Below are 60,948 nucleotides of genomic sequence, written 5' to 3'. Positions count from 1 at the left end.
ACTGATTGCCCAACCTCCAACTCAGTAGATCCCATCATTAATCCACAACCTCGAACTCTTTCAACTCACTTCAAACCAACCTCCAATCGACTCATCTTCAGTCCGTTTTTAACATAACTCACCCAACCCATACCCCCCAATATCCAGCTCACCTCAAGGCTCCCCTTCTGAGTTCTCCCTACTCCCAATTCATCTCCTGAACTGCCACCCAGAAGTTTCACCTCTAGCCATTTTATCTCAAACCCAAACCATGTCCCATATCACCTCTTGATCCATTCCTTCATCCTCAGCTCAGCCAATGACTCCAGGACTAATCAAGGTCAGCATGGAGATCTAGCTATTCTCTCTCCCTCTTCTTCTCCCTCCCTCCCTCTTTCTTTTTCAAAGTTTGAGGTCTTCCTAAAAGGTTCACAATTTTTTCCAGCTTTATTAACGTAGAATTGACATATGATATCGTGTAAGTCTAAGACATACAACCTGTTGATTTGATACACTTGTATATTGCAAAATGATTACCACCATAGCATTAGCTAACACCTGCATCACATCACATAATTACCATTTCTTTTTTATGGCGAAAACATTTAAGATCTCTCTTAGCGATCTGGTGATTTTCAATTTTTCTTCTAGGGGCCTGAATTGGTTTAAACAGACCCAACGTCTCCAGTGAGTACCATTATAATTGGATGCCCCCACCTCCCAAAGCCACCTCTACTAAAAGACACAATTAAGACAGGTGGTGGCAGATACCTCAGGTGAGACAAGAGCCTGACCTTAAGAAAGATTTAGCCAGCACTAGATGAAAGACACATGGACACAGTTCACTGGTTTATTCTCAGACTTGAGATGCCAAATATGCCCTATGGCCCTGGAGGGGTAGTGATCATGCTAGAATTTCTCTTATCATATCCCAGCCTTCCCTAAGGAGGAAGCAGATTAAATATACAACAGAGGGGATTTTCCCTTTTAATCCAGACCCAGGTATAAATAGGGCAGCACCATTAGGATCCTGATTCACCCCCACCATCTTGGCCCCCATCCCACCTGGCATGGCAAGGTGCATTTGGGGAGATATGGGTGGGAGGCAGTATTCAGAGCTGGGCTGAGGCAGCAGAAGGAGTACACAGCTCAGTCCAGGGAAGTCCCACTTCCCTCTGTAGTCTGACTTCAGTTCCTTCACTGTGAACCCACCTGAAAATAGGAATGAGTGAAGGGGTCCCAGCCTGGGATCAGGAGACATCCAGTGCTTAACTATTGGAAAGGGGAGCACCACAGGGTGCTGAGAGCACTGCCCAGGGAATGGGGAGGCAAGTGTGGGGCCATTCATCAGCTCTGAGTTAGAAGTTCACTGCATGGGGCACCAGGGGTGGGGAGTTGAGGGTTGGGTGGGCATAGAGGGGAGAAAGAGCCAGACTACAGTATGTCAGCTGTGGTGCAATGAGGAGGAAGCCGGACTCTTGGGCCAGGGGTGTGCAGCTCCCAGCCCCCTGGAATGGAGAAGGAATATTGCTTGACCATGAGGAGCAGACTCTCCCCTGGCTCCACAGTCACAGGAGACGATAAATATGATGGCTTCAAAGCCTCAGCACCAAAAAGTGCCCCGTCTGGGGCTCCCTCAATGTCCCTCCCACCCCGAGACTCTCAGCTGCTAAAGCAGACAGGGCCCAGTTCAAACCCAAACTTCTGGTTGGTCTGGCCAAAGTCAGTAGCAGCCACGTCCCACAGAGGCAGAAAGCCCACTCGGGAAGAGCTGAACTCCAAGAGGGTCTTCGTCTGTCCCTTCCGGAGCTGACCGCAGGAAGACAGAATGGCGAGTTAGTAGGAGGACAGCCAAGGCCTCTCCCCACTCTGGCCAGCCCGTGCCCCTCCCCTTACCCGGCAGCCATCATAGGGGACAGTGATGGTGGCTGCTGCCATCTGGTTGAAAGACAGCTCTTCTCCGTTGGCTCCAAGGAAGCGGAGGGAGCGGCTGTGGTCCCCTGCAGCTTCGTCCAACCAGGCAGCAGAGTTCTGGCAGGAGTAGGTGAAGCTCTGGCGGGCCGTGGCACTCAGCAACTTCAGGAAGGTCATCTGGACCACACTCACCGGGGACCCATCAGCATCCACGTAGGAGAACTGGGGGTGGAACAAAGCAGGAGATGAGGGTGCCCCATTCACCCCTACTCTCCCAGGCTCTAAATCCCCTGGCGGACCTGCCACCCCTGTCTCGTCCCCTTCTTTGGGTGGCCCCACCAGCCATCCAGCACCCATGGATCCCTTGCAACTCCTAGGCACCCGGGGCTACTGAGCACTTGAAATGCACTCAAGGAGGTAGAAACTGCTTTAAATTTTAATTAATTGTTTAATTTAAAATTATTTGATTATTTTGTTTTACTTTATTTAAGTCATAACTAATAATTGAACCTCAATCCAGTTATCAGGAAACTTAGGTGTGGAACAACTTGAGTGTATCAATCTACCTTTTCAGCTGCAGATTTTATGAAATCTAAGTATGGATCAAGAACTTCCAATGAAATTTAGTATCCAAATTACGACGTGCTATAAATGTAAAATATGCATCAGACTCTGCAGAATTCGTAGGGAAGAAATTTAAAATGCCTCAGTAACCTTTATATTGCTATGACATTCTTTAAGATGCACTGGGTCAAACGGTCAAATAAAATATATTATTAACATATCATGGGCTTGAGATAACTGGCTGGGTAATACGTCTCTTCTGGCTTTCTTCTCTTCTCTTCTCTGTATCACTTGCATGTTCCCCAATTGATGTTTTCTGGAATCACCTCCCAGATAAAATACCTGCAACTGAGTCTTTGTTGAAGGGTCTGTTTTGGGGGAACCCAAGCCAAGATACCCCCACATGATATTATAGTTTTGTTTCTTTGGTTATTGTCTGCCTGTTTCCTTGGTTATGTTCCTGGTAGAGTATCAACTTCATGAAGTCAGGAGCTGTGTTTTATTTGCTGCTACATTCCCGGTGCTGGGCACATACAAATATGTTACATAAACAAATTCCAAACTGAACCCAAGATACCCCACCCATCAAGGCTGTTCTCATTTACATATCTCAGAATCCCCCCCAGGAACCAGCCCACCAACACTCTCCTCCCTGCCCTCCATCTCATCAATGACTAGGTCCTACTGACTTCGTTCCTAGATGTTCCATGCCATGCCCTCCTCCCCACCCCCACAGCACCAGCCCCAGCCTGGACCACCTCTTCACTCTCCTGGGCCAACATACCAGTCTCTTCCACCCCACCCCACCTCACCAGTCCTGGAGGCACCTTTCTAACAGAGAAATTAGATTCGGGTCTTTCCCTCACTTAAACACATTCCATGGCTCCCCGCTGCTCACAGGTCTTTCTGTGGGAGGTAGGTCTAGCCCTCACTTAACTCCCCTGCCCCCTTTCTTACCATATTCCCCTTCAACACTTACTAGAGCAGAGCAAGTGGTTTTCTCTTGAAATTCACCAGATCCTCTTTTAACTCTGGGCCTTTGTGTATGCGGTTCCCTCTGCCTGCAACACTTTTTCTTGTCCTCCCTTACTTGCTGACCCAGCTCACTGTTCACACCTCAGCAGATCTGTGACTGCTACCAGGAAGGCTCTGATACAGCCAGCACTGCCTCTGGATTTCCACCAAACCCTGCACCTCCCCCATCACACATCTGATGCTGCACCCTCCCCCCAAACCGCCCCCCCCACCAAGCCTGCAATCACCATGGAGGCAGGGGTGAGTCTCCCCTGTTCCTTTCACCCCTCGGAGCCCCTCCTCCCACTCCCCTGCACCAGTTCCCACCAGTTTTCATACTATCCCTTACCTCAGCTTCCAGCAACTCACCTTCTTCCCTCGGCGAAATGTGCTATACCAGTTTCCTGGCTTTTCCCTGGACCAGGAGGCCATTTTTACCTGGGGATGGGAGGGGGTAGTCAAGCGTGGAAGATGCCTGGGTGCCTGCAAGGTCTTTCCTGCATTTACCTCCCCACACTGGAAGTTGTAGACTGTATACCCAGGACTCTTGGGCTGGTCTCTGGCCATGGAGGTGAGTCCAACGAGGGACTGGGGGGTCCCCGCCCTCTGAGGCAGCCCTCAACCAATGACTGACAAGAGTTGGTGGAGAAATGCCCAGCTCCCTCTCCCGCCGGGCGGGACAACCGGGCGGGACAACCGCAGCTCCACACTGTCTCCGGTGTCCTGGATGTCCCCCAGTAGAATTGAGCCTTTAGTGCCCAATGGTGACATTTTAATCCTCATTGGCCACCTCCCCTCTCACCTCCTCCCTCTGCTCTCCTGGTGCCTCATGAGATCACCTCCTAAATCAATGACCTGCCCTCAAATCCTTGTCTCAGGGTCTGTGTCTGGGGAACCCACACCTGGGTCACTCCTCAGTCCCCTCCCCAGGGCCTCTGGGCAGGAGGAAGGTTAGCTGGTGAGAGCAGCTCAGGCTTCAGGTACCAGCAACTGTTTCGAGGTCAAGTCCTCCAAGACTTGGGGGTCTGAGCTTGTTTAAATTCCCATCGGGGCTGGAGGGTTGAGCTCCCACTAAACCAGGGCTCTGACCAGTCAAAAACAACAATCAGCAGCAAGAAGGACATCACCGTGCATTTCTGCAGGCTCTGTGCGGGCAGCAGTCTCACCGGCGGTGGAAGACTTAGCACAGCACCGCACACAGTCAGTGCTTTGTCAGTGCTCCCAACACCTGCATCAACGCCTCCACTGTACAACCATCCCAAGGCAGATACTTTCTTGGGCCCCATTTTACAGATGAGCAAAACTGAGGTGACATCTCTATTCCAACCCAGGGTTCTAGAGCTGGCGCTGCTGGCCCGCTGCCCTCCGCTGCTGAGCCTGGTGCTTGGTGGGGGAGGCTGGGAGGCTCAAGGCCCCCTGACGGAGGACCCCAGTATTCCTGGGAAGCTAGGTGGTCTCACCTCCCAACCCACAGCCTGAAAGGCAATGAGTCCGTGGGCCGATGAGACAGAGGGCAGAGGCTGGTTAAGGGCTGGGTCTCTGGAGCCAGCCAGCCTTGGGGTAATCCCATCACTTCTCTGTGCCTTAGTTTCCCTCTCTGGGGACGACGGCACCTGCACCCCACACCAGGTGGCTGGGACTCAGTGCTAATGCAGCTAAGTGCTTAGAACAGCCTGGCACGCTACACCCTATTTGAAGGTTTGCCACCATTTCCGCTGTCTTTACTAGATTTTTTGGTCTACCTTGCCTCATAGGCTCCAAAAAAGCAGAATTTTGTTTCATTTTGTTTCTCAATTCTCTGCTGGAGTCCTAGCCCTTCATAGGACTTGGCATACAGCAGGTGCTCAACGAATGTTGGTTGAAGGAGGGTAAGGTCCCAGACAAAGCCTGGTGTGTGCATTGTGCGGGGAGGGGAGGCAGGGGATAACCTTTGGTGGCACAGGGGGTGGGGTGGGGTTGAGATGGTTTCTCAAACCCCCTCTCTCCCTCTTCCTCCAGGCACTCACCATCTCAAACTTCTTGTCAGGATAGAGGCAGGTCTCTCCTCCCGCCGTGAAGTTGCAGAAAACCCTGAGCGAGTCCCTCGCACAGCCCTGGTTGGGGTCAATCCAGTACTCCCCTGCGGCAGGGCCAGGTGGGTGAGTGAGCGGGGGCAGGACTCCACAGGCTTCCTGCCCACCCGGCCAGGAAAGGACCTCACCATCAGGCAGGTGTGGGTGGTTGCGGTGCAGCTCACTGCACACGAGGCCCGGGCGCTCAGCCGTGCCCGGGGGGCGCCGCATCTGCTCCAGCTCAAAGCTCAGCGACGTGAGTGAGGCCAGCACCTCCTCCAGGCCACCCTCCGGGGCCTCTAGTGTCCCTGGGCCTGGGAGAGAGCGCCGGCGCCTGCGCAGCCCGTGCAGCTCAGTGGAGGGACCCTGAGCAGGGGTGGGGACGGAGGAGAGGAGAGCAGAGATGCAGGAGGAGAGACAGGAAGAGAGACAAGCAAAGATGAGAGAGACATGGGAGGTAAAGAGACACGGGATCGGGGGTGGGGGTGATAAGAAAGGGCAGAGAGAGATACATGAAGGGGTGGGAGAGATAGAGAGGCAGACAGAGACAGAGACACACACAGGAGGGAGAGACAGAAAGACCCAGAGATGGGGAAAAGCCGAAGTAATAACACAACGAAAGAGAGATCCACGGGTGAGGCAAGGAAAGCAGAGAGAGAGAGAGAGCGCAGGAGAGAGAGAAACGGAGACAAAACAGTGGAACAAGTATTTGGAATAGAGACAGCAAAGGGCCAGGAGAGATGAAGAGATGGAGAGAGACGGAGAGAGATGAGGGCAGAGACAGAGACGAACAAGACAAGACCCAGTCAGAGCCCCCTGGGTGTCCCCCTAAACCCCCAACACAGCCCAGAGCCTCCTTCAGCTTTCAAGGCACCCCCCACCCCACCTGCATGCCCTGAACACCTACTGTGTGCCCGACCCAGTTCTGGGCACTAGGGGACCCAGTGGGACACTCCAAAATACTCCCTGGGGAACTTACCGGGGGGCCGGGGGGGCCAGGGGGGCCAGCGTCACCACGGGGACCAAAGGATCCCTGTAGGGAGAAGTCACTTGGGAGTGAACTCTGTCTATGGAGACCCCTTCCTGCCAACACACACACTCATACTCTCACACTCTCAAACGCAGACACACACAGCACTGGGGAGAGACATGGACTGTTTACCACCAAGTATAAAACGCACATTTTCTTTCCATATTTTAACATCTCTGAAATCAACATCTTAACATCTTTGGCAAATCTTAGCTTCCTTGTCAAAACTGCTTTCGTTCATAGTCGTTTCTAAAATAATGGTGCATCTTACAATTGATGGCATCTTAGATTTGATAAAATACAATGGTAGGTGTTGAATAAATATCCATTGAATGTGTGATTGATTGAAAAAATAAACGAATGAATGCAAAGGCACGGAGGGTGTGGTGAAGTTGAAGGGGGTGGGAAGGCGGGATGTGGGAGCCCAAGGGACAGCATATACTCACCGGGGACCCCTTGGAGCCTTTCTGTCCCAGAGGACCCTGTGGGGTGGAGACAGGGAGGGCTGGAGTCCCAGCTGGCCCAGCACGGTGACCCCACCCCACAAACCCCTCTTACTCACCGCCACACCTGGGGGCCCAGGGTGGCCCAGAGAGCCGATGGGACCGGGGGGACCCTGAAGAAAGGACATCAAGGTCATCATTGATGGGGTTCATTCCCAAACAAGCCTCTAGTCCCCTCAAAAGAACAAGCCACAGACACAGCCTCCAACCTGCAAATCCCCAGATAGAGCCCCCCATTTTCCCCAGACACAATCCCTACCACTCTAGACCCGGGCTTCCCAAATGCACACAGTCTCCAAATAAGCCCCAGTTCTGCCTACCCACCCATCCCTTCCTCTGACCATTCTTCCCACTGGGGATAGAACTCACAGGTTCTCCCTGGGGGCCAGGGGGGCCCTGCACGCCTGGCAACCCCTGATCCCCTTTCTCACCAGCTTCCCCAGGGGGGCCAATGAGGCCAATTAATCCAATGTGGCCCTAGAAGACAAGAGAGGCACATATGGGGAAAGAAATATGGTGGGGGGAATGTTGGTGGACTTCTCTTCTAGAGCCTTGGGGTAATAAGTATGTGAGCAGAGGAAACCCCAACCTGCCAGCCCTCTGGCCAGGGAGGGAGGTAAAGGTGGAGGAGAGGGAGATAATTGGGGGAGAATAATGGAAGGACATATCCTTACCTTTTCCCCCTTGAGGCCAGCATCTCCCTTCAATCCTGGAAGGCCAGAGGGCCCCTGGAAGGAGGGTGAGGCTCAGTGAGTGAGTCTCAAATATGAAATCTCAAGGTTCATGTGGGTGACTTGGGGGATGGTCAAATGGGAAATTACCCAGATTTCAAGTTGGACCTACCAGGGATATGGTCATGGGGATGGTCAGGAGAGAGGAGAGATGACAAGGGATACCAAAGGGGTTGGAGCATGGCCAATAGGAATGGTCAGTGGTCAGGATCAGTGTCGGGGGGGGGGGGTCAGTGTCGACTAGCAAGATAGATGCTCAGTTTGGCCTATCAAGATGGAGGGTCCCTGTGGTCAGTATAAGCCACCAAGAGGGAAGGTCGGTGTGGATGATCAGTGTAGACCATCAGGATGGAGGGTCAGGGTGGTTAGTCAGTGTAGACCATCAGGATAAGCAGTCAGAAGAGATGGGGAGCACAGACGGTCAGGGTGGACTGTCAGATGGACAGTCAGTGAGGGGTCAGCCTGCGCCAGCACCCACGGTCACCAGACAGCCCTGGACGCCCAGTGTGGTTCTCAGTGCCAGGGTATCAGGGACAAAGAAGTCTCTTACCAGGGGTCCAGGAGGGCCCATCTGTCCAGGAGGTCCCAGGAGGCCTGGTTCACCCTAGGACGAGGTAGAGCATGGGGAGGCTGCCCTCAGCCAGAACTCAGTGTGGATACTGCCAACCCCGGCCCCAGGGTCAGCCACTCCAGATTTGGGTGAGAAAGTATAAGGTAGGAGCTCACCGCCAGGGCCTGATCCCACCCCACCCCGTCCTTGTTCCCACCCCACTCACCACAGGGCCAGGGATCCCTCGAAGACCCTCAGGCCCCACACGTCCAGGGGGTCCTCGAGCCCCGACTGGGCCTGTCATTCCTGGGGGTCCATCAGGACCTGGCTCCCCCTGACAGACCAGGGCAAGGGAAGACCAGAGTCAGAGGGAAGCTTTCTCCTGACCTCCAAGTCAAGAACCATCAGGGAGGGGGAGGGAATTGGGACACCCATTTTGATGGCCCAACTGCTGGTCAAACATCAGCACAGGGACCCTTCCCCGGGCAGGGGGTACTCACTTTAGCCCCTTTCTCCCCTTCTTTGCCTTCTTGACCCATGCGGCCTGAGGGACCCTGAGGAGGGAAAGAGTATGTGTGTGTGTGTGGGGGGGGTCTTTGGGGGTGAGGGGGTACCTGTTGAGGTGAAGGGGTCTTTGGGGGTTATGGAGGCTTATGGGGGTTAGGGGGGGCCTGTGGGGGTTGGGAGGCCTGTGGAGGTTAGGAGGGCTTGTAGGGTTAGGGAGGCCTGTGGGGGTTGGGGGGCCTATGGAGGTGAATGGGGGCCTGTGGAGATGGGTGGGGCAAGGATGGAGCCAGGACAGCCAGAAGGCAGGTCTCACTCACCCTCTTGCCAGGAGGCCCAGGGGGGCCAGGTTCCCCAGAAGCTCCAGGTGGACCCTATGGATATATAACAGCACCAGGACAGTATTAGTTCGTGTTGGTCGAGCATGACTGTGCTTCAGGATGCCTCTGATCCAGACAGCCTTCCCCAGACATCATGCCAACACCAGCCATCTCCCACCTCCTCACTGAAGCCGCTCACGTTCACGGTGAAGCCCCAGAAGGCAAAGCAAGTGCATCTACGGGGGTCCTGCACACCTCATCCACCAACTCCGCTGGCCCCCCAGCTCCCCCCAGTTCACCCACTCACCCGCCCTAACCCCCCTGCCAGCACCGCGTCCTCTGCTCCCCCACTCACCGGTCCCCCCACATCACCAGGGTCTCCCTTCTCTCCTGGGGAGCCATCGATACCCTGTGGGGCGGGCAGGGGTCATGGAGGCACTCGAGAATTTGGGGAGAAACATGGGGAAATGTGCCCACCTTGCCCAAGTCTGTGGAGGGTGGGGAGATGGGGACAGAATTAGGAATATGTGGGGGCTTGTGGGGGGGTCACACCCACCGAAACTCCAGGATCTCCGGGGGGTCCTAGATCTCCTGGGAGCCCAGTGGGGCCCTGGAAGATAGAATGAGGAATAATCACCTCTCTGAATTATCGGGCATTCATTCATTTGACAAATGAACTGCCCCAGGGCACAGCTTGGGCTGCTGAGGTTATGCTAGTGAACAAAACACAAGATCCGTGCCCTGGGCAAGTGAACGTTCTAGAGTCTGATGTGTACAGGTGCTGAGCTAAGCACAGGACATGCATCATCTCACTTTGTCCTCCAGGCGCCTCCCAGCTCAGGACTCTCAGATAGGACTGACCCTCAGAAAAGCGGTCAGATCCAACTTGAGGTTCCATAGACCCTGAAGCCCTCCCACCCCACCCCAAGCCCCACCGCGATGGTGGGAGGGTCTCAACCTCCGCCCTAAGGCCAATCCCACATCAGCCCCAACTCTGGGCATCAATCTCAACCACTGCAACATTTTCAGATTGATTCGTGTGGGAGCAAGCTGCACCCCATACAGTGACAGGCCACCATCCACTCGTTCAGTGTTCAGCCACGTTCTGGGTTGCTCGGGGAATCAGCACATTGGAGGAGGAACCCCTCACTAAATGTTGGGGAGCAGGTTCAAGTGGACACAAGTGTCCCTCCCCGATCTCTGCCTCCACTTCTCCTGGGACTCACCACGTTCCCTTTGGCTCCATCCTCTCCAGGGGGGCCTTTCTTGCCCGGGGGTCCAGCAGCCCCAGATGGGCCTGAGTCACCCTTTTCACCAATTTCTCCCTTGGGCCCCTTTGCAGAAACAGAGGTCAGAGGTAAGAATAGCCTGGACTCTTCAAAGGTCAAGAGCTAGTATCCCTGGCCTCAGGAATCTGGGTGGTCTTCTGGGACTTTCCTGGGGTCAGGGGCTAGAGGAGCCTAGACTGTCCAAGGGTCAGAGGTCGAAGGGATCTAGGATTTATTGGAGTCAGGGGCCAGGATGTTCCAGTTGCTCAGAGATCATGACCAAGCTTGGTCTAGCCCAGATACCACACTGGAGTGAATTAGGAAAGGGGATCCCTCTGGGAAATTCATGCCCCACTCCGGGTTCATGGTTTGGATCTGAACCCCCACCTGCACCCTCAGCCGCACACCCTCCTGTAGGGGTACAACCAGAAGAACTCTATGTAGCACCCCTATCTGAGACCTTCCAGGGCTCTGTCATCAAGATAACTGAGGACACCCATAGGTCCTGGGTCAATGGCTTACACAGGCCTGCCCAGAGTCAGGGTGCCCCGAGATGCCCAGGGGTTATGGGTTCCCTGAGATGGGTGCAGGGGTGTAGGACACAGTCACTCACAGGGATGCCTGGGGTTCCTGGGGGTCCTGGGTTTCCAGCCTCCCCTGGCTCACCCTGCAGGAGGCAAAGTCCGGGTAGGGATAGGTCCAATTATGAAGGACAGGGAGGAGCTCCCAGAACAGCCACCCCCAAGCAGGACTGGCTGTGCCTTCCCCACCCTAGGCAGCCCCCTGCCCCCTTTCTCTCACCTTCTCGCCCACAGCACCCGGCTGACCAACTCCCCCAGGCAGCCCTGGAGGACCCTGGAGAGACAGCAAGGGGTAGAAGTGGGACTGTGGGATCCCAACAGCCCCTTTTTGGGAAATGGAGGTCCCTACCTCTCAGGCATCCTGCCCCACCCCCCACCAAGTCCTCACCTCTGATCCACTGGGGCCATGGGGGCCCCTAGGCCCTGGAGCTCCATGGGGACCCTGTGGGACAGTCAGAATAGCATCCAGTGACCTCATGACTCCCCAAAGGCATCACTAACCACAAACACCATCCTTAATGCTGGTGACCGGCATCACTAAGGACAGTGTGCCCTGTGACACTGCTCCCCCAAAACTGATGTAATGGCCACCACCACTCTGCTATCCTCTTCCCCCTCCCACCTTCCCTAGGTTGTCCATACCATGGACCCTACGTCTCCAACCTCCCCTTTCTCTCCAGGAGGGCCTGGCAGCCCCTGTGGAAAAAAGAAGAAAGATTGGCGCACAGAGTGCAGGGAAAGAGGCCAACCCCCAAACTCAGGCACCCACCTGCAGGCCAGGAGGGCCAATCACCCCCACGAAGCCTCTCACTCCGTCATCTCCTTTCTGCCCAAAGAGGCCTGGTGGTCCCCGGCGTCCCTGAGCCCCGTCTGCTCCCTGGGAGAAGGACAGAAGCGGGGCACAGTTAGGGTCTGGGTCAAGGGTTGGAGATAGGCTCAGGGTCAAAGTCAGGACTGAGGTTAAGGATTACAGTCAGGGTTGGGATTAAATTTGGAAAGGGTCAGGGTTGGACTTGGCACTGGGGGTGCAGGTTAAGGGTCAGAGTTTGGGAATTAAGTCAAGGGTTGAGTCAAAGTTTTCATATGGGCATTGGGTGGTGAGTTGAGGTCAAGGTCATGATGGGGTTCAGATGGAATTTTGGGTTGAGTTTGAGGTTGGGACCAAGGTCAGATTCAAAGTTTGAGTTCAGGTTTGGGGTCAGCACTGGAGGGTGAGTCAGAGTTGGGGTTAGGGTAGGATGGGGTCAAGGTTCAGATTTGAAGATAAAGTTTGAATTGGGATTAAGGTTAAGGTCATGAGTAGGGTTAAGACTGGGCCTGTGAGGGCATTCAAGATTCAGAATGAGATTGGGATTGAGTCAGATTCTGGGGTGAGTTCCCGTTGGATGCCAGCATGGAGGGGTAGATCAGGGTTGGGGTTGAGTTTGGGTCTGGGTCATGGTGGAGAACACTATCCCTTCCCATCTGGGATCTAGGGGATGGTCACAAAGCCAGGAGCACTCACCGGGGAGCCTGGGTGTCCCACAGGACCCCGTATGCCTGTTGGTCCAGGTGGGCCCTGGGGGAGGGAGCACAGCCAAAAAACACCTCAAGCTCAAGATTAGGAGGGCACTCAAGATGACAATCACTGCCTCCCACTCCACCCACCAGGAGGCAACAGCTGCTTTCCCCACAACCCTGTCTTCCTAGCAACCAACTGATGGGATCAGACACAGACATCGTCCTGAGCTTGGCTCGTCAGGACTTTTCCCCAGAAGTCCCTCCAGGGACTGAGCTGGCTGACAGACACTAGGCACTGTGGCTGAAGTCCTAGGGGGGAGCTGGGGATGTGATGCCTCAGAGCCATGCAGAGTCACAGACAGAGAAAATGATGCCACCAGGGAAAGGGAGAGAAGGGTGTAACCACCTCAGGACCCTCCCCATTTTCTCGGGGCCCCAGCTACCCACCCCATCCTTCACATCCTTCTGCCTTCCCCAGGACCACCTCCCTCCCTGGGGCCCCACACTCACCGCATCCCCTTTGTCGCCCTTGCTCCCTTTGTTACCAGGGGCACCCACTTCCCCCTGCAGAGGAAATAGGATGAGGGAGGACCAACTTGGACTCTCCTTACCCTGTGCCCCCCGAGTCCCTCTCTCTCCATGAACGCTCACCTTGTCCCCATCCTCGCCAGAAGGCCCAACAGCTCCAGGGGGTCCAGGAAGCCCCAGGGGCCCTGGGATCCCATCTTTGCCTGTGGGGCCAGGGGAGCCACGTTCGCCCTGATGGGGGAGTAGAAGGGGGGATGTCAGGGGCCAGGGCAGAGGGAAGGTCCTGGTATGTGGGGTCCTAAGGATGCTTGAGGAATGTAGTGGGCAGGCACTCACCAGGGACCCCTTCTCGCCTGCAGGGCCAACAGGGCCTTGGCCTCCACTTTGGCCAGGAAGCCCAATGCCTCCTGCCGGGCCCAGTGGACCCCGCTCCCCAGGGGAGCCCTGAAAACAGGGGTGAAGGGTCAGGAAAAATAGCAGAAGTAGTTCTCACTGATAGAGGCCTTTCAAGCTGCCAGGCACTGAGCTGGGCAGATACCGGTGTCTTATCCACTCTATTCCCTTCCCCACAGCAGCCGGAGGGAGACCTGAGTCAGGACACACACGTCCCCCTGCTCACAGCCTTCCATTCCAGCTCACTCAGGAAATGGGAAATCCTCCTGGTAGCCCACAGGCCCTGCACGACCTGCCCCATTACTTCCTGCCCTCTCTGCCTCCCACTCATACCCTTGCTCCCTTCCTTCCAGCCACAGAGGTCTCACTGCTTCCTCCAACATGCAGTGTACACTCCAGCCCCAGGGCCTTTGCACATGCTATCCCTCTGCCTGAAACAATCTTCCCCTATATATCCACATGGCTCCTTCTTCGGCTCCCTCAGGTCTCAGCTCAAATGTCACCTTCTCAGGAGGCCTTCCTTGACCAGCTCATTTCAACGGCTCTCTCCCTACTCTTCCTTCTCTGTGCTATTCATCACCACTGATTCCTTATCTCCCCAGCTAGAACATAAGCACCAGGAGAAAGAAGACATCATGCCATGATGTCTGGCATGCAGGTAAGTAAGTGTGGGACTGATCATCTCACAGATGGGGCCATGTTACAGATGAGAAAACAGGTCATGGGTGTGACCCAGGCCTGTTTGACACCCAAAATAGTGGACTTAATTATGGCAATGCCTAGCTTCCCGGATGCCCCAAGGCCCCTCCACCCTGCCTCCCACCCAGCAGATGGGGTTACACTTACGTTGGCTCCAACAGGGCCCAGGGGGCCTTTGTCACCCTTTAAACCAATAGGTCCCTGAGGGAGGAGATAATTCAGTCAAGAGATACCCAAGGGTGTGCCCAGGTCCTATCTTCCTTCTGGGGGCTCACAGTTCCCCCTTCTTCCTGGGCATTGAGGGTCAGGGGTCTATCTCCTCCAGGTCCCTCCTGCTGTCATTCCTTTACTTTCACGGTTGTCCCCACCCAGGATGCCAACACCATGTCCCTTCCCAGAGGCCCCCCCCTCCTTCTCTGCTTCACAGCCCAGACAGGTACATTGCTCCAAAGGATACTCACTGGGTCCCCAGGGGCTCCTTGGGGGCCAGGGAATCCCCTGGGTCCAGGTGGTCCTTCCTTTCCAAGGGGTCCCGGTGGTCCCAGGTCCCCCTGTAGGAGTGCAGAGGAGGAAGGTCAGGCTCCAGAGAAGGGGTGTTTCCTCCTAGTCTGTGAATCTGGGCCCCCTCCCCCATGGGGCTGATTCTGAGCCTCGGGGTAGCATGGGGCCATTGAGGAACCTTTAGGGCCACTCAGCTGAGATTTCCGAGGGGTCAGGGTCTCACCTTGACACCCTCTCTGCCTTCCAGGCCCGGAAGACCTTGTTCACCAGGAGGTCCAGGAGGGCCTGGGGGGCCCCTCTCACCCAGAGGTCCTGCTTCTCCTGTCTTTCCCTGAAGAGGAAGGAAGCTTATCTTGAATGGAGGTGGCCCTTTTGGGGGGGGGGGCGCTATCTGAGATGCGCGTCCCTCCAAATATCTCCCAACTGGTGCAAAACTGGGAAGACCTGTGGGGTCCACTCTGACCTGAGGACCCACAACTCCAGCTGGTCCAGGTGGGCCTGTCTGACCTTGGAAGCCCTGGGGAGAAAAATTAAAAAGGGTGTCACACGAGAGGAAGAACTAGAGAGCCTAATGGGGTCAGGGGTCAGAAGTCAAGAGGCCACTCACCAATTCTCCTCTCTGTCCAGGGTGCCCAGGACGCCCGTCTTTCCCCTGGGGGCCCTGGGGGACAAGGTGGGAGAGAGATGAGGCATGACTAAGAAATCTCCCCACTCCCTGGCTTCCCTCCAGGCCACCCCAAATCAGGGTGCACTCACTTACAGGGGGACCCTTCGGCCCAGGAAATCCAGGAGGGCCTTGCAGACCTCCAAGGCCCTGAAATGGAACCAGAAACCATGGCTTCATCGCTCCTGCCTGGCCGCCTGAGCCCCACATAAGGACAAGCGTACTGAGCACTTTCTGCACCCCGGGCGTGGGGCCAGACACATGACACACAGTCAGTCATTTCCTGTGTCACTGCAGCCCTCTGTGGCAGGGACTGTGGTTATTCCCATCACATAAAGGGGGAAAACGAGGCCCAGAGAGGCTGAGTGACTTGCCCAAGGTTACACAGCAGGCAAGTGGCAGAGCTGGGACTTGAACTCACTCACAGCTCCTGACTTTAGAGGCTGTGTTCCTTCTACCACATCATAATGCCTCCCTACCTCCTGGGTTTGTCTCCCATCCAGAAACACACACACTCACCTTTTCTCCAGGGATCCCAGCGGCCCCATCCTGGCCCACATCGCCCTAAGACACAGTGGATAAGATTCAGGCTGCAGGACAAACCCAACTGGGAGGGCTTCCGGAAGGCCCTGGGGAGCCTGGGCCAGGGCAGGGGGGCTTCATGGGGGCCTGATCACCCACCCAGCCCATACCTTGGGGCCTGGTTGCCCAGTGGCACCTGGCTGCCCCCTCTCTCCACGGGAGCCCTGAGTAGAAAAGAAGCAAAGATTAGAAGTGAGAGGGTAGGAGAAGCTAGGAGATGAGCCCGAGTCCTCTGGCCCCCTCCCTCTGTGATGCCTCTTTGCCCTACCAGGGACACCTACGTAACCCAAACCCTCTGCCCTCCCCACGCACGACCTCCCCCCTGCCTCTCCTCCTGCAGCCCCTCCTTCCAGCCCTGCTCCCCCCCTCCAGTCCCGGCAGAATGGGGGAACCATCTTCTTACTGGTGGTCCCCGCTCTCCTTCCAGGCCTGGCTGCCCCGCCTTCCCCTGGAAAATAAGTCAGATGAGGGGGAAGCAGAAGAAAGTTCTGATGCAAAGACCTGACACACACAAACGCATCCAGACGCAGACCCAGAAAGATGTCTGCTGCACATTTATTCACAAGCTTTCCCCTCTCTCTCTCTCTCTCTCTCTCTCTCTCTCTCTCTCCTCACACACACACACACACACACACACACACACCGTGCAAAGATCACAGACACCCCATTACACCTATGATTGCACCTACAGGGTCCAAACACAAGTGTGTTTGCCCAGACGGATGCCCACTTACGCACACTGCAGGCTACAGCAGCACACATTGGGTGACCCGCAGCCTCAGGCCCACACCCGGAGCTCCGCATGCAGTCTGTCCCTTGCACGCATGCACACTCAACGCAAACACACACACGCATGGACTCACAGGAGGACACGGTCCTCATAAGCACAGCAGTGCACAGACTTGTGTGTGTATACACCGCGTCCACTGACCCGGCGACAGTGCAGCACGCACAAGCACACACTCCTGGACACAGACACACACGCACCTGTGTGCCTATCCGCACCCTTCCACACACACGTTTACATCCACAGTCACACACTGCACGCAGGCCCGTGTCCTTGCTTACCACAGGCCCACAGGGGGCAGCACCCAGACCCCACCCAATCTATACTGAGAGGCACGTGCACACTTGCACGCACAGGCACACGTGCACGCACAGGCACACGTGCACGCACAGGCACACATGTAGGAATGCCAGCTGGGGACACCTACATGGGCTCTGTGCTGTGTCTGGGGGTATGTGCGCAGACAAGTGTTTCCAGGCTTAGACACAGCCACCCAGGGGCCTCCCCGCTGTCCTGCAGAGCCGTACATGTCATTCTCCCAGCCAAGCTCCACCCTCTCCCCAACCCCTGGATCATGACTCACCCGCTTCCCTTTTTCTCCTAATGGTCCCGGGGGCCCGGGAAAGCCAGTAGATCCCTGAATTCAGAGAATCAGAGAGAAAAGATAGGGGTGAGAAGTGGGTGGTGAGTAAAGTTGACCCCTCACCCTTCAGCCACTCCATCCTTTCCAGAAGCTTCTTTGGTCCCTCCAGCCCCATCCTCCTCCAAGGCAGCCGTCTGTCCTCTTCCCCCTCCCTCAGCCCTTGCTCACTCCAGTCCAGCCACACTGGCCCCTCAACGCTACTCAGGCACACTGTTCACTCCTGCCTCAGGGCCTTTGCACTGGCTGCTTCCTTTGCCTAAACTGCTCTTCTCTCAGGTCCCCACAGAGGCAGCTATTCCTCATCCTTTGGGTCTCACTTAGATGTCAACTCCTTAGAGAAGTCTTCTGCCACCATCCTGACCACCACATCCTCCAAGTCACTCTCCGTCTATCACATTGTCCTATTTTGTTTTCCCAAAATATTTATCTTGAAATGACCTAGTTCATTTGCTTACTTATTCATTGTCTGTTTTCTCTGCTAGGACATGGTGCTCTGGTCTTATTCCCTTATTCCCCTCAACCTGGTATATAGTTGGAGGTTACTTGATATTTGCTAACTACCTAACTCCAGTCCATGCTGTCCTGCCTATCTTGGAGGCAACCTCCCTTCACCCAGGGGAAGACATCACCGGCTCAGCTATCCCCTCCCACCCCTCACCATGTTTTGAATCCCAGACCTACCACTAGACTAGCTGTGTGACCCTGGACAAGTGGCTTACTCTCTCTGAGCATCAGTTTCCTTATTTGTAGCCTGGGAATACCAACAATACCCCCCTCACAAGCTTTTGGTGAGGATTAAATAGGATAATGTATAGAAGGTATTTTACACAGTGTGTCACACATAGTAAGTGCTTATGACTTGTTAGCTGTCATTATTCATTCTGATAATTACTGACTGCTATGGACCAAATGTTTGTGTCCCTTCAGATTCATATGTTGAAGAATGGTATTTGGAGGTAGGACCTTTGGGAGGTAAGTAGGTCATAATGGTGGAGCCTTCACAAAGGGGATCAATGCCTTTATAAGACAGGGAGACTAGATCTCTCTCCTTCCTGTCCCTGTCTCTCTCTCCCTCCCTGTCTTCTCTCTCTCTGTCCCCCCTCCCCCGCACCCCGCCATGTGAGGACACAGAGAGAAGACAGATGTCTGCAAACCAGAGAGTCCTTACCAGAATCCAACCATGCTAGCACTCTGATCTCAGACTTCCAGCATCCAAAACAGTGAGAAATAAATTTCTGTTGTCTAGGCCACCCTGTCTAAAGTGTTTTTGTTATAACAGCTAAGACACAAACCTCAACTTAACCAACACACCATGTTTTCTGTCGTGTATTGCTTGCTGCCCAAAACACATGGACTAGTCTTGGCTAAGAGGCTTTGCTCTAACTCCCGTGAGCTCCTGCTCCAATCGACTGCGTTCTGTTCTTAGGTATGGTGCCTTGAGTTTATTCCCAAATCTGTTTATGTCAGTTGCCCTCGCTATTGGAGTCATGTGATTTAATGAAAGTTTACAACAACTGATGGAATGCAGAAAGGAAAAGAAAGACGTCTACCAAACCTTAGTTAAATGGAAAAGACTCAATAAAAAGGGAAGTCACTAAAAAAAGTCACGTCAAATGAAGCATGCACAAGATAACTGCCAGATGGAGATGACAAAAGTGTGGGACTCTGGAAGGATTCTGCACTCCAATTTCTTCCCAAGTGTCTAAGTTTCTGTTCCACTTATATAAACCCAAACTATAAATCTTCAGTGATGTAATGTGGGTGTGGTTTAGGCAGAAAGACATATCTAATCAGCAGCTTCATCCACCAAAAAATTGGCAAATAAATGTACATTTTTATATAAGTACATTTTATTGTAAGTTATAATTCAAGATATGTAAGATATGCATTTTTTGTGATTCTCCTCCTTACTTGGCTTGATCTGAACCACCTCAATCACACCAAATAAGAAGGATCCTATAGTTTTATTATCAAAATTATCCATGTTATTATAATCAAATTGATGAGATAAAGACTACTGGTATCTCCACTTTACAACAAAGCAAGAGAGCTCACGAGACTTGTCCAAGGTTACTTAGCAGGTAAGGAGTGGGTATTTGAACCCAAGTCTGATACCAAAGCTCACATCTTATGCTGTTTCTTAGTGACCAGGGGGTGGACAGCTCACTCCCCTAGACCACAACCTGGACTTCCAGATGTTAATCAATCTCTGAATGCTGCCTTTGCCCACCCCCAACCCCTTAGCTTCTTACCTTAGGTCCTGGACGTCCTGGGTAACCTGGGAGACCTGGCACCCCAAGCTTGCCCTGCAGAGAAATTATGGGACAGACATCAGAAATTACAACCTGAAGAACAGAAAAGAAAGGGCAGGATGACTGGGGCATGATGACGGGGGCAACAGGGTGAGATTCAGGGAAACACGAGTTTAAGTCTTGGCTTTTGCCTGCTAGGGGTATGTCTCTGGGCAACTCGTTCTATTTTATTCTGTCCCAAATCTCAGTTTCCTTGTCTGTAAAATGGGGATAAAAATGCCTGTTGCCTGTGGTGGTTATGGGGATAAAAATCAGATACTGTGTGTGAGATTGCTCCATAATGCTGAGTTAAGGAATTAGAGATGCTAAGTGTGGTAGCAGCCTCCTGAGGTTGGAGATTAAAGAGCCAAGGGCAGAAGGCAAAGGGCCAGGGAACATCTTGGCTGCAGGATGGGAAGTTGTAGAGTTGACTGGAGAGGGTGACCAAGGTCCATTCACCTTCTCCCCAGCTGAGCCTGGGGGACCCTCCTTGCCAGCCAGCCCCTCCTGCCCCTTCAGCCCTTCCGGACCATCCTCTCCCCGGGGACCGGGGGGGCCGGGGAGCCCCTGGAATAGAAAGGAGGTATCAGACCCTGTGTCACTCCTGTTCCCTCCAGCTCCCTGTCTTAGCCCCGGCGCCCTCCCCTCCCCCACTACCTTCCCCAAGCGCCCCAGAACCACTAGATCCCTCATCTGGAAGTTATCTTACCCGATCTCCTTTAAGCCCCCCATCGCCCTTGAAGCCAGGGAAGCCATCCTCTCCCTGCGTGGGAGAGAGTGCAGAGGTCAGAGGTCAGGGCTTCTGGGAAGGGATACAAAGTCCCATTACTAGAGTTCCCCCTAACCAGGAACCTCCGCCCTTCTCACCTTCTCTCCTTTCTCCCCCTGGTGGCCCCGGTTGCCAGAGGTGCCCTGAAAAATAAAAAAGATCTCAAGTCCCTCCCCTGCTTAAGGAGAGCCCTCCGAATCAGTCCCCTGCCTCGAAACAGTCAGGACAGTCCCAAAAGGATACTGAACAAGAGTGGAAGGGGACAGCCTTAGAGGAAATGACCTTTCTCCAAAGCCTGCTAGAGTGGTGTGCAAGAGGCTGCCTCCCCACCCCTCTTCCCACTGGCAGCCTCCCAGGGTCATCTGTGTGGGGGTGTGCAGGGAAGGCCAAATTTCCGAGTAATTGATTCCAATCTCCCGGGGACACTGTGTCCACAGTTCCTTCTGGCAGGAGAAAGTGGATGAACATTCCAGGCCCCAGTCTCATTCTAAAGGCAAAGGAATGTTCCCCATTGTGCTGGCTACAATGCGACTCTGTGCCTGGCAACAAGGCGAGTCTGTGCTTAGCTACAGCAAGGCTGCTCAGTCCAAGCCCAGGTGCCCAAACCCTGCGCTTGGTTGCAATGAAAAGTGCACTTGGCTACAATGTGACTGAGCCCAGAGACGATAATGAAATTGCATTTGGATACAACATAACTGTGTTTTGAGAATCGCACAACTGTCTCCAGCCACAGAGAGACACAATGTAACTGAGCTCAATGACTATAATGAAGTTGTACTTAAATACAACATAACTGTTTTGACAATAGCATGACTATCTCCAGCCACAAGGGGATTCACTTGACCACAATGTAACCAAGCGAGGGCTACCATGATTCTCTGACCCTGGATACAATGCTACAATGTAACAGGACTCAGTTACAACATAGGCTTCAACTATGTAACTATGCCTGGTTACAACGTAACTCTGAGTTTGGCCACCCCCAGGACTCAGTGGCCAACCACAAGATAGCCACCTCCTTGGTTATAGTATAACTGAGCTTGCCCGCAATGCAAAATGTGACGAGCTGCCTCTTGGATACCACCAAACTCTGTTCTTAGACCACAGGTACCACTCTTGGCTACAATGTAACTGGACTCATATTAGATGTGAATTCCAATGTCCCTGCCCTTGGTCAACAGTATAGCTCTTGGCTTATCCCAGCATTTCTGTGCTTAAGGATCACAGGGCTCTGGGTTTGGGTGAAAACCCAGCTGTCTGCTTCACCATGGTGTGCTGACCTGGACTGTGTTTACAATGAAATGGGTCCAGCCTCTGATGGGCCTAACCATTCTCAACTACAGGCGACAATTACACTGCAATACTTCCCTTTGGCTGATCAGCTCCAAGTAACGCACACACGTCTACATATTGTCACTCAGATTGAAACCCCATTCCCACTACACCTCTCCTGGCAGACTGATACCTCTCACCACACATGCACACGTTTCTCACAAATCTGGTTCCCCAGATCCAATGCCAAAGACTCATCCTATTTGAAGGCTCCAAGCATCACGTACCTTCACACCCCGAGGTCCAGGATAGCCCGGAGGTCCTGCTGACCCTTGTGGACCCTGAGACGGAGATCAGATCAGTACCATCCTGTTCGTCCCCCTCCGTGTTCCCAGCGCCCTCATCTGTCTCTTCATGAACCCTGACTATCAACCCTCATCCCCAACCCAGTCTCTCTGCAGGCCACTCACCTGGGCCCCTTTCTCCCCCGTGGGGCCCTCATGGCCTGGGTGACCCTGGGGAAAGAAGTTGTCAGAGACTGAGATTTGCCATCCAAATTCCCAAGCCTCCCACTTCTCCTTCCTCCTTCTGCCGGCACCCAGCTCTCACCGGAGGGCCATCAGATCCTGGAATGCCTGGAATTCCTGGGTTTCCAGGGGGACCCTGAAAGAAGATGAACAGTAGGCAGAGACGGAGGGTCTCAGAGTCTAGTATCCCACCAGGAACAGCCTTACTCAGACAAGCAGCTACTCAAGGTCACAGGACAAGCATATCCCACAGGCTAGGAAATCTTTCCCTATTTCTGCCCAGACTTGCTGTGTGACCCTGGGCAAGCCCCCTTCCCTCTCTGAGCCTCAGAAATCCTCCATCTCTGGGAGATTTGAGACAAGGGAGGTTAAAACAGTGTGTGGGACAACTCCCCAGCCACATCCTTTTCTTCAGAAGTGCCTTGTCTTCATCTGAAGAGAGGTGGGCCCAGGCAGACATGAGGTGACCCCCTATGTTCTACAAATAGTGGATAGGTCTGGAAGTGGGCACTGTGACTCAACTAAGCCAATCAGATTTCCTTCCGAAATTCTGAGGTAAGCAACAACTCACTTTGTAGAAACTATGATCAGATGAATTTGGGTAAAGAAACTATAAGGTCAAGAGGAGCTGGGGACTGAAATTGTGATTAAAGCAGCACAAAATCATGTAGAAATGGAACTTGGGGGTGAGGACAGACTAGGATATGTGCAGAAAGAAGCCTATCTGCTGGGGAGATGGAACAGATGTGCCCAGGAATAAAGATGTCACCACAGGGCCCCAGAGAAAGGGCTTTCCTGGACCATGGGTCCTGCTAATATTTCCGATGACTGGCACCTGTGGGTTCCCCTACATCCTGAGAATATCCCCTTATGTGATCTAGCTTCGGAGGATTTCTGTTTCTCCCAACCAACCCTTCCCCAACAATGATATTTTTTAAACTCTGGGCTTATTTAAGGAATGTTGCAATTTACTATTACTCAGGGCTAATAAAAGGGTCCTGGTGGGAAGCTTTTCCTGCAGACAGAGTTGAAGGAAGAAGACAGGAGAGGGTGGTGGTACGTGGGGCTGTCACTCACCTTCTCCCCAGGAGTGCCAATGGGTCCCTGAGGGCCAGGGATTCCCTGGGGACATAAAAAAGAAGGTGAAGGTGGGGCGTCCGGGTGTCTCAGTTGGTTAGGCGACCAACTCTTGACTTTGGTTCAGGTCATGATCTCAGGGTTATGGGATTGAGTCCTGCATCAGGCTCCATGCTGAGCATGGAGCCTACTTAAGATTGTCTCTCTCTCTCTCTCTCTCCCTCTCTGCCCCTCCCCTGCTTGCTCTCTCTCTTTAAGAAAAGGGATGAAGAAAAGTATGAGAAATGGGTAGTGAGCTGGGAAGTGGAAAGGCTGGGAGTGGTCTATGACCTTGGCTGACTACTGCCACCCCCCCAGTTATTGAAAATGATAGCTCAAACCTGGGACCCGGGATTTCCCTGCTGTCCTGGAGGGCCTGGTTCTCCTGGAGGACCCTGGGGAGAAAGGGGAGGTGCTGTGAAGCTGGAAGGGATCACGGTGTTGAAGTGTCAGCGAAGTTGAAATGGGGGTCATGGGAGTGGACAGGGACGTGGATGGATGATCAGAGGGTCAGGGCACCAGAAAGCGTTAGGGGTCAGAAGGCAGAACACGTACCACATTTCCTTTGGCTCCTGGAGCACCATCAATTCCAACTACACCCTGGGGGAGGAGAGGGTGTGAGACCCGGGCAGAGACCACACAGGAGCCTGAGTCTGAGACACCGAGAGGCACAGGTGGAAAGATGAGTGGGCAGAGAAACCAGGTAACGGAAATGGACACGCAGAGGGGACAGAGGTGAGAAAAGGACAAGTAGGGATGTGGACAGATAGTGACATTCTCACCGGACGTCCCAGGGGACCAGGGGAGCCTCTAGGGCCGATCAGTCCTCGGGGGCCCTGCAAGGAGGTAGGAGCATTATTCCAGCATCGCTGTTCTGAGGCCCCATGAATTATGACTCCCTCCCCTGTTCCAGGTAAATGGTCCAGAGGTCCCTGATACTCACTGGCTCCCCAGCCTGGCCAGTGGGCCCCGGAGGTCCTTCTGCTCCCTGTGGGAAAGCGTTCATCACTTGGTGAGGGGGGAGAAGAAACACGCAGGAAACCACCTTCCCTCATCTGGACAGACTCTTCCAGGGGATCCCAGAGTCAGAGCTTGAGGCAGTAACCAACAGACTGAGCACACGTGATTCAGTCCAGGCCCCTGACCCCAATCCTGGGCCTGCAATCCTGAGTCTCACCTACTAATTCTGGTACGAGCCCCCAGCTCTCAGTCTATCTTTTGGAGCCCCACCGAGGTTCCTGACCCTCCAGCACAGACTCTCGCCTCTCATCCTGTCCCCTGAATACTCTATTCCTCTCTAACCCTCATTCTGGCTTTCTAGCTTCTAGACCATTCTCTCTCTTCCAAACTTACCTTCTCACCATCCTCTCCTGGGGGGCCAGGTTGCCCCACATGGCCAAAGTCACCCTGGAGTTGGGAACAGAGGGGAGTTCAGAGTGGAAATGTGGGGATAGAGACCAGCCCCCGAGGAAAGGAAATGAGTCACAAGGGATGAGGGCTCACACAGGGATGGAGGCTCTGATGCTGGGGGTGGAGAGAGTGCTATGAATATCAGGAGGCTTGATGTGGGGGAGAGGCCTCACACACTCACCCTTTGGCCCTTCTCTCCAGGCAGTCCTGGCAGGCCATCAAAACCCCGATCACCCTGCACAAAGAGACACCACCTGAGCCCTGAATCCTTGACCTAACAGTCCCTCCAAGTCCCAATCCTGACCCTATCACCTACCTTAGGTCCTGTGTCCCCTGGGAGGCCCCGAGCCCCATCTGCTCCCGAGCGGCCCTATCAGGGAGGTGACAGCATCAAGATACCTATTACTATTTGTTGAGTACTTTTCTCATGCAGAATCCTGGGGGATTCTCTGTGTACCAGTTTAATCTCCCAAATACATCTGAAACCTCTCCATTATTCTTTATCTCCAGGCCCTTTGTTCTAGTCCATGTCACCACCATCACAAAAATCAAAATCCTCAGTCTCCACTAAACGTCCAGCTTGTGTTCCTCATTGCATTTAGAACTGTCCGGAATTATCTTGTTCATCATCTCCCTCAGTGCACCAGTCTTTTCTTCTGCACGTGCTGTTCCCTCTACTTAGAATACCATTCCTCTCCTGTTTACCTGGCTATACCTCAGATCTCAGCTCAAGCATCATTCCATCTAGAAAGTCCTCCTTGACTCTGTGACCTAGCCAGATACTTTTGTGCGACTCTCAGTAGAGCTGCCATTCTCTGTCCTCAATGCTCTTATTCCACCAATGACACCAGCAGACCCTGGGGGCATGGAGCCAAGGCTCATGGTGCATGTTGAGGGATGGATGAGAGATGACCTAAAGACCTACAACTTACTTACCATCTTTCCTTCCCGGCCAGGGGGCCCAAGAGGTCCCTGAAGGCCTCGGGGACCCTAAAAGAGAAAAACAAAGGAGGAAGAAAAAGGAGAATAAGAAGGAGGAAGGACTTATTTTAAATCATTCTCTAGGGAGAGCAGTAATTGCAAAGGTATCCTCAGCCCCTTTGTCATTGTCCTCAAATAGCACTTTATCCTGTGGCTCTGGGAGAAGACCCTTCCCATCCAATCCCGTCCCCATCCCCACCAGTCTCACCTGTGGCCCCATTTCTCCCATCTCTCCTTTCTGACCCGGATACCCAGGAAGACCCTTGGAGGAAAGAGAGATGAGGTAATGGAGTTGGAGGGAGGTTCCCCCCTCCACTGAGGTATCTCCCCTCCTCCATACAGACTCCTTACTCACCACAGGGCCTGGGCGCCCAGTGAGCCCTACTGGGCCAGGGGGACCTTTCATAGACAGCTGGAAAGATGGAGGGGAACAGAACTTCAGGTCTCCCAAAAATCCCAACACCCTCCCAAAAGGCATCTTCAGGAGACAAATATCCACTGCCACCTGACTAGCCTTCATTATCTCCCACCTCTGTCCCTCTCTCAATGTCCTCCCATTACCCCCTGTTGGTTCTTGATTATCCTCTACTTACCTGAGCCTGTTGCAGTACTGCCTGAGCCTGGGCTTGCTGGAAGGAGACTGGGGGTCCTTTGAGGGAGCTGCTTGCAAACTGGAACTAGGGGGCAGCTACTCATGAGAGGAGTCCAAGGAGAGGCCCCCTCCTGGGTCAGGACTGAACCCCCAAGGATATGCCACCCTATCTCCCTCTTACCGGCATCATGATTACAGTGCCTGGTAGACCCCGGATCCCATCGATGCCAGGGACTCCTGGAAGGCCAGCAGGACCCTGAGAGAGGGAAAGACATAGAGGGGGATGGACACAGAGAGATAGACAGAGACAGAGATGAGAGAGATAGAGAGGGAGAGGGGAGAGAGACACAGAAAGATGGAGGCAGGGAGAGTGAGAAAGAGAGTAGGCAAAAGAAAGACAGAAAGAGGGAGGGAGAGTCATAAAAAGTGGCAGAAATGGAAAGACAGAGAAGACAGAGGTAGAGAGATGGAGAGAAAAAGGCAGGGAAAGACAGAGAGAGAGAAGAGAGAAAGATGGGGAGGTAGAGGAATGGCAGCAGATGAAAGAGAGAGAGACAGAGACAGAGGGAGAAAGACAGAAATTAAAGACACTCAGGGATAGAGACAGATGGAAGAGAAAACCAGGTGAAGGCCCCCAGAGAAAGAAGACAGGTGACAATTCACAGATGGGGAGAGAGATGAGCAGGTAAGGTCAATGCCAGCTTCAGCATGATGTCCTCAGTCCCTGCCTCTCAGATCCATGTTCAGACATACAAGTTCCCAACTTCCGCTTCACAGCCTGAAACCTCACACCCCCAGAAGGATATAACCCAGAGGGAGTTTCTTACCGGTAGACCAGGGTCTCCAGGGAATCCTGGGGGGCCAGGAGGGCCTGAGGGGCCAACCACCCCCTGTTGGGGACAGAGGAACAGAAGTCATAAGACGTGCAAAGCTTGAGCCAAGCCAACTTCTAACCCACCACTGACCCTGACCCCATACAGATCTCCTTACCCATCACTGAGCCATCCCTGGCCCCTCAATACTATACTGACCCACATCAACCCTCCCACCTTACATCCCGACCCCCATTTTGACTCATCCTATGAGCTGCAAACCATATCTAATGATATGGCAACGTTATACCCCAACCCTCCACCAGGGGTTCAAACACCCCAACTAGAAGAGAAAGGAAGAGAGGGAATGCAACCATGACTCACTCGGGGTCCTGGGGCTCCTGGAGGTCCCTCAAACTGCTGTCCCTGAGGGAGAAATGAGTGTGACCCCCATCCTAGCCCACACTCCTCCACCTCCTCCTAGCCCCAAGCCCCTCACCTGTTCAATCACTGCTGGTTCTCCTTTTGCTCCCTTCTCTCCAGCACCCTGGGACAGGGGAACGAAGAGAAAAGAGATGTGAGTCCTGGCCACGGTCAAGGAGGAGAGTGTGGACTTTGGAGCGTGCTGTAAGGTCCTAATCCTGGAGCTGCCTCTCACTAGTTGAGTGATAGGGAGCAACTTATTCAACTCCTATGGCCTCACCTGCAGAGGTGAATGATAATTGTATATAATTGTATATAATATCCCATGGGAAGAAGAATAAATTAAAACAATGGTTAGTACAAAACAAGCACTCAGGGTAAGTTGGCTATGATTATTCCCCTCCTCCCTTGTCCAACACCAAGGCTAGAACTTGGGCCCCTTCCCTGTATGCACTATTTTCCTAAGCAATCTTATCCAATCCCTTGGCTAAAGGCAGCACCACTCTGCTGTTGATTTCCAAGTCTTTATCGCCAGCCTAGACCATGTCCCTTGAACTCCAGAATCTTCTAACCAGTCACCCACTTGACATCTCCATTTGGATGCCCAGCAGGGGTTGCCAATTAAGCACATACAAAATGAGATCCTTGAGACTTTCCACCTGCTCTTCCTTTAGGCTTCCCCATTTTCCTCAAAGGCGTCACCATGCATCTACCAAGACATCTTTGCATCTTTCTCCATGTCCAGTAGCAAGAGCAAAATGGAGCATGGCCCAAATCGGTCCACTTCTCTCTATCCCCACTGCCACCACCCTCATCCAGGTCACCAGGCTGTTGTTGCACAGACCACTGGTTTCCCTGCTGCCCCTCTGGCTCCCCCTACAGTCCAAATGCTGTTCGGCAGCCAGACGGAGCTTTTAAAGCTTCAAATCAAGACCATGCTCCATTTCAAGTGGCTTCTCACCATGCTTGGACTAAAAGCCAAACGCACCATCCTACCCACAGAGCCATCCATTAGCACAGTTCCTGTCACATTAGCATCCTGCTAATATTTGTCAACTACAGTGGGGTAGTGGGAAGGCATTCTAGGCAAGATCAAAAGAAGGCAAAAGAAAATGTGGTATGTGGCTCCAGGCAGAAGTCCCTGCCACCCCGCACCCCCCCCCCCATAATCCAAACCCTCATACTCACAGGAAAGATCTGGAATTGAGTCTGTGATGGCAGTTCTGCTGCCCAGAAGTCAGGGCCCATGGTGGGGCCACTTCCTTCTTTGTCCTCGTTGGCTAACTTAGTCTCCAGGGTCCTTAGTTCGGTTCCATTGTCAGGGTCCAGGCCTGCCTGAGGACATTGGGACAGACCAAAGTTTGCTCCTGGCCTCCACATTGTCTGCCACCACCATTGCTCCAGGACTTTCCCTTCCAGCCCCAGACACTTCCCACTGACCTCTAGCATGGTGACATTGCGGCCAATGGTCACAGTAGTGGTGATGACCAAAGGTGTAGGAGTCGGAGTCGGAGGCAGAGTTGAAGCTGGCGTCTCTGTTTTGGGGATGTCGGTGGAGGTCTGCAACAGGGACAGGAGTATCGGGTCTGGGTCATTCCAATAAAGACAAAAAGAGAAGACAGGCTCTGCCCCCCAGGAGTGCCTAGTCTGGGGAGGGGAACAAAGGAGGATTCCCAAAAAACACCAGGGGAGTGTAAGGTAGGGGGCTCGCCAGTGGATGCAAACGTGTGCTGGCTAGACCAGAACAGCCAGCAGGGGGAGGCCTCTTGCATGGAAGAGGAGAAAGTCCGGGCCAGGTCTGGGAGACCTGGAAGGCAGAGCGGGGCTGGGGCCAGAGCCCAGGGATCAGAGTCAAGGTCCAGAACTCAGGGCCAGACTTCTGGAAGCCTATCCTATGTGTCTTCTCCCAAGGCAGAGCTCAGCGGTCAGCCAGGCAGGCCACAATCAGAAAGACTTGGACAGCTGCAGAGGAATTTGGTCAAGGGCACAAAGAGGGTTGGTAGAGGCCCAGGTGAGGGGCTGGGGCTGAGGGGTTCTTTTTCTGGGCCTGGTGATCACTTCTTTCTCTCCACTGATCCTGAGAACAGATGTAGTGCAACCAATGACTCTCCCCCAACCAGGGACCTCAGCCAATGGCCTGCACCAAGGATGCCTACCCAGTGACCCACCAGCTAATGATCCCCTATTAATGGCCTCCAGTTATTCCTACAACCAGTGACCCATTAGTAACTCCAGTAACCCCAATTAATGATCCCCATCAATAACCCCTGACTAATGATCCCCACTAAGGGACTTAACCAATGTCCCCTCCAACTAATAACTCATATCACTGGCCTCACAGCAGTTATTCCCATAACCAGTGACAAATCAGTTGTCCCCTAGTCAATGACTCCAACTAGTTATTCTTCCATCCAGTGACCTCCCCAACCAATGACCCTAACCCATGACCTCCTCTGCAATAAGCACTAGCTAGTGGTCCCTCAACTAATAAGCCCTACCAGTGACCCTTAATCAATTATTCCCCTAACCAGTGATCCTCCAACAATGAATACCCATGAGTGAGCCCAATTATTGCTCCCCAACCAATGACCCCCAAACAGTAATTTCACTAACCAATGACCCATCAATGACTTCCCAACTAATAATCCATCAGGGACTCCCAAACCAATTATCTTATCCATGACCCCTTGAAAGTCATTCCTTCAACTGGTGATTCCAGTTGGTGACCCCAATGCCTTTTAATCAGTGGTCCCCCACTGATGACCTACCTTCCCAACTGATGATCCCCAGCAATGACCTCCCACCATTAACCCAGTAACAGCAACAGTGGTCTCTATCAATGACTTCCAACATGATCTCCACCTAGGAACCTCCCAAACATCGACCTCAATCAATATCTCCCTATAGTGACCCCCAACTAGCAATCTCTCAGGAAAGCCAAATAATACCCCCCAAGTAGACTCCTCCAATGAATAACCCTCACCAATGACCCCAACGAGTCAACCCCAAACAATGACACTCTAATGAACCATTATTCACCCCAGCTAATGGCTGTCCTTAACAGTATCCCTCATCAAGTGCCCCCTAATAATAAGGTAGTCATCTGGGTATGCCCCCTTCCTCTAGCCCCTAAAACTGGATGTTGGGGGGCAGAGATGGGAAAACTCTTAAGACAGTACCAGCCCCCCTCCACACATATACACACAGTTATCAGTCAGCTGAGAGAGGTCAAAGGTCAGGGATTGGAAACCAAAGGCAGAAAGCTTGGATGAGGCACCAGCAATCAGTGGGAATCAGAGACCAGAGGTCAGACAAAGAGCAGAGGTGATTGGCCGCAGATCCCTTACCTGGTTCTCCAGGGAGCCAGGAGGTGGGCTTGGCGTCAAAGTTTCCTTGTTCTTCTTCTTCCTTCCCTTCCCTTTACGACCTCGCCCTTTTTTCCTCCCTTTTCCCTTCCCCTTTCGTCGAGGGGGAGGAGTTTCTGGCTCACTCTGGGGGACCTGGGAAGAGGACCCCCATCAGGTCCAGAGCCCCTCAATGGAGGCCCCATTGCTCAGTCATCTGGACCATGCTGGCACATGGCCCATTGGTCCTATGTTTTGAAACCAGGGCTCACTCAGCCCTGTGACCTAAGGTCAGTCATGATCTGGGCTAGGAATCACTCAGTTATGTGACCTAGGTCAAGGTCACTCATGCCTAGGATCTTTTTGAGGGCAGGAGTCACTCCGTCCCATGGATAGGGGTCAGTATTCACTCATTCCTGAGACCTGGAGCCAGGGATTAATCAGCCTGTGACCTCAGGACAAGTCCTTCACTCACCCCTGTTGTTATAGGGTCCAGGTTGTCACAGCCAGGAAGGTATCGTTCACAGGCCTGGAAAGCAGCCTGAGGATCTGGGCTTATCAGCAACTCCTGAATATCTCCCTGGGGAGAGGATGGGGGTCAGGGAAGGGAGCCACAGGCTGACTCTGACACCCCATCCCATGCACCAAGGCTCCCTCTACCCAAAGCACCCTGAGTATAAGGAGGGGGTGGCCCCACCACAGCCCCAGCAATCCCTCTGCCCCTCAAAATTCAGAGGAGGAAGATTCTGTCATCGTCACACCAGATCACAACCACACAAACCATACCCCACAACACCTGTCCTATCAGAGGCACATTTATTCCTTTGCTCTCAGGCACATGGTGATGCCTAATCTGTGCCAGGTGCCCTTCCGGGGTTTGGGGATAAGGAGGGGAACAAGAGGGATGTGGTCCCTGGCCCATGGAGGGGACACATCTCACAACCACACACAGTACAGCCACCACACCAAAAATACATCTGCCACCAGCCACATAATGCCAGGCCTTGCCAGCACCCAACATCACAACTGCCTGCATACAGTCACACACCATCATAACCACCGGTGTGGTCCTGCGTCACCAGCTTATTCTCCCACAAGTCAAGCGTGTGCCATCATGCACGACTGTTCTGTGGCTCTACTCTCACACACCACGGGGATGCACAGTGATGCGTGCCGCTCCCTCTTCTCAGCTTCCTGGCACAAAGGTGAAGCTGGACATCTCCCTTTTCCTATCTCTTCTCCCTATTCAGGCTCCCATCCTCTGCCTCAGTTTCCCCTATCACCGAACCCCTACCTCAAAAGTCTCCTCCCCGAGGTCCTGGGTCCCCAACACAGTGAGTCCAGCTGTGCTGATGAATCGAGGCCTCTGGCCCAACGTGGGGGGCTGAGGCTCACAGTCAGCCACCAGAGTCACCATGCTGCCATCCACACTGACTGCCACACGGTGCCACCTGCAAGGGGACAGTCTCAGTGGGGGGTGCTTCTCACCCCACTTCTCTCTGGACCCCAACTTTCCCTGTACTCACCTGCCGTCCACGAGATTGACTTGCTGGGGGAAGGGGCTGAAGGAGTCACCTAGGAGGCCCAGAGCTGGCCCCAGAGCCAGGCCCAGCTGCCGAGTACCATTCTCATCATAAATGGATAGAAGGACAGATTGGTTGGCTGGCTGGCCCCGCAGAGTGATCAGCACAGAAAAGTTCTCAGGAAAGTGCCCGTCTGAAAGGGCAGAGGGAATGGGGCAGCTTAGATGGCCTAGCAGGGACCCATGCTCCCAGAACGACCCTCTCCAAGCCCTCCTGCACTGACTCACCTGGAAAGAGCTCCCATGTGGGGATGCCAAGTGTGCTGGCCTTGCCAACCCTGAATGCCCGGTCACCCTCTGGGACCCGCTGGGGGCAGAGGCCAGGCCCCTCAAGGACCCCAGCCTGGCCCCCTCGCACACCCAGGGCCTTCAGCACATCCACAGGGCCTGCTGTAGAGAGAAGCCAAGGTGAAGGCAGTTAAGACAAACCCAGGACTCCAAGTGAGTAGCTCAGATTTAGGGAATTTGGCCGCCCGCTGTGTTTGTGGGTCAGGGAGAAGGAGCAGGCCTGGGACCTGCACCCACCTCACCACCCCACAGCTGTTCCAGCTTCATCAGCCTGTTGACTCCTGTTTTTTATTCCCCCCGCTTTGTCTTCTGGTGAGGGAAAAAAAAAAAAGAAAAAAGAAAAAGAAAAGCTGACCTACTTCTGGGATGAATCAAGGCTTCCTGGCCTGAGCCCCAGAGCCAGACTGTCCCCTTCTCTGCACTCCCCCGCACCAACTCCCTGGGGCTGCTTCCCCAGCCTGAAGCCCCCTGCCAGGGGAAACCCACTTGGAGAGGAGGGGCTCGTTGTGTGTCTTTTTCCTCCACCTCCACCCTCTGACCTCCTCCTTTAACCACCACTTCCTCTGAACTCCTCCTCCCCGACCATCATCACTCATGATCTGCTCCCTTTCACCACTACCTCTCCTGAATTCTTCCTTCTGACCTCCTTCTTGATCACCATCACCCATGACCTCCTCCCTCTGCCTATACCAGTCTCCTCCATCTGACCCGTGACCTCCCCATTTTATCACCCTCTCTGACCTCCTCCTTATGATACCTCTCTCTAATAACCTCCTGACCTCCTCCCTCTGACCCTATCCCTCTTATCCCAGGAAAGGAAGGAACTGGTCTGGCCCAACCAGATCCGAATCCAGGCCATCCTACCAGCCCCACCCCGCACAACAGGCCAGTGCTAAGTGGAACCACATGGCTTGGGCAGGAGAGGGTGGGGGCTTCCCCTGGGCCCAAAGCCCCTGCCTGCTCTCCCCTCCCCCCCAGCAGACTGTCCCACTGACCCCCTGACCCAGCCTCTTGGCAGGAGCTGGTTCTGTCAAATCTGCCCATGACCTCACCCTGGGGGCGGTTCTGCTGACCTCACCACTGGGAGTCAGGGTGGGGGGCCAGACTTGGGGGAGATAGGGTTGTGGATGAGGGACCCCCATCCCTCAGCTCCTCCTGGGTCAGACCCTCCTGGGTCAGACCCTTCATTCTCCAGACCTTACAGACCCTTATTCCAGCCTCAGCTCACTCTTGCCCCCAACCTCTTGTTCTTTCTTTCTTCTCTCCCCTCCCTGCCCTCTCTCTCTGTCCCACTTTCTGTGCTGGTCTTTCCAGGTCCCTCTCGGCATCCAACTCTGAATCAGTGTCTCTCTCTCTCTTACTTCCTAGCTCTCTCTCTTTCTCTCTCTGTCTATTGGTATTTCATAGATATATATCTGTGTGGATTACTCTCCCCAGCCCTCTCACTCTCTCTCCATCCACGCCCCCCAATTCTGCTGCCACCACCAGCTCCCGCTCTAATTGCCTGTTCTCTGGCTGAGCTGTCATTAAGAGGTATTTGGGTTACAGTCCCCTGGGACTAAGATCTGGGCTCCCAGGCTCTGTCAACCACAAGGGTCACTCCCCCATGGAATGATCATCCCAGCTGCCCCCCCCCCCAGGCTGGGGCCCAGTGGAGGGCTGAGATCTATGACCCCATACAATGTGGCTCTCCTCTCACCCAGACCCCTGTCTCTATGCTGTGGGAAGGGGTGTCCTGTTGACCAGCTGCTCATTCACATTGAAAAAGTCCTTCCCAGCACCTAACCCAAATGTCTCCTGCTCCAATCCTGCATCTCCTCTGTAATGACCTTTCAGAAACTGACTGCCCTTTCTTTTCGTGGCTGGCTTTGTGACAAGGAGACACACAAGAGGCATTGAGTCCTGCCTGCAGGGCCAGAGGGTGAGGGTCTGTCAGGGACCCAGCCTGACCTTCCCCCACACTCTCCCCTGTGCTGATCAGGGCCCCAGGGAGACGTTGGTTGGGGTCTAGGATATGAAGGGAGGCAGGCAGGGACTAGGCTGTGACATGGCTGGGATCTCCTCAGAAAGGTAGGAGAGCACAGGTGTGAGTGTGTGTGCCATTGTATACATGCATGAGATTGTGCAAGCGTGTGCGTAACTCCATAGAGACCAGGGAATGGCTGAGCATGTGATTTGTGGATGTGTCAGTGTGCGCCAAGTATCTGGCCTCCGATGGAGACTGGGTGCAGTTGTCTGGTGTGTGGCTGGACGTCCATTGAGTTGTGGTCCTGGCAGTGAGCAGGTGATGCAGGTGAGTCTGTGACTGTAATAGATCAGACTCGAGATGGGGGAATGTGGTTATACGTGAGAGTATGGCCAAGTCGGGGAGTAGGTGACTGGGTGTGAACGCTGACCGGGTTGCGTGGATACCAGTGGAAGCACGTGCCAGAGCTGCAAGGCGTAGGAGGGTGACAAAGGCTGTGACCCTGTGGCGGGTGGCTGCTGGGGTTGCCCGGGGCGTGGGCACCGGTGTTTAACATTCCTGGTGTCCCAGAAGGTTATATTCTGAATGGATGCCTGAGATTGCACGACTGTGTGGATGTGTGAGCATGGGAATGGGACATGTGCCAATTTGGGATGATCCACGTGAGCAGGCACCTCCCTGGACTCCAGAGAAAGTGAGAAAGTATAGGACGGTGTGTGTGTGTGTGTGTGTGTGTGTGTGTGTGTGTGTGTGTGTTGGGGGGCTGAGTTCACATTAGGGAGGGATTTCCAGAAGGGCCTAGCCCAGGCTCTCTGAAACCAGGGATGCCACTTGAGGGACCACGACCTTCCCAAACCCCTGGGCGCCCCCAACCCCGAACCCTGCGGGCGGAGCGCGGCGTCCAGCCAGAAGCGCGCAGCTGGGCGTGCGTCAGCGCTGACTCACTCGTCCGGCGGCCCCCGGGACCCCTTGAGGCCCCTGAGAAATTCCTCAGGAAAAACACCCGGGGCTGGCTCAGCGGGGGGGGAGCAACTTCCACTTCCGCCCCCGCCCGCGCTCCGCCCCGCCCCGCCCCGCGCCCCGCCCCGCCTCGCCCCTCACCGCGGCCCTCCCGAGGCCCTGTCCATGGTGCTGATCCCGGCTCTGGGGAGCGCGGGGTGGGGGGAGGGGAGAGAAGTGGGAGCAGAGAAGGTGGGGGCGCGCCAATTGGAGGCAGAGGAGGGAGAGGAAGAATAGGATGAAGCCATTAGGGCAAAGGAAACTCTGAATTCCCGATTAGCCCACTCCCATACTCGTCCCCACTCACCATCACCCTCAGAATCATCCACTCAAGTCCTCCTGGGCCATTATTTACACCCCCAAACACAACCGAACTCCTCATTGGGTCACCCAAAGACAATCACACGCGTAACACACGATTACTCTCTAAGTCAGCCCCACACAGACACACCCACAACACAATCACACACTTGGCCATCGCACATATTCATACAATAATCGTCAACTCCCACACCCAATTTCCCACACCCAATTTCACTTCAAATGGCCTCACACACATTGCTACACACACACCTATAAATTGCATTCATTCCAACGCATCCACCAGTAAAACTCGGTCACACGTTTCCCGCCTCCCCTCAGCTGTCACACCCACAAATCGCCCAGAGTCTGATACGCGCGCCGAAACACAGCACCCCCGCCACGCGCAACACTCACGCCCGCCTCTCACTCCCCCCATTCCTGACTCCACCCCATCTTTTGGGACCTCGCTAGATCCTGCACTCCAGATCCGATTCCTATCTCCTCCTTTCCGGCTCACCGGCCTGTGTCCGGAGCAGAAGCTGCAGCGAGGCCAGAAGCAGACAGAGGCTGGCCCGCGGCTGGCCCAGGCCTCGGCGACTCCCCATCCCGGCGGGGCCCACACGCAAGGCGGGGACCGGCCGGGGCGTCCACGGGCGCGGCGACTCCTAAGGCTCCGGGCACTCACTAGCCGCGGCCCGCTGCACTCGGGCTCGGCAGGAGACTGCAGGAGACCCCGCCCTGGCCTCGCCCTGCGCTCCAGCGCCCGGCCGGGCGGGGCTCGCTGGAGGAGGGGGGTGGCTGACAGCTGGTGGGGGAGTTGGGAAAGTTTGTGTGGAGTGCTGATTGGCCGGCTAGGGCTGGAGCCCTGGGCCGGGAGCCGGGCCCTTCTTGCCCCACCCCACAGTGGAGGAAAAGGGTCACTCCCACCCAGCCTTAGAATTCGGGGTCCCAGACTTACCCCAAACCCTTTCCTCCTAACAGGCTCCCTCAAAAGAGATCTTTGCCTCATTCAAACCTTCAGCCTCATCCAGGCCCTAGAATTAAGGCCTTATACAGCTTTATTCCAAATCTTTTCTGTCTCACCCAGGCCCCCAGATGGGGTCCCAGCCTGATGCCAAATTTTCACCGACTTGCTTTACCCCAGTGGCTTAGCCGCACAATGGGAGGTACCAGCTTCATCCCAGGCCTTCCCTTCGTCTCTAAATAAAAAATCCTCATCCCACCTCCAACGTCACACCCGATTACAAGATGGTGTTCCCAGCCTTACCCCAAACCCTCATTTCTCCTCCCAAATTCCAGAATTGGATGTCCTGGCCTCACCCCCAAACGTTTGACCCAGATTCCAAAGCACAGTTTTCAATTCCCCCAAACCCATTTCCATCCCTAGCCCTGATTCAGGTCCCCACATGGATGCCCCAGCCCCAATTCCAAATCTTCACATACGCCCCCATTAAACGGGAAAGTCTGGCCCTCCTTCAAAACAGGGCACTGCCTGAGGGAGAGGTGGATACCTGCCCATTCCTGGGGTGAGGTACAGCTGCCCCTCACCCTACTGGGACCCCCCACTGTGAAGCTCGCTCCCCCCAGGGGGTCACATGGAGCTGTGTGTGCAATTGAACTGAACGAGTGCAGACTTGCGGGATCTGAGGGAGCTTCTGCAGGGAGGAACCTAAGGGGCGTATCCTGGGCCCTGAACTGCCCTGCCCTGGTGAAGAGGGAGAAGCCGGCAGTGTCTCCCTCCCAGCCTCTGGCTCCACGGACAAAGAGTGTCTGTGTCCCTGGAGAGGAGGGGCGGGGCCCCATCTGGCCTGAGGGTGAAATGGGGGCTGTGGGGTGGGGAGAAGAGAGGGAATCTCCCCAAGCTGCTCCTCCTCCCTCCTCAGGGACCTCAGAGGCTAAGACTTCTCCTGCTAAAAGATTCTCCTAAAGAGAGTGCCCCGCCCTGCCTTGCTGGGAAGTTCTTCATAGTCTACCCCCATCTTCTGACATATCTATGCCCATTCTCCTCTTTGAAAGGAACCTTCTGGAACCACACTCTTTGTCCTTTTATCTCACTCTTTCCCTCTCACCAGAGATTCTTTCCCCAGAATAGACAGGGAGAGAATGCCCCTGCTAATTCCCCCAGCCCTGATGATTTACAGTCATATAAAAAGCCCCTAGTTGTCAGTGTAGCAGTGAGAAGAAATTTTTGACAGATAAAGGAAAAAGGCTATTTTGAGGTTAAAAGATTCCCCCCCTCCGCAGCTGCCTGCCCAGGGTCAGTTCAGAATTGGTGTCTTCCGGGGCCCCTTCACCTTGCAGGGGATTGATAGGAGGGTGTCTAGGAGGTGGGGGGATGAAGCAAGGATGGGTGATGGGAGTCAGGTGCTGGCCAGCAGAGGTCACCCATCCAGGGAGAGATCAACATGGCTGACGCACCCCGGACTGTACTGATCTCAGGCTGCTCCTCGGGAATTGGCCTGGAGCTCGCAGTGCAGCTGGCTCATGACCACAGGCAGCGCTACCAAGGTTAGAGGCCCAGGGTGGGGCCAGGAGGGGCAGGGGTGGGCATGGCTTCTGAGCACCTTCAGCCTTCCTGGCACCATTTCCACTAGCCCATCCCATCAGCTGTATGTGTGGGCTTGAGGAGGACCCAGGACACATGGAGGCCTCCTTCCCACCTCTGTTCATGAATCATCCCCTCATCCCACAAATATTTCTTGTGCACCTACGGGGTGTCAGGCACTGTTCTAGGTGCTGGAAACACAGCTGTGAATAAAACAGACAAAAATCTCTGCCCTGAGCAATGGTGTAGTGAGGGAGGGGAGGGACGACAGATAATAAACAGATTTTTAAAATTGTATAATATGTCTAGTGCTAAGAAGTGCTAAGAAGCAAAGTAAAGTAAGTGTGTGGTATAGTAGGAGGTGGGGGGAGGTGATATTTTTTAAAGGGCTGGTGGGGAGGGCTTTCCTATGGTTCCACTTGGGCATTCCCTAGTACTCCCCTCCCCCACCCCTCCCCAGATTACTGCTCCAAGATAAGGCTCTTAAGTGACCCTGACCTTGCGGGCTTAAGGGGGGCCTCTAAATCTAGAGCCTTAGCCTCCTGCAACTGTGGAGTAAATTGCCTCAGTCTGCACTACACCCATGCGAGCCTCTGACCCAGAGCAGGACAGAGCTGAAGTGGGCAAAGGGCCGCTACTTAAGAGGAGGCTGCAGAGGGCAAGGGCATTGTCCCAGTTGGCAGAGTGGCTTCTCCCAGCCCTCTGCCCTCTGTCTTAGAGACACACCAGCTTTGGATGTGACAGACTGAGTGCCAGTGTGCAGGGAAGTGGTTGTGCTGTGTGTGTCCCTGTGGACAGGCAGATGAGTGTATTAAACTGAAGGATGTTTATTGAGTGTTTACAAAGTGCCAGGTTTGATCTAAATGTTGTGCATCTAGTAAGCCATTTAATTCCCATATCACCCCTATGAGGTGGCCACCAATGTTAGCCCCATCTTAGAAATGAGGAAACTGAGGCACAGAGTGCCCAAGATCCTTGCCCAAGGTCTCCCCAATGGAAAGTGGCAGAACCTGGATTTGAACCCAGGCAACCCAGCCCCTGGGGCCACACTTGTCACTGTATGTAGATGCGTGTGGTCCCATTCATCTGCGCAACCCCCGTGATTCACACAGGCCCACAGACTATATGAACATGCCCCCCAAGGCTGTGCATGTATGACTGTGGGTACATGCATGAAGGGTACAAACATGTATACAGGGGTTTAAGCTCAGCACTCCAACAAACCCAGGTTCAAATCCCAGTTCTAACACTTATTAGTGGTGGGACAGGCAAGGAACTTCATTTTGTTAAGCCTCAGTGTGTTAATCTCTATGATAGAGATAATAACTTTACCTACTTATTCTGGCTACTATTGCTAAAGTACAAATCATTCTAAAATTTCTGGTGTAATAGAACAACGGTAGTCATCTATCTCTCATGGTTTACAAAAGTCATAAATTTGGAAGGGTGCAGCTAGGCAGTTCTCGCTCAGGGTCAAAGGCTACAACTAGAACAGTGGGGGCTAGTCACAGGCTGGGGCAAGCATCTCTCCTCCTTCTAACAATCTCAGGTCTTCTCCCTGTGGTCCCTCTATCTGGCTAGCTTGGGCTTCCTCCCAGCATGGTGGCCTCAGGATAGCTGGCCTGCTACAATGTGGCTGAAGAGTGAACATTACAGAGGCACCTGGGTGGCTCAGTCAGTTGAGCATCCGGCTCTTGGTTCCAGCTCACCTCATGGTTTCAGGGTCTTGAGATCAAGCCCCGCATCCGGCTCCACATTCAGAATGGAGTCAGCTTGGGATTCTCTCTCTTCTTCTCCCTCTGCCCCTCCCCTACTCCTGCTCTTTCCCTCTCTCAAATAAATAAATAAACAAAATCTTAAAAGAAAAGAAAAGATGTGAACGTTACAGCAAACAAGGCAGAAACTGCAATACCTTTTCCTTTTTCAACCTAATCCCAGAAGCCACACGATGTTACTTTCACCACATTCTATTAATTCCCAGCTAGTCACAAGATTCAAAGAAAGGGAGATGAGATTTCATGGCTTCAGGGGGAGCAGCAAAGTTCTCAAGGAGCATATGCGATGAAAGCTGTTGTGGCCATCTTTGGAAATAAGTCCGTTTCCTAATCATAGGGTTCTCGTGAGATTAGAGACAACACTTATAAAAGTGTTCAGCACAGCATTTGGCACATAGTAGATACTCAGTAAATTGACAGTTCTGTGGATGATGTAGACGTGGCTATTTGTATTTGCACACACACACAAGGCACATATATTGACCCTAAATGTGTATGCATTTTTTTTCTCAAGGCAGTATGTCTTATATTTATTTTATTGTCTTACTTACTGGACTATAGATTCTGTGAAGGCAGGGACTTTGCCTCTTATTTCATGCAGTAGTCTCAGCACCTAGAATAGGGCATAAGGTATACTAGGTAGATGCTCAGTAAATGTTGGATGAAGGGATGGAGGGATGAAAGTACATGTAAATGTATGTACACAGTATGCATTTGTGGTTGTGTACTGAACGTAGGTATGTAAACCTGTGGGTCTCCATCCCTCTGTGACTGCTCATGCCAGATCATGGAGATATGTAAGTGAATGCACAGGGGAAGGGAACCCAGTGCTTGTCCCAACTCTGCTTTCTGTCCTCAGTGGTGGCCACCATGAGGGACCTGGGAAAGAAGGGGACACTGGAGGCAGCTGCTGGGGAAGCTCTGGGGCAGACCCTCACCGTGGCCCAGCTGGACGTGTGCAGTGACGAGTCAGTGGCCCAGTGTCTCAGCTGCATCCATGGAGGGGAAGTGGATGTGCTGGGTGAGACTGAACAGCCCCTGGGGTCACCCCCCCTTCCCTGACCTAAGCACAGATCCTCCTTACAGTGAATCCTCTCCCACGTCTGAGCACCAGCCTTCTTGCTTCACCAGCAACCTCTAGCCCTGGACAGAAGGGGTAGACAAGCTGGCTAAAAGCCCAGGGTACCAGTGTATTAGGGTTACAAGAAATAAACTGAGTCCTGGGGGTAGGGTGAATTTTATTGAATAGAACATCTCACATTTGGGGAAAACCATATGTAGTTGGAAAAGTTATTTGGTTAGTCATTTGAGGAAGGGAGCATGATGAAGAAGCAACACATGATCCCTCAACGACCTTCTAAGGAGGGTGGGTGTGGCTGTTTTGATGCAAATTGGGATCAGAGCTGAATTGCTCTTGCATTACGGGTAGGCGGCTCCCAGCAGCCCTTCCCCCAACCCAGGGTTCGGGGTCCCCATAGCAAATGCTAAACTATATGTAAAGATCATCAGGGCTCCACATTTGTCCACTCAAGATACTCAGGACTGGCCCTGAATTTGGAGTAGGGGGTGGGATAATTCAGGGAGTGTCCCTAGAGGAGTGACACTAGAAGGGTTGGGGGGACCTCAAGGTAACTTTCAGTCCCCTCCTTAGTGAATAATGCTGGAGTGGGCCTGGTGGGGCCCCTGGAGGGGCTCAGCCTAGCTGCCATGCAGAACGTCTTTGATACCAACTTTTTCGGGGCTGTCCGTCTGGTCAGAGCTGTCCTTCCTGGCATGAAGAGAAGGAGAAAGGGCCACATTGTGGTGGTCAGCAGTGTCATGGGGCTGCAGGGTAAGCCCTGGGGACCCATCCCTGGGAAACTTCCTAGTATCTGACCCTCCCCAGGCTGGAAGAATGGCAAATAGGTTTTAGCTCATATTCCAAATGAGCCTGTGTTGAGAAGGATTCTGAAGCTCTCTAGGAAACATTTCTGGATTAGATTATGTCTGCCATGCTGCAAGAATAGGCAGTAGTGTTATAAATGCTGCCAATGGCCATCCACATTCAGCATCGACCCTACTTCTGGATACACCTAAAAATCTCTCCCGACCATCTCCCCAAAACCAAAGGAACCATCCGTACTCCTTTTTATTTATTTATTTTTTTAAAGTAGGGGCCACGGGTGTGGAGCCCAGTGCAGGTCTTGAACTCACAACCCTGAGATCAAGACTTTTCTGAGATCAAGAGTCGGACGCTTAACCGACTGAGCCACCCAGGTGCCCCAGAACTCCTTTCCTGTGACATTTTCCAGCCAAATACCTCTAACCAAGCCCCCAGAGACGTCTAGCTGTGGGGCTCTGAGGTTCTGCAGTAAGAGAGAGCAGTGATTGTTTAGCAATGTCTGCTTTTAGGCTACTATGGAGACCACCTATTTGCCATCCATGCTCCTGGGTCTTTCCTCCTCGAACCCCTCTAGACTCCCTTCCTCCCCCTGGAAATGCTCTGGGGTCTGCCCCCACCTCCTCAACAGCCCCCTGAAGAATCCACCTTATTTGTTTGTTTGCTTAAGAATCCACCTTATTTATTATCCCGTCATGGGGAATCCGTAACTACTACTCAGTCCCATCTCGTTGGCTTGTCTTTCAGCTGCACCTCCTGACCTCAGGGGTCACATTCATTCTCAATGAGGACAGATAAGAACCCTGCTGAATAAGACTTGCCCTCAGGGACCCTGGCAATTCTATGCTCAAGTGGCCCGGAGGTTTAGAAGATGGAGGGAAGTAGGGTTTTCCAGGGCTAAGGGCAAATGGAGCACTGGGAAGAGGCAGCACGTGGCACCCCAAGACAACCTCACTCTGAGCGCACGGGCTCATCCTTCAGCCTATGCTCCCATCACACATACATACACTCATCATGTTGGCCCTAGATATCCCCCCATTCTGATCTTTAAGCCCTCTTTGCTCTGTCTCCTAAAGACCCCATGTCCCTCTGGACCCACAAGCCCATCGCCCAGACCCCAAAGGGCCCAACCTCCTCCAATCCTCTCAGGTGTCGTGTTCAATGAAGCCTATGCAGCCTCCAAGTTCGCCCTGGAGGGGTTCTTCGAAAGTCTGGCGGTCCAGCTGCTGCAGTTCAACATCTTGTGAGGCGGGCATTTGTGTAGTGATGGGGGGGGGGGGGAATGGGAGACGGTGGTGGACCAAAATGAAGGAAGGGGAGGTGGTGAGGGGAAGTGGGCTGGGAAGGCAGTGATGGTGGGAAGAACAAGGCAGTGGTGAGAAAGTGGAATCACGAATGAGGGAAATGGAGTTATCAGAAGAGGATGGGGCAGTACTGGGGATGGGCAGCAGAGGGGTTGGGGGAGTCAGGAAGGATGAAGTAATGATGAGAGAAATGGGGGGAGAGAGGGGGAGAGGGACAGTAATGGGGCAGCGAGTGGGTTGAGGTACCAGACCCCCTACCCCTCCCGATGTCCCCAGCATCACCCTAGTGGAACCTGGCCCGGTGGTCACTGACTTTGAGGGAAAGCTCCTGGAGCAGGTTTCCACAGCCGAGTTCCCGGACACTGACCCTGACACTCTGCACTACTTCCGGGATTTCTACCTCCCTGCCTCCAGGGAGCTCTTCCGCTCTGTAGGACAGAGCCCACAAGATGTGGCCCAGGTGAGTGGGGAAGCCAGAGCCCCAAGAAATGGCTCAGGTATGTGAGGGTGCCCCACCCTGCAAACCGCCCTCCCCAAATCCAAGAGCTCAGGGCTCCACCCCATAGGTCATTGTCAAGGTGATCAGCTCGGCCAGACCACCCCTGCGCCGACAGACCAACGCCCGATACGCTCCGCTGGCTGCGCTCAAGGCCGTGGACCCCTCAGGCAGCCTGTACGTGCGCACCACACACTGCCTGCTCTTCCGCTGGACACACCTTCTCAACCTTGGCCTTCGATGTCTGGCCTGCGGCTGCCTCCGCTTCCGAATATGGCCCCGGTGAGCAGAGCCTCACCCAGCCCTCCCCACCTCTGAACAGCCAGGCCTCCTCAGTTTACACCCATCTCAGAGGCCAGGACAGACCCTTCCTTCCTTCCTTCCTTCCTTCCTTCCTTCCTTCCTTCCTTCTTTCCTTCCTTCTTTCCTTCAGCAAACTCTGCCTGACCCACTCTGTGCCTGGGCATTGCCGGCACCCCAGAAATTCCTCAGCATTCATGCACACACCCCTCCATGGTCAGGGCTGGGGCAGAGAGAGGGACCCTTGGACCCTGGGCTGAGGAGCCCAGACAGAGCAAGGACCTGGAGTTGTGTCTGGGAAGGCAAGGGAGGCGTCCTGGAGGAGGGGACATTGTTGCTGGACCTTGAAAGATGAGATAGACTGCCTCATTCAACCTCTGCACTTTATTATCTTGGGCCTGGGAATACAAGGATGATCTAAAACCCCCTTCACATAGAACTGAGTTGACAAAGGGGTCTTCAGACTTTTCCGGTCACACACTCCGTCAGCAAAATGTTTATGCACTCTCCAGCAGTGCATGTATATTTTTTCATAAAATACATATTTGTAACCACTAGCAATCACTATATTAAATATTTAATAAAGCTCAATTCCTTATGTCTAAATAAAAAATTTAAAAAGCAGTAAGTTTCACTTCACACACATTAGAATGGCAGCTATAAGTAAACCAAGCAAACAAACAAAAACTCCAGAAAGTAACAAGTGTTGGTGAGGATGCAGAGAAATTGCAGCCCTTGGGCACTGCTGGTGAGAATGTAAAATGCTGCAGTCACCGTGGAAAATAGTGTAGTAGTTCCTCAAAAAATGAAACAGAATTAGCATGTGACCCAGCAAGTCCATTTCTGGGTATTAACCAAAAGAATTGAAAGCTAGGTCTCAAAGAGATATTTGCACACCTGTGTTCATAGCAGCATTATTCACAGTGGCCAAAAGGTGGAAGCAACCTTGTGTCCATCAGCAGAAGCCTGGATAAACTCAACGAGGTATATCCATACGATGGAATATTTTTTAGCCTTTAAAAGGAAGTGAATTCCGACACCTGCTACAACATGAATAAACATTGAGGACATTATGCTCAGTGAAATAAGCCAGACAGAAAAAAGACAACTACTGTCTGATTCCACTTAGATGATGTCCCTAGAGGAGCGAAATCCACAGAGACAGGAAGTAGATGGGGGGGGGTCAATGCTTAGTGGGAAGAGAGTTGCAATTTTGCAAGATAAAGAGTTCTGTGGATGGATGGTGGTCGTGGCTGCACGACAGTGCGAATGGACTTGATCCTAATGAATTGTGCACTCAAAAATGGCGAAGATGGTAAATTTTGTGTTGTGTATATTTCGTCACAATTAAAAATTTTTAAAAAGCAATAGGGGTCCAAGTTTCTTGGCCCTCGTGTGGAGAGTTTGGAAGCAAATGGACTCTGGGTGTAAATGCAGACCCCGCCTCTTGTTCACTGGGTGACCCTGGGCAGGTGACTTCCTGGTGTCATCTTCCGGAAAGCAGAGCTGACAATAACGGCACTGAAATGATAGGAAAAGCACCCTGCACTGTTTTTCCATTTCACTTGGAGTTTTTGGTGTGGTTCATGTTTCGCTACCACCTTGGAATGCCAGGCTCCAGGCGAAGGTGTTTTAATTAATGTTTGCTCTTGCAGCCTTATCAGATAGAGGCACTCAGAACCTGCCCAGTTCATAAATGAGGAAACTGAGGTTGTCCCGAGAAGAGGGGAGGGGCAGGAATCCAGCCTAGGTCTGTCCAACTCAGTCTATGCTGGTCCTCAGGGGTCTCTAGGAACCTCTTCTAGGAAAAGAGAAACTGAGTTCAGGGCTCGTGAAAGAGTCAGTGCAGAGATAATGGGGCTACTTAATATTTTTGGTCAAATGAATCCCTCCTTTCCCCTCCCGGACACTGGATTTTTTTTTTTTAAAGATTTTATTTATTTATTCGACAGAGATAGAGACAGCCAGCGAGAGAGGAAACACAAGCAGGGGGAGTGGGAGAGGAAGAAGCAGGCTCATAGCAGAGGAGCCTGATGTGGGGCTCGATCCCATAACGCCGGGATCACGCCCTGAGCGAAGGCAGATGCTTAACCGCTGTGCCACCCAGGCGCCCCAGGACACTGGATTTTTGAAGCGATGTTGGAATACCTGCAAAAGAGTATATGAAATTAGATCATGACGATGGTTGCACAGCCTTGTGACTATACCAAAGGCACTGAATCTTGCACTTTATTTTTTTTTTAAGATTCTATTTATTTATTCGACAGAGATAGAGATAGCCAGTGAGAGAGGAAACACAAGCAGGGGGAGTGGGAGAGGAAGAAGCAGGCTCACAGGGAGAAGCCTGATGTGGGGCTCGATCCCGTAAAGCGGGGATCACGCCCTGAGCCAAAGGCAGACGCTTAACCTCTGTGCCACCCAGGCGCCCCTGAATCTTGCACTTTAAAACGGCAAATTTTATGGTATATGAATTTTATCTTGATTTAAAAATTAAATACATTTTTTAAAGATTTTATTTATTTATTCGACAGAGATAGAGACAGCCAGCGAGAGAGGAAACACAAGCAGGGGGAGTGGGAGAGGAAGAAGCAGGCTCATAGCAGAGGAGCCTGATGTGGGGCTCGATCCCAGAACGCCGGGATCACGCCCTGAGCCAAAGGCAGGCGTTTAACGACTACGCCACCCAGGCGCCCCTAAATACATTTTTTAAAAAGAATATATGAAGCCCGCATGTGCAAGAGGTCTTTGGATTGTCGATAGGAGGCATCAGCGGGAGATGAGAGGCTGGGAAGAGTGTAAGACCAGAGTATTTCTCCCCCAAGCTCCCTCCATGGGGGTCATTGTGCATTAGCAGCATTTCTCCATCCACTGGAGGCCCCAGCTCCAGTTTCTGAGAACCACTCCCTCCCTTTGCCCCTTCCAGCTAAAGATGGTGATGGGACCCCACAATTGCCGGCAAGATGACATGACACTATCCTCCTTAGGGCTATGCACCTTCTGTCCTCACCTTTACAATCGTCCTTGTCTTCATTGGTCCCCAAATTACCCACTTTGAGTGTGCTCTTTCCATCCGGGACTCTGAATGCATACACACTAGCCCACCAGCAGACTCCACCATTAGAACACGATTGATACTCGCTGCCTGCCTTACCCCAAGGGTCTCCACCATCCTGATTTCCGTGTTCAACATTCTCTTGCTTTTCAAGAAAGTCCCTTCAATAAATTATTTCAAAAGACAAATTTGGGGTGCTTGGGTGGCTCAGTTGGTTGTGTCTGCCTTCTGCTCAGGTCATGATCCCAGGGCCCTGGGATTAAGCTTCTCTAGGTGTTATCATTCGGCTCAGCAGGGAAGTTGGCTTCTCTCTCTCCCCCCCCCCACCCGCCCCCACTGCTCATGCTCTCTCACTCTCTCTCAAATAAATAAATAAATAAATAAAGTCTTAAAAAAAAAAAAAAGACAGGGGCACCTGGGTGGCTCAGCCAGTTAAGCATCTGCCTTCGGCTCAGGTCACGATCCCAGGGTCCTGGGGTCGAGCCCCGCATCAGGGTCTCTGCTCGGTGGGGAGCCTGCTTCTCCCTCTGCCTCTGCTCTGCCTACTTGTGCTCTCTCTGTCAAATAAATAAAATCTTTAAAACAATTTTTAAAAAGACAAATATATCTTCTTGCCAAGAAGGAAAGCCAACATAGTCACCATAAGTGAAGCCAAACTCACTTATTTACAGGTGGGGCATCCAATATTCCAAGCCCCATACTCATAGACTCCTGGTGTGCGAAAATGCCAGACCTTCTCTCTCAGATTCTCTTGCTGCTAGGGAGTGAGCACGTGACCCTGATTCCACTCGGCAGATGTACAGATTTAGATTTGAGAACCCACCACCCAAAGGAGGAGGACTCAGGAAAGGGAGGCAGCAGAAGGGACATTGTGAGTGCCCAGGGTTGTCAGCAGAAGCCAGAGCTGCAGCTGGTTTCAGGAGAATGATTTAAGCTGTGGCCTTAGCTGCTGGCCTGCACCCTTATTTTGTCCCTTTCCATCTTCAAAGGCTGGTGATTTCATTAGCCACCAATATCCACCGGATAAATTCCTTTGCAGCTTAAATCACCCTAAGTCAGCTTCTGTTGCATAAGGAAGAATCACCACCAATCCAGATGGCAACATAAAAGCAAAAATGCAGTGGAGGAGGGGGGACTGTTATTATAGTCTAGCTGGATGCCATTGCCAAACAACAGAAATTGGCCAACGTTCAGAAGGGGTTGAAGACACACTAACCCTTGTTCTTGATTTCTACACTCCCACCTGCCCCTCTGTCTTCCCCATCTTAGCAAAGATAAGTCTGTTCGAGTTGCTCATGCCAAAAATCGTGGAGTCATCTCTACTTCCTCTCTCTCATACCTCACAGCTAATCAGATCTTGTTCACTTGACCTGCAAAATATATTTAGAAACAACCATTTCGCAACACCTTCTGGGTCCCCACCTTAATCCAACCACCAACACTTTTCAGCTGGATTATTGCACCAGTCCCCTCTCTGCTCCCACCTTCTGCTCTTGCTGCCCCCTACAATCCATTCTCCACACCACAGCCCAGAAGATCCTTTAAAAGCAGCTTTTGAATTGATAAAATGCCCAGTGTTTTTATTTTTTTTTTATTTTATTTTATTTATTTTAAAGATTTTATTTATTTATTCGACAGAGATAGACAGCCAGCGAGAGAGGGAACACAAGCAGGGGGAGTGGGAGAGGAAGAAGCAGGCTCATAGGGGAGGAGCCTGATGTGGGGCTCGATCCCAGAACGCCGGGACCACGCCCTGAGCCGAAGGCAGACGCCTAACCGCTGTGCCACCCAGGCGCCCCGCCAGTGTTTTTAAAAATCAATATATATGTGTATGTATATATAAAAGAATATTTTAAAAGCAATTCTCCCAGCTTCCTCTTTCCCTCAACTGCCCAATTCCTGACACCCCCATCTCGAGTTATCTACCCAGATTTTCTTTCTAATTATACTAGAAAAAAAAACTGATAAATGGATAAGCAAACTGTAGTATATACATACAAAGGAATGTTATTCAACCTTCAAAAGGAAGAAAATTCTGGCACATGCTACACCATGGAAGGGCATTATGCCAAGTGATATAAGCCAGACACAAAAGGACAAATACATTATATGATCCCATTTATGTAAAGTACACAGCATCTGCAAATTCATAGACAAAAAGTAAAACAATGGTTAACAGAGGCTGAGGGGAGTGGAAATGGGAAGTTAGTGTTTAATGGGGACAGAGTTTCAGTTGGGGAAGACGGGACGTTCTAGAGATGGATGGTGGGGATAGTGGCACAGTGATATGAGTGTGCTTGATAGCATTCAACTGCACACTTGAAAATGGTTAATGGTAAGTTTTGTGGTGTTTAGATTTTATCACAATTTTTAAAATAAACATGGGGAACTTACATGGAAAAACAGACTATATATGTACATACACGTGTGCATATACGTATATATATATTTATTTAACTTTCACAAAAAGCTGCATACTATACACCTAAACACAAACTTTAGTTCTTTCCTTGAATAATATGTCTTAGAAGTGTTTGCATATCGGCCCAAGCAGACGTCCTCATTCTTTTGCACAGCTGCAATATATATTCCATTGTGTAGATGGACAATAATTTATGCAACTGGTCCTGTACTGATGAGTCTTTGGGCTCGCTCCAATCCTTTCCTATTATATAAACGACTGCAATGAATAACTTCATGTGCATACGTCATTTCACACATGTGCAAGTGTTTCTGTCACGGGATTACTTGGCCGAAGAAACTATGCACTTGTCATCTTTATGAACATTATCAAATTCATCTCTATTGGGAAGGACTGATGTCCATATGTTAGCACGGTCGCTTCCGCACAGCCTCACCACACTGCACATGATTTGTCTTCTACATTTTGGCCATTCTAATGGGTAAAAATTACTATCTCATATTTCTCTTATTTTAACTTGCATTTCTCTTATTATGAGTGAGGTTGACTGTCTTTTCATATGTCAAAGAACCTTTTGTATTTCATTTTTTTAAAAAGACTTTATTTATTTATTGGACAGAGAGAGACACAACGAGAGAGGGAACACCAGCAGGGGGAGTGGGAGAGGGAGACGCAGGCCTCCCGCTGAGCAGGGAGCCTGATGCGGGACTCAATCCCAGGACCCTGGGATCATGAGCTGACCTGAAGGCAGATGTTTAACGACTGAGCCACCCAGGCGCCCCTTTTGTATTTCGTTTTTTTGTGAACATTCTGACCACACGTTTTGCTCAAGTTTTTCTACTGGATTGTTTATATTTTGTATTATTAATTCCTAGAAACGCTTTACATATTATGGAGATTAGGGAGACTGTAATATGAAGTGGACTTTCCCCCCAATTTTTTAACTTTTCTGTGGTGTCATTGGACCTTATTTCTATGTCATGGAATTATTCGTCCTTCTTATTGTTGTTACCTTTGGATTTCAAGTCAGAGTAACAAAGGACCTACCCAGACTGACTCTGTTAAAACAGAAAAATAATGTCACTCTTCTTTTCAAATTCTCCAATGGTTCCCCCTCTTACTTAGACTCAAATCTACAACTATGAGGTCTCCTACAGGATCTGATCCTTGAATATTAATCTCAAACTATCTCCTACTCTCTCTGTTTTACCCACTTCATTCTAGGAACACTGACCTCCTTATTATTTCTTAAATACTCCATGCACTTTCCTACATCAGGGCCTTTGTACTTGCTGCTCCATCTGCGACAAGGTAGATACCCAAATATCTGACAAATGAAAGAATGTGTGGGTAAAGTAATGCATCAAAATGAGACTCTCCATGGCCTAAGAAGAATTTCAAGACCCTTTCTTACTACTCCCCAAATCACCACGCTCCACCTCCCCTTCCAGGTCTTTGCATGGGCTCTTCCCTCCCCCTGCTCTCTCACACCCCTAATCCTTCATCTGATTACCCTTCCTTTCCTGAGACTTTCAGGTCTCAGCCTAAACACAGCTTCCTCCAGGATGCCTTCTTTGACTCCCCAGCCTGGATGGGTTAGGAGGTTTCTCTGGGCCCTCATAGCTCCTTATTATGGGGTAGTTTTCCCTGATCAGGCTGTCAGTGCTGTTGCGGGGCGTATCACACCGCTTTCAGACCCAATAATCAACCCCATACGTGACTGCTGAATTATTCTCCTTCCTCCCATAGCAAGCAACAAGCTTCCCCTGGAAATTCTCACTGCGAGCCAGACCTCCTTGGACCAGGAGGAGAGGCACGTGATGGATGCCCTTAGGGACCAGCAAGCAAGGCCAGTTCCCGAAGCCTTGGGGAAAATAAGTGCGTGATCAGAAGCCCTCAGAGACCAAGAAATGGCCTGAGGAGCCTGGGCTGAGACAGGAAGTGACCAACAGGGCACACACTGGCGATTTCGTCCAGGCTAGGACGCTCCTGATACCTCCTACCGGAGCAAGAAACGTCACCTTTCTGAGCTTCGGTTTCCTCACCTGTAAAATGGGAGCGTTGCTGGGCAGAAAGTCCCTACTAAGTGCCGGAACTTAGGTGTTTCATATATGACAGCCATTCACGGAAATGTTGCTGTGGGTATAACTCCTTGCCTCCTGGATCCTGCCCGGCCTTTCCCGGGAAGCGAAGGGCTGGAAGCCTGGAGGAGGAGGGAGCGAAAACAGAGGCCACACATCCCTCCAAAGCCGTCCCTCCCGCCCTGGCTTCCTTGCTGCAAACCCTGGGTCCCGGGGAGGGGAAGGCGGGCGGGATCTGAGCGGCAGTAGCAGCTGCTCTGGGCGTGCGGCCAACGTCCCCTCCCTCCACCACCCGCATTCCAGTGGGAGGAGGCCGAGCGCTCCTCAGTCTGGCTGGAGGCTCGCTGGCTCCCTCTCGCGGCCAAGTGCGAAGGTTGACCGTGACCATTAACTGCTGTAGCGGACCAGGGTGGATCCCACAGCTGGGCTGCGACCCCCTGCCCTCCTCCGGCTCCCTCTCAAGCACAGGTTCGCTTAACTTGCTGTGTGATCTGAGGCAAGTCACTTAACCTCCCTGTGCTTCAGTTTCATAGCTGCACAGTTTCGGGCAGGACACTTCACCTTCTGGTGCTTAGGTTTTTCCATTTGCAAAGTGGGTCAGTGGGTCCTTAGAATGCTGAGAGGATGAAAAGAGACAGTCTAGGTGAAGGCAGCTACAGCAAACACCCACTCCCCAGGGGAAGAGGTTTCCGTCCTGTTCACTGCTGTGTCCTCAGCACCCACAACAAGGCCAGACATGCAGCGGGTGCTTACATTTATTTTATGTATTAGTTATTGAACAAATGCTTATTCTTCATTTAAGGGACCTGAGGCTGGGGTGGGGAGGAGGGGACAGATGTATGAGATGTGAGGTCCTGTCACTCATTCACCCAGCCCTCACTTTCGCCTCCATCCATTTGTTCATCGGATGATAAAGCTATATCACCTTGTTTTCAAGGTGTTTCCCACCTCCTCTGTTTTTCCCTTCCTGGGCCCAACCCCCAGACAAAAACTGAAACTCAAAGAAGCTGCAGGCCTGAGAATGTTTCAAAAGCCCCAGATGTGCTTACTTGACCAGGATTCCACTGGGGAGACAGAGATACTGGCATGGCGAGAGGGAGCCCAGACTGGACAGAAGGTAGGAGGGACTGAGACTAGAACCCCTGCCATCCCTCACCTTTGGACCATACCTTGTTCTGGACACCTAGGAGTCCCTGGGACAGAGGAGGGGGATGTGGACACCAGGTGTGGGGACAAAGATCTGAAGGAGAGAGCTCACACTCAGCTGAGGGAGGGCTGAACAGAACCAGCGGAGATTCCCTGACAGCACGGAACAGCAGTGGAATACACCACCCCAAGTGGACACCAATGTTCTAGAACCTTCCAAATTAGGTCTCATCTGTTTCCCTGATCCAGCTCTTAATTTGATTCTGTTGCTTCTTTGCTTCACAAGAGGTTGTTTACCACGGACCCAAGAGCATCCCCTGGAGCTTCACGGCACCTGCCTGACCCAGGGCAAGCTGCCCTCACTCACCAGGCCTCAGTTTCCTTATCTGTACGAGAGGTGGGAATTCTTACTTCAGCATAAATGCAGGACGTTTATGGTTCTTCTGCCTGTGCACAGACAGCATGTAGAACAGCATCTGGCACACAGTAGGTGCTCAATAAATGCCTGAGGAAGAAATGACTAGACCCCACCGTCCCCTTTTGTTTCTAACACACCTGGTTTTCCAGCTGTCTACAAAGGTAGAGTCTGGAAAGCGGGCACAGTTTCAACCTAATTAACAAGAGGCTGTGAGATTTGAGGAGGAAATGCACCTTAAGCCCTTAGTAAGTCCTCATTAAATGTCCGCTCCACAGGGACAGGGATTTTGTCTATTGTGGTCACTTCTGTGTTCCCAGCATGCTAAGGAGGGCTGAGCTCATAGCAAATACTTATTGAATCTTTCTGGGATAAATGTATATTATCATTGTTTGGGGGAGATCTGGGGCTTTCCAATAAGCAAGACTCTCCAAGCTGGCAGTATCGGCTCCACTGAAAAACAGAAGAACCAGACAAACTTGTCTGCAGCCCGTCAGCTTCTAAGAGGCAGACACCACAAAGTGGGTCCAACATCTTTAAAGGGCATATTAAACAAGCAGTGAAAATTATTTCGGGACAGAGAAAGCCTTCTTCCAGGAATGCCTCAAGCATGATGTGTTTTTGTCCCTGGTTTAATATGTATAATTTGCCTTCTGGAAAAGGAGCCCAGAGAGCTTGGCATGATTTAAGAACAATGGACAATGGTCACAATTTACCAAGCATAATTATGCAGAAAGATCTGAAGCTCAGCAAGAGGATTTGACCTGTGACTTTCTGAGAAGGTTCCATTATGGTGGGTTCTGGGGCTGAATGGCTAAATGCCATGGCTTCTCATGTTCTGTGATTGGGAAAAGAAGATATAATGCCTGTCCTGCCCCTGTTTGAGCAGTTTCCTCAGAAACTCACCAATTTCACAAGGGCAGAGGTGGGGACAATCCTGTTTCTTCCTGCACCTACCGGTCAGTCCTAAACCAAGCTCTGAGCCCAGTCTCCCAATCCTAGGCTCCTTGCTGGTGGAGGGGAAGGCTATGGGTCATGGAAAGGACAACCCCACCACCACCACTCTGGCCTCCAAGGCGGAGCTGGAATATTTCCTAGTGCAGCTGTCCCCAGCCTCCCGTGGAGGATGGGCTGAGAAGGGAGGAGCAGCCCCCTCTTCCCCCATTGGATTTATAGGGATTCCCTCCCCACGTCTGTTTAGATATTAACTCAGCCAGGACAGGCCAAGGCAAACAGAGCAGACAAGAGGACAGGTGTCTGTGGCCTGTGGCTGCACATCACCCCCCCACCGCCATGGACTTGCCCTGGCCCGTGGGGTTGATTCTACTCCTCTTGGGGACCTCTCTTGCCCATGCTGAGCCACTGTGAGTCTGGGAAACGGAGGGCACTCCGCCGCTGCCTGCATGATTCCCTGTATATGACCCTGCCTCTCAGCTGCTGCTTCCCCCACTTGAGCACACCCCCCCCCTAACGCATGCTCCTGTGTTTGTCTACTGGCAGGTACATCCTGGTGACCCCCCGAGCCCTGCGGGTTGGCAGCCCTGAGACCATCCATGTACAGGCTCACTCGGACTCCCAGCAGTCCCTCAAAGGGACCCTGGAGGTGAACCTCACCATATGGGACTTCCCCATGAAGAAGGCTGTGGTGGCTAAGAGCCACCTCATTCTCTCAAAAGAAAACGACTTTATGAAACAGGCCTCCATGACGGTAGGTGACAGGCCAGGACGGGTGGCCACAAAGGGAGGCTCTGGGTCAACAGCAAGGACGGAGAGGGGCAGACTCTAGAGAAACTTCCCACGAGGGACACTGGAAGATAGATGTAGGATTTGGATATGCTTACTGCTCCTCTTATGTCCGGTGCAGTTAGAAATCCAAAGTCCTCTGCGTCTGGGCTCTGCGAAGGCAGTGACGAGCCCATACGATGTCTCTGTGAGCATTAATAAAAGGCGCCCTCTGCTGGTGGCTTGGGAAGCTGACTGTGGACTGGAATGCATTCCCACTTGGGCTGGATGCCCTTGTGCAGGAGCAACTTGCAAAGAAGGCAACCTTGCTCCCAACCACAGAGCCAGAGGGTCCCCATTCGATTGTTTCTCCCAAGATCTGGCTCAGGGCTTTGCTCCCAGGTATGGAGACCTCAGCAGAGCCTGAGGAGTGTCGGCGTCTCTCCCCAGATTCCCGAGAGCCTGGTATACCCCCCACAACCAGGACAGCAGTATGTCATCATCCGGGCCACATGGGCACCCATCTCGACCACTTCATTCATGGAGAAGATAGTACCGGTGGCACCCCATGCTGGCTACATCTTCATCCAGACAGACAAGCCTATCTACACCCCTGAGCACTTGGGTACAGCCTCCAGGCACTTGGCCTAAGGCAGATGCTGACTCTCATGCCCCGTCTCCCCCATTGCCTGTTGTATTCCACCTCCCAAGGTCACCCTCTGTCCAAAGACCCCTCATGGCCCAAGATCCTAAAGACGACCTCCCTCTCCAGATCCTATCCAGAACTCAAGAGTCTTCCCTCTCCCTCCAGTTCAATACCGGGTGTTTGTTGTGGACCACAAGATGGATCCTGTGACCAGGATATTCACTGTGGACATCAAGGTGGCCTCTCCTGATAGGAGGGTGGATCCCAGACACTGAGGTTCTATCATGTGCTGAAGGCCTGGGGCCTGAACCACCCACCCCCTCTCCCCTCAGAACCCGGAGGGAATCACTGTGATCAGCCAGAATCTGCTGGCCGAGGACGGTTTCTTCACAAGATCCTTTAAACTCCCACAGATTGTCAGGTGCCCTGCTGGGAGCCCTGTGGATGGAGGGATGGAGGCTCTCCTCAGTCTCCATTTCTCCTAATTCTCTGTGTCTCAGTTTTGGGACCTGGAGCATCGAAGCCAGTTACCAAAGTGCAGCCAAGCAGAAGTTCAAGGCAGCCTTTGATGTCAGGGATTATGGTGAGCAGGGTGTGATGGTCAGGGCAAGGTGGGACATGCAAGGAACAGGGCTGGAAGTGGAAAAGAGGTATCATGGTGCACCTACTGTATGCCAGGGCCTAAGCCGGGTGCTGGTGAACAGGACTATGTGTTCCAATCCTTGGGGGTTGCCAGAGTCACTGAGGAAGGAGTGAACAGGGAGGGGACAAGGGGGGAGACAGCAAAATACTGAAGTTGCCCACCGCCATTACTCCACCCAGTGCTCCCATCATTTGAGGTCCAGCTGAAGCCAAACAAGACTTTCTTCTACCTCAACGATGAGGCTCTGGGTGTGGACATCGAGGCTTGGTGAGTCCCCTTGTCCCCAGCCTGGCCAGAGGACCAGGAATGCCAAGAAACTGAATGGGTAGAGAAGCAGGACACTTCTGTGGCACTTAAGGTATGGTAGAGGTACTCTTTGCCACCCATGAGATATTCTTGGCCACCTACATTGTTTTGTGAGGTTGTCCAGACCACGTCTGCCACGTGTAGGTAGTACAGGCCCTCCCTTCAGGTCTCTGGCATTGTATAGGATACTTTGCCCACCTAATGAAGTCATGCCATGTCTCACGGCTCAGACCATCTCTGAAGGCCCACAAGGTTGCACAGGCACATTTGCCATCTTATGAAATTGTCCAGACTGTCTCCACAGCACTATGAGGTTGGACAGACCATTTGTCCACCTAAAGTTGTAAGGGCCATATCTGCCACTTCTCGACACTATGCAGACCATTCCTACAGCTCTATCATGCTATCTATGCCACCTAGTCTGCCTGATGAGGTTTTATGGGCTATGTCCACCATCTTGTGAGGTTACACAGGCCACATCTGCAACCCAACAAAAGCTTTATGAGACGCATTATCACTTCCCAGGGTTGCGTAAGTGAGCAATGAAACCATCTAAGTTTTCAGGGAATACCTCTGTCCCTCCCAAAGATTGACCACCATCCCTGCAGCCTCAGGAGCTCATACAGGACATCTCTGCAACCACATGAGGTTGTGTGGGTGCTTCAGAGCCAATGGAATGACCCTCACCCACCCCCAGGTATGTATTCAAAGAGCCAGTGGATGGACATGCTCTGGCCATCTTTGGGGTAAAGCTGCATTCCAACCGGATGCTCATCCAGAGCTCCCTGCAGAAAGTGGAGGTGACTGAGTCTTGACCTCTCCCCACCCCAACTTCCCCCCCATCAACTCTCCTCTGCTCCCCAAGAAACCATCTCTTCTTCTCTCTCTCACCCTGAGAGCAGATCTCTGAAGGCCTGGGCCACGTCTCCCTCCAGAAGGACACACTGATGTCCACATTCCAAGGCCCTGAAGAGGACTTCATTGGGGCCTCAATCTTTGTCAACATCACTGTGTTCTCTTCAGGTGCCACCCTCACCCAAGCTCCTGGCTGAGGTCAGGACAGTGCCCTTACCCAATCTAGACATTCCACCTATGTGACCACAGGCCACCTCCTAGCCTGTTTCCTCATCAGAGAAATGCAAAAATGCCAGAAAGGCTGGAAGGAGCTGAGATTGTGTTACTGTCTTTCCCTGTGTTCACCAAGACCAGCCTCCCATACCAGCAGCCCTACCAAGAAACTGAACCTCCTCCACAGACCTTACAGTCCCCTGTCTCTCCAGGGGGTGAGATGGTCCAGGCTGAGACCTCTGGGGTGAAGATTGTCCGGAGCCCATACAACATCAAGTTCATCAGGACACCCCAGTATTTCAAGCCTGGGATGCCCTTCCACGTTAAGGTCAGAGTCTGACTTCACTCCACCCAGGCGCTTGCGGCTCCCTTCCCCTAACAGATCCCTCTCAGGAGAAAAAAGCCCACATTGGACTCACCTGTCCCCCACAATTCATCTGTTTGAGAACTGAATCCATCATGCCTCTCAGACCAATACCAAACCTCTCTCAAGTCTCAACCCAGGTCCCCCCAGTGCACTGTGATGGCTCCATAATTTCTCTGTGGGGGGCTTAGTGGTCACAGTCAGGCTAGAAGGTGGTGCTCAGGGGGTTATCTTGAGGCTACATTTGCACAGCAAGCATGCTGTTTTTACATGCATTCATTCCGGGTGCCTTTGAGATGTCTGATGGACATTAGGAAAACTAGAGACATCCTTTGGTGCCAGTTCTACTAAAGATTTCCCCAAGCCCTCCACATCTTTCCACTCCAATTCCCTCCACCTCCACCCCACCAGGACACCAAAACCCAGGACCACCACATACGATTGCACACTGCAAAACTTGAAGGGGTGCTGTTCATAAAGACTGTAATATGAATGGTGCCCCCAGTGTAGTTCAGTGCACAACTTGTACAGCTATACAAGGCACTCCTGTCCGGATCAGATTCCCAGTACCCACTTCTCATGCCAGGCCACTGCCAGGCCCATCTTTCAGCTCACCCCTGATTCCACCTCAGGTCTTCGTCTCAAATCCTGATGGGTCCCCAGCCTCTAGAGTCCTTGTCCGATGCCAAGACAAACGAGACCGCACCTCAGCCAGTGGAGTGGCCATCTTGACCATCAACACAAATAATCAGGAGAAGCTTCCTATCCTGGTACCTAATGGGTAATTAGTGCCTAATGGGAGAGGGATGTTGGAGCTGTGTGAGCTAGAAGAGCTGGAAGTTTACTTGCCCATCACTCTCCCCAGGTAGAAACTGATGAGCCTCTCCGGCCAGAAGAACAGGCTTCAGCCACAATGACAGCTTGGCCTTACTCGACTCAGGGTGGGTCAGGGAACTTCTTGCACATTGAGGTGAAGACAGACGCAGAGGTTGGCAGCAGCATCTACCTGAGCCTTGTCACAGGGCATCAGAATTCTGAAACCAAGAAACAGATCACTCACTTCACCATCCTGGTGAGTGACTAGGACTAAAGCCTAAGCCAAGGAATTATTTCCCTGGAACATCCCTGGGTAGCTGGTTTGGAGAAATTGTAAACAGTGGTGTGAAGGTGGGAACCATTTGGGGTGGCCTCAGACTAATGGGCTGAAGCAAAGAACTTTGGGTCTCCCTTGTGAGCTGAGATGTCCTCAGGAAAAGGTTGACTCTACCCTTCTCATTCTTGTCCTCCTTTGTCTCCAAGGTCCTGAGTAAGGGCCGGATTGTGCATGCCAAACGTCAGTCAAAAAGTGACCACACAATAGCCACTATTGATGTGACTTCAGAGATGCTGCCCTCCTTCCGCATCCTGGCCTTTTATTTACTGCCTTGGGGAACAGGTCAGGATCCTGAACTGGTGGCCGACTCCGTATGGGTTGATGTGAATGACAGATGCATGGGGACGGTAAGCCAAATTTCTTGAAGTTGTACATTACCATCATAAAGCTTGGATGGGCAGAAAGTCTGTCCAAGTTGAAGGGCTCCAAGTCTGGGGGCAGGGAAGAGGAAGAGGAGATGTGCCCTTAAAAGCTCAACCTAGGGCATGGAGAACATGCAAGCAAATGTGTGGAGTTGGGATTGGCCTGGTGAAGTTCCTGGATGCTCCATCAGAGCCATGAGGAGCATAAACTTAAAAGTGGACTTGGGGAAGTCCCCTGGTAGCTTACAAGCCCCTTTTCCTGACATCTCTCTTTTTCCTGGCTCAGCTGAAGGTTGGTTTGAAGAAAGAAAGACCCTTCCAGACTTTGAAGCCCAACAGCCAAGTGGAAGTGAAGGTGACAGGTGATGAAGAGGCCACAGTGGGGTTGGTGGCCGTGGACAAGGCTGTCTATGTCTTGAACAGCAAATACAAACTCACACAGAAGAAGGTGAGAATACATGGGTTTGGGGCCGGGAGATTGCCTGGAGGTTCTACTAACTGTGGCCTCAGCTTCTTTAGCTGTAAAATGGGCAACACTGATGGTTGCAAGGATTCAAGGAGCTAGCACACAGCTAGATTGGCAGGTGATAAGAGCTCAATAACTGGGAGGTGGTGTGAGAGTTATTATTTGAGGCAACAATTTCAGTGCACCATTGCTCCTTCCCTGAAAAGGTCATACAGGCTCCAAATTCAGGTTCCTATCTTATCCCCAGGTCTGGGATGTGGTGGAAGAACATGACATTGGCTGTACAGCAGGCAGTGGGAGAGACGGACTTGCTGTGTTCAAGGATGCTGGAATGGACCTGAAATTGAGCACAGGGATGCACACCCTGGCAAGCTCAGGTACAGGAAGGGACATGCCAGGGTGGGTGGGCAGTGCTGTCTACTGGTTAAGAACATGCGGTTTTGGTGTCAGACAAGCTAAAATCTAGGACCCTCCTACTTACCATGAGTCAGTTACATTTCCTCTCTGAGGCTCAATTTCTCTGTCCATAAAACGGGGATAATAATAATAATAATAATAATAATAATAATAATAATAATAGAAGTGACATCTTAGTTAAGATATAGGTTTGGCCATGGGTATCAGAGATACAAACTAACAGTGGCTTAAACAAGGTATAAGTTTATTTCTCACTCAGTAACAGTTCTGAGGTCATTCTGGGACTCAAGCTCCTTCTAGCTTGTTGCTCTGCTATATTCCAAGCTGGCACCTCATCAGGACCTCATGCCAGGCAAGAGTATGAAGGGAAGTGGGAAGGGGAGACACTTTCTCAAATCTCATTTG

At 52.4% G+C, this 60,948-nt stretch overlaps 3 protein-coding genes across 4 annotated transcripts in view; 2 read left to right on the top strand and 1 right to left on the bottom strand.

Annotated features, from left to right (window-relative positions):
* Positions 1 to 815: 815 nt before the first annotated feature.
* Positions 816 to 36,736, bottom strand: COL5A3 (collagen type V alpha 3 chain). 2 transcript variants are annotated; one of them, XM_087867289.1, is made up of 67 exons: positions 36,499 to 36,736; positions 32,654 to 32,815; positions 32,370 to 32,559; positions 32,138 to 32,294; positions 31,319 to 31,423; positions 30,847 to 30,999; positions 28,940 to 29,059; positions 28,688 to 28,834; positions 27,576 to 27,623; positions 27,461 to 27,502; positions 27,092 to 27,154; positions 26,446 to 26,520; positions 26,266 to 26,349; positions 26,028 to 26,084; positions 25,881 to 25,934; positions 25,628 to 25,681; positions 25,008 to 25,061; positions 24,873 to 24,926; positions 24,635 to 24,688; positions 24,225 to 24,269; positions 24,064 to 24,117; positions 23,837 to 23,881; positions 23,623 to 23,676; positions 23,243 to 23,287; positions 22,248 to 22,301; positions 22,109 to 22,153; positions 21,926 to 21,979; positions 20,465 to 20,509; positions 20,307 to 20,360; positions 20,057 to 20,164; positions 19,559 to 19,612; positions 17,247 to 17,300; positions 16,280 to 16,324; positions 15,987 to 16,040; positions 15,814 to 15,858; positions 15,391 to 15,444; positions 15,238 to 15,291; positions 15,094 to 15,147; positions 14,854 to 14,961; positions 14,591 to 14,680; positions 14,277 to 14,330; positions 13,374 to 13,481; positions 13,161 to 13,268; positions 13,020 to 13,073; positions 12,514 to 12,567; positions 11,779 to 11,886; positions 11,652 to 11,705; positions 11,398 to 11,451; positions 11,230 to 11,283; positions 11,042 to 11,095; positions 10,387 to 10,494; positions 9,717 to 9,770; positions 9,516 to 9,569; positions 9,161 to 9,214; positions 8,837 to 8,890; positions 8,563 to 8,670; positions 8,337 to 8,390; positions 7,730 to 7,783; positions 7,425 to 7,532; positions 7,115 to 7,168; positions 6,999 to 7,034; positions 6,502 to 6,555; positions 5,672 to 5,888; positions 5,478 to 5,590; positions 3,841 to 3,909; positions 1,876 to 2,115; positions 816 to 1,788 (listed from the first exon to the last, which is right to left on the bottom strand). In XM_087867289.1, the coding sequence occupies exons 1-67, from the start codon at positions 36,584 to 36,586 to the stop codon at positions 1,642 to 1,644; spliced, it is 5,256 nt and encodes a 1,751-aa protein (XP_087723415.1). In that variant the 5' UTR covers positions 36,587 to 36,736; the 3' UTR covers positions 816 to 1,641. The 2 variants fall into 2 exon arrangements, with proteins under 2 accessions (XP_087723415.1, XP_087723416.1); XM_087867290.1 differs by having other exon boundaries at positions 32,654 to 32,812.
* A 1,650-nt stretch (positions 36,737 to 38,386) lies between these two features.
* Positions 38,387 to 44,331, top strand: RDH8 (retinol dehydrogenase 8). The gene is made up of 6 exons (XM_045774268.2): positions 38,387 to 38,489; positions 41,161 to 41,322; positions 41,953 to 42,132; positions 43,330 to 43,423; positions 43,761 to 43,944; positions 44,051 to 44,331. Exons 1-6 carry the CDS (start codon positions 38,387 to 38,389, stop codon positions 44,264 to 44,266), a joined length of 939 nt encoding a protein of 312 aa, XP_045630224.1. The 3' UTR covers positions 44,267 to 44,331.
* A 10,313-nt stretch (positions 44,332 to 54,644) lies between these two features.
* Positions 54,645 to 60,948, top strand: part of LOC123777644 (complement C3-like) — a 26,338-nt gene continuing 20,034 nt past the window's right edge. Inside the window, exons 1-15 of the mRNA XM_045774340.2 lie at positions 54,645 to 54,760; positions 54,897 to 55,104; positions 55,569 to 55,743; positions 55,930 to 56,000; positions 56,097 to 56,185; positions 56,265 to 56,347; positions 56,587 to 56,674; positions 57,411 to 57,513; positions 57,616 to 57,736; positions 57,994 to 58,109; positions 58,778 to 58,915; positions 59,011 to 59,217; positions 59,445 to 59,645; positions 59,947 to 60,108; positions 60,374 to 60,503. Of these exons, the coding sequence (XP_045630296.2) occupies positions 54,690 to 54,760; positions 54,897 to 55,104; positions 55,569 to 55,743; positions 55,930 to 56,000; positions 56,097 to 56,185; positions 56,265 to 56,347; positions 56,587 to 56,674; positions 57,411 to 57,513; positions 57,616 to 57,736; positions 57,994 to 58,109; positions 58,778 to 58,915; positions 59,011 to 59,217; positions 59,445 to 59,645; positions 59,947 to 60,108; positions 60,374 to 60,503 (1,963 nt within the window). The 5' untranslated portion in view covers positions 54,645 to 54,689. The remainder of the gene's footprint in view (positions 54,761 to 54,896; positions 55,105 to 55,568; positions 55,744 to 55,929; positions 56,001 to 56,096; positions 56,186 to 56,264; positions 56,348 to 56,586; positions 56,675 to 57,410; positions 57,514 to 57,615; positions 57,737 to 57,993; positions 58,110 to 58,777; positions 58,916 to 59,010; positions 59,218 to 59,444; positions 59,646 to 59,946; positions 60,109 to 60,373; positions 60,504 to 60,948) is intronic.

Source organism: Ursus americanus, chromosome 14 (assembly GCF_024610735.1).
Source record: "Ursus americanus isolate L20-20 chromosome 14, mUrsAme1.1.p, whole genome shotgun sequence".
Taxonomy (NCBI): domain Eukaryota; kingdom Metazoa; phylum Chordata; class Mammalia; order Carnivora; family Ursidae; genus Ursus; species Ursus americanus.
Note: the sequence above shows the minus strand (reverse complement) of the source record. Positions and strands in the feature narration are given on the sequence as shown.

Coding starts and splice junctions, on each gene's coding strand:
- COL5A3 (XM_087867289.1), bottom strand. CDS start 36,586: ATGGGGAGTCGCCGAGGCCTGGGCCAGCCGCGGGCCAGCCTCTGTCTG. Junction 23,677..23,836: donor CAGGAGCCAAAGGAAATGTG/GTACGTGTTCTG, acceptor CTTTCTCCCCAG/GGTCCTCCAGGAGAACCAGG. Junction 15,859..15,986: donor CTGGGCAACCAGGCCCCAAG/GTATGGGCTGGG, acceptor ACTGTGTCTTAG/GGCGATGTGGGCCAGGATGG.
- RDH8 (XM_045774268.2), top strand. CDS start 38,387: ATGGCTGACGCACCCCGGACTGTACTGATCTCAGGCTGCTCCTCGGGA. Junction 43,424..43,760: donor CTGCTGCAGTTCAACATCTT/GTGAGGCGGGCA, acceptor CGATGTCCCCAG/CATCACCCTAGTGGAACCTG. Junction 43,945..44,050: donor GCCCACAAGATGTGGCCCAG/GTGAGTGGGGAA, acceptor TCCACCCCATAG/GTCATTGTCAAGGTGATCAG.